Below are 72,089 nucleotides of genomic sequence, written 5' to 3'. Positions count from 1 at the left end.
CACATGGCTGGCTCATATTTAAATGATTGTCCACTAGGACTCCAAGATCCTTCTCAGAGTTACTGCTATTGAGCCAGGTATCTCCTATTCCAGTGGTTCCCAACCTTTTCTTCGCCCTGCACCCCTAAAGAAATTTCACTCGAACCTCGCACCCCCTGAAATTTAGACTTTAGGAACTACTGAACGCGTTAAATATATGGTAGGATTGAATCTTTTCAGCTATGTATGTGACGGCCACTAAATAACGATACTTAACTCTAAAATGAAAACAAAGTTAATCCATTGCATAATAAATAAAAATGCCAACATATAGCCAATATCCTATTATTTACCTGGACTTTTCTCGCACCCCTGGAATATCGCCCTCGCACCCCCAGGGTGCGAACACCCCAGGTTGGGAACCCTGACCTATTCCCATGATGGTGAACCTATGGCACGGGTGCTGGCTCTGCATGCCACTTCTACTGGCACACAGGAGGTCACCTGGAAGAGCCCCACTGCTCATGCGTGCACATCGCCCATGGTGTTGGGTATTTGGCACGCATGCACAGGGGGCGGGTGCACAGGAGATGCACACACATGAGCAGAGACATGCGGGGCACGCGGCCGTGGTGGTGTTCTACTCAGGGGTGGGATTCAAAATGTTTAACAGCTGGTTCTATGGGCGTGGCTTAGGTGGTGGGGCGTGGCTTGGTGGTCATGTGACTGGGTGGACATGGCTTGGTGGTCATGTGACTGGCTGGGCGTGGCCAACTCAACATCACTCACATCAAGGCATGCATCTCCTCGCCTGGCTGTCATGACTGTGGGGATGCTGCAACAGTCATAAGTATGAAAAATGATCATAAGTCACTTTTTTCAGTGCCATTGTAACTTTGAATGGTCACTCCACACAAGCAAAGGAGGGGAAAAAACTGCAGAGACGTTCCAGAGACAGGAAGTCCAGTCCTGCCATGAATGTAATAAGGGTTAACAGAGAGGCAGTTTCTGTAAGCAACACCAGAATGTTTCCTTCCTGCCTTCCTTACAGGATTAGCCCAGTAATTTCTTCTAACAACCGGTTCTCCGAACTGCTTAGAATGTTAACAACTGGTTCTAGTGAATAGGTGCAAACTGGTAGAATCCCACCCCTGGTTCTACTAGTTTGGCCCAGTTCTGCCAAGCCGGTAGCGGCATGAGCCGCTGTGATGGAATCAGTTCTCTCCTCCATTCTGCTGTTGGGCCCGCCTGCCTGTCCAGGCTCCCATACTCACCTTTATCCTCTGCTTTTGAAGCTCAGTTGCTTTGCGCAGCACAGCAGAGGAGACGGCCAAATGAAAGATCAGCTCAGATGAGGGAGTCAACTCAGCCATAGATCTCCATGAGCATAACAGAGTGCTGCACGCAGGGGTGGGATTCTACCAGTTCGCACCTATTCGCTAGAACCGGTTGTTAACATTCTAAGCAGTTCGGAGAACCAGTTTTTAGAAGAAATTATTGGCCTAATCCTGTAAGGAAGGCAGGAAGGAAACATTCTGGTGTTGCTTACAGAAACTGCCTCTCCGTTAACCCTTATTACATTTTATTTATTTATTTATTTTTGTCAATTGCTTACAAGATAATAGGTATAAGTATATAGTTATGAATACATGAAATGGATACATATAAGAAAAATAAAAAGAAACAATAGGACAGGGACGGTAGGCACGTTGGTGTGCTTATGCACACCCCTTACAGACCTCTTAGGAAAGGGGTGAGGTCAATAGTAGATAGTCTAAGGTTCAAGTTTTTGGGGTTTGGGGAAGAAACCAGAGTTGGGTAGAGTATTCCAGACATTGACCACTCTGTTGCTGAAGTCGTATTTCCTGCAATCAAGATTGGTGTGGTTAACCTTGATTAACACGATTAATTATTAATTATTATTATTAATTAATGATTAATTGATTAACAATCTTGGCAGGACTAGACTTCCTGTCTCAGGAACCTCTCTGGAGTTTTTTTCCCCCTCTTTTGCTAGTACTTTGCTTGTGTGGAGTGACCATTCAAAGTTACAATGGCACTGAAAAAAGTGACTTATGACCATTTTTCACACTTTACGACTATTGCAGCATCCCCACAGTCACGAGAGGCCAGGTGAGGAGATGCATGCCTCGATGGGAGTGATGTTGAGTTGGCCACGCCCAGCCAGTCACATGACCACCAAGCCACACCTAACAACTAAGCCATATCCACAGAACCGGTTGTTAAAAAATTTGAATCCCACCCCCGGCTGCACGACCAGGAGAGTGCAGGCTTGCAGGAGGTGAGTTGGAACACCTGTGTGCCTGTGCAAAGTGCGCATTTGGCACACGCACGCATGCAAAATGTGTGCGTGCCCACCAAGCGTGCCCGCCAAGCCACGCCCACCGAACCGGTGGTATAAAACTTTTTGAATCCCACCACTGGCATGTTGGGGAGGGGTCGTCTGCTCATGCACAGGGGGCTTTGGGGGGGGCTGCACACCTTGCCTTCTGGGTGCTGGCATGAAAAGTTAGCCACCACTGACCTATTCTATAACTTGGGCATTTGGTTTTTTCGTGTGTCTTGTCCGGTTCAGATCAAGGTGAGAATGCAGCCCTGGTGGGAATCTGCGTGAATATTATATCGTGTGGTGTATGCCTCCTTATTTTAGCCTCTTGCTCTATGGCAAGGCTGTCTTGGCTGCTGACCGTGAAGAATGGCAGAAGGTGACTTGCAAGGACATGGACAAGTGGGATCATTTCCAGAGGAGAGGAGTCAACGTGTTAAGGGTCCTCGGAGGAAACCCGTAGGAGGAGCAGTTCGAAGTACTGAGTTTCTTTAACCCGGGGAAGACAGCAAGCAGGAAATAGAGTCGTTGTCTTCAAGGATTTGAAGGCCTGTTACATGGGTGATGTTTGGTGTCATCTCAGAAGCCAAGGCAAGAGAGAATGGGTTGACATCATGAGAAGGATTAAACCTTTGACTGGACATCATGAAGCTTTTGCTGACGGCGAAATGATTCAATCAGAGAATCACTTTGCGTAATTGTGCAATGTGGGAAAATGCTGGCAGTGTGAAGCCAAAGCTTGAAGGCTATCTACCAAGGAGGTGGTAAACCCAAATTCTTGCACTGTAGGGTGGGGACTAGATGATCGCTGAAGTCCCATGATTCGAGAAGGAAGAATTAGCCAACTTACAATTCGTAAATAGCAAGATGGCATAAGGACCAGGGGTGGCATTCAAAAATCCCAGCAACCGGTTCGCAGCCCGATTGCTGGGTGGGCATGGCCTACCGGAACTTCCTGTTTCCAGCTTCGGGTGGGCCTCCAGAGCCTGGGGGAGACCATTTTCCCCTCCCAAGGGTCTGGAGGCCTTCCCCGGACCTCTGGGAGTGTGAAAATGGCCTCCCCTGGGCTCTGGAGGCCCACCGGAAGCTGGAAACATGCCCATTTCTGGACTTCCGGAAGGCCCGTTTTTTCCCCCTCCCAGAGCCTCCGCGCAGACCCTGCACTTATTTGCATCCGCGTGGAGATTCCTGGGAGGGGAGGGGTGGGCGGGGCCAGCCGGTCAGTTGAAATACCGGTTCCGCGAACCAGATGTAACTTTAACATCTGGTTCTCCCAAACCGGTCTGAACCTGTAGAATCCCAATGATAAGGACTCCGGTTTTGGGCGCGGATTGGATTATAAAACCTCCAAGGTTCCTTCTAGCCCTATGAGCCCTATGATTCTAGGCAGCCATAGCTGGCTGAGGAATTCTGGATCTTGAAGTCCACAAAGTTGCCAAGTTTGAGACTCTTTTCTTATGAAGAGGGTCTATAGTTGGAAGAATCAGATTCACTTAACAACCCCTTGACTCACTTAACAACTGCAGTGATTCGCTTAACACCCCATGACAACAAAAAATCATAAAAATGGGAGCGACTAACTTAACGACCGCCTTGCTTAGCAACATATTTTCTGGTATCTTTTGCGGTCATCAGTTGAGAACTAACTTTATTGTTTTTGCTTCGCATCATAAAATTAGCCACCCTCTGTTTTTTTTGGAACCATCAGTTTTTGTAGATATTGGTGGATATTTGCTGAATAAGGTTTAATTTGGGAAAGCAGTATTGCTTATTTTATTGCTTATGATTTTTATTAATTAAGTTTATAATTCAATAGAGAGAGAGCCATTTTGGGAGTGAATTCTAGTTTCCACCTTAAGCCTGAAAGTCAACTGTGTAACCTTGGGCCAATCACTTGGTGCCAATGAGTTCTAGTCTAAAGAATGAAAGCTATCTGTGTGACTTTGGGTCAATTACCAGGCAACGGTGAGTTCTAATTCTGCTTAGGCATGAAAGCTATCTAGATCGGGGGTTTAAGAGTTGAACTCCACAAGTTGCCAAGGCAGGAGACCCCTAATCTAGATGACTTTGGGCCAATCACCAGGAGACAGAGAGTTCTAGTCCTTAGATGTGAAAGCTAGCTGGGAGACTTTGGAGCATCTCCTGTCTCTCAGTTACTCCTACCTTGTTGTGGGGAAAATAGGAGGGGAAAGGAACATTACGTACGTTTGCCACTTTGAATTATTCATAAAAAATAATAAAGATGGGATTCAAACAAATAATTGCATGAATGGGAAGCATCCCTCTGCACTTAATGTGATGGCAAGTTCATAAATAAATAAAGCCACTCTAAGTGATGCGGAAACGTTATCAAAATTCGTTTCTGCAGATGAGATCCATGTTGACAGTCTTATGAAACCGTATTCTTCTGGGATTTCTTTATTTTATTTTATTTTTGGTTCAGCATAAGGTAAGATTGTCTCAGCATCTAAAGTGACCCATTTTGCAATTATTTATGGAATTAAATCTTCCGTTCTTTGGGGTTAACTAAAGGGCATCTTTACTTACTAAACTCTTAAGAATTTTGAAGTGACCCAGTATGTAATTTCCCATCTGTTTTTGCGAAAGAAAGAACTGGATTCAGGGATTGAGGTGCCTAAGGAAAAACAGGCAGATGGAGTGGAGGCCACACAGAAATCCTGCAAAAGAATTTGACATTTCCAGCAGTAAAATGGTTTTTTTGGCTCAGAAATTCCCTTTTCTTTCCAGTTTGAGAAAAAATGCATACAGGGCTAGATAAAATTTAAGCTAAAGTAAGTTTCTCAACCTCGCCAAATTTTAGATTTCTGGATTTCAACTCCCAGAATCCCCCAGACTTGGCAATGTTTTTGTATATTGCTAACTTCATTTTAGTAAAGCAGTTGTTCCTTAACTTTTGATTTCTATAAGATGCATGGACTTCAACTCCCTGAATCTCTTAGCCTTGGTAATTTTAAAAAGAGTGTCAAATCAAAACTATTTTAAAGGGAACTTGAAAAAGTTTTCTGATTTGGCTTCCTACTCAGCATTGAAAATAAAAAGGAATTGGAATATTTATTGACCTAATGTTTAGCTATACTAGTTGATATCTAATAAGGTCATCTGGTAATCTACATCTGGATTAGTAAAATATTTTGTGTGTGTTGATCTGTGGAAAATACTGAGCTATTTCACACTTCCCTTTGAATCTTCAAAGTGGACCTTCAATCTTAGAGTTACCCAGTGCATATTTATGCATGTATTACTTGTCAATCCAAATTTTTGATCTACTTTCTAAACTACCCTTCCATAATTTGAGTTTGGAAGAGTGTTTTATTTATTTTTAATCCCACCGTTGTTATTTGTTTTACAAACTTCTCAAGGTAATAACATACCTAATTTTCTTTCTTCCTCCTATTTCTTGCATAACCACCACCCTGTGAGGTGGGTTGGGCTGAGAAGGAGGACTGGCACAATGTCACCCAGATAAGGTGGGATTAGAACTGTCCATTTCCTGGTAATAGGCCCAAAGTCACCCAGACAGCTTTCGTATCAAAGGCAGGACTAGAATTCATTATCTCTTGGTGATTGGCTTAAGGTCACCTAGTCTGCTGTCATGCCTAAGGTGGAACTAGAATTCATTATCACCCAGTGTTTGGCCCAAAGTCACCCAGACAGCTTTCATGCCTAAGGCAGGACTAAAATTCACCATCTTGTGATTTCTAGTCCATGCCTTAAGCCATAAGACTAATGTTTTGATATATATCGTGGGTTTTTTAAAATCTGCCTTATTTTACTAAACTGAGCAACAAAGGTACTATCGGAGACCATAAGGAAAATCTGTGTGGGTACGATTACAAGATTCCTCTTTCTTCCTAATATTTGAAGTGGGGTTACATTTGTAGTTGAACATCACAGCAGATGGATGACGGGAGCATAAACTAATTTAAGAAAGATACAGAGAAATTAGAGAGAAATAGAGATAGAGTGATTGTGTTGCAATGCAACAAATTTGATTACCTCCATCCAGAAAGCACCAAGGAGGATGTTGTGAATGAGAACAGGAGGGTAATACAAATGAGAAACAGTCAATAGTGCAAGCGATACAGCGATGAAAAGAATGTCCTGGTGATCAGTGCAAATTAGATTATTTTTGAAAGAGTAAGCACAAAGAGCTCTTATTGTCTTCATAAAAGTAGTTCTGCTATCCTGTGGAACAGAGAGTTTGGGAGCTCCACAACTGAATTGGAGCCAGGCAACTTGGAAAGTTTTCAAGGAGGTCTTTGGCGCTCTTTGAGCTTGGTGGCTTTCTTGCAGATGTTTCTTGACCCAACTGAGGAATATCATCAGTGCTAGAAGGGAGTGTGGACTTCAGAAAGGAGGAGGAGGAAGAGGAGGGCTGTGGGGTCCTTGGTGCTCTCTGAGCTTGGTTGCTTTCTTGCAGATGTTTCATGACCCAGATAGGTAACCCTGAGCTACAAATATTCTCCTTTCAAATACTGTAAACACCAGTTTGTGGTCATTGCTAATTCATCATTTATTTGGGGGCCTTATCTCCATGGTTTCTGTAATATTCATCCCCTTTAGATGTTTGTTCAGTGCTTCCGCACTTCCTTTATTTGTCCTGGCCCAGTTGGACTAGATGGCCTCCAGGGTCCCTTCCAACTCTGTTCTTCTTTTATTTTATCCTGGCCCAGCTTGTTGAAAAGAAGCAGGTATAAACATCCAGGTGATCTGCATTTCCTGCTTGAGCAGGGGGTTGGACTAGATAACCTACAGGGTCCCTTCTAACTGTTATTCTTAGAATTCTTCTTTTTTTTTTATTGGCCAAGTGTGATTGGACACCCAAGGAATTTGTCTTGGTGCAAATGCTCTCAGTGTACATAGAATAGAATAGAATAGAATAGAATAGAATAAGGAATAAGAATAGAATAGAATAGAATAGAATAGAATAAGGAATAAGAATAGAATAGAATAGAATAAGGAATAGAATAGAATAGAATAGAATAGAATAGAATAGAATAGAATAGAATAGAATAGAATAGAATAGACGGAATGGAATGGGGTGGAATGGAATAGAATAGAATAGAATAGGTTAGAATAGAACAGAATAGAACAGAACAGAATAGAATAGAATTCTTTTATTGGCCAAGTGTGATCGGACACACAAGGAATTTGTCTTGGTGCAAATGCTCTGAGTGTACATAAAAAGAAAAGATACATTCGTCAAGAATCGTCAGGTACAACACACTTAATGATAGTCATAGGGTACAATAAGCAATCATCCTAGGAAACTATTATTATTTGCTATCCTGTAACTCTATCCTGGCCCAGCTTGTTGAAAAGAAGCAGGTATAAATATCCAGGCCGAAGCTGATTCGGCCACCTGTCACTGGCCAGCGTCGCATTTTTTCCTTCAAAGGCGCAGCAGCAGGTGTCGCGTTTCCAAGGGCGTTGCTCAGGAGAAGAGTAGGCAGAAATCCATCCCTGCTTGGGATGCGTGCCCTCTGTGCCCCGCTGCCTGCGGGGTCCCCACACCGCCGTTGCCTTCTAATGCTTTGACGTTGCAAATGGAAACCGACCTTGTGGAGCCCGGTCAGGCTAACCCCGTCTGTGCGGTTCTTTGCGTGCTCTTTCATGCCAGGCGCGAGTCAAATGTCGGCTGGCAACCACCACCTAAACTCCCTCTTTTCCTTTGAAATTCCAACGTGGGCACCTTGGCAAAGTGAACTGTTTTTTTCCCCTAATGGGGGAGGGGTGTTTTGGAAAATGTTTAGGGGCTGGGGAGGCGACGGGTGAGTTTTTCTGGACACGGGTTTTGTTTCTTAGTTTGTTTTAAAGAAATGTCAGAATCCGAGAAACACGGAAGGGAGGGGGCAGGGAGATCGGAGTGGGGACACAAAAAGCTTGGGGTGTTGTGAGAATGGCGAAGTAAGGGGGCTGCATTGGGGGTTCCTGGTTTGGGTTATTTAGGCAAACTCCCTTTGAAGTAGTTAAATTTTTTTTCTACTTGCTCTGTATTTGGAAGGACTCCCTCCCTCCTCTTTTTCTTCCCTTCCTCCCCTCCTCTTTTTCTCCATTACTTTTTCAGCCTTTCCTTCCCTTCCCTTCCCTGTGTTTTTCTCCCTCTTCCTTTCCTTTCCCCTCCTTTCCTTTTGTTCTTATTTATTTATTTTTTTATTTTTATTTTTATTTGTCAATTGCTTACAAGATAATAGGTATAAGTAAAAAATATAGTTATGAGTACATGGATACATATAAGAAAAATAAATATAAAATATAAAAGAAACAATAGGACAGGGACGGTAGGCACGTTGGTGCGCTTATGCACGCCCCTTACAAGACCTCTTAGAAAAGGGGTGAGGTCAATAGTAGACAGTCTAAGGTTAAAGTTTTTGGGGTTTGGGGAAGAAACCACAGAGTCCTCCCTCCCCTTTCTTTTCCTTTCTCTTTCCCTTTCCTTCCCTGTATTTTCCTCCCTCTTCCTTTCCTTTCCTTTCTCCTTTCCTTTTGTTATTTCCTTTCCTTTCTTCTCTTCCTCCTTTCCTTTCCCTTTCTTTCCTTCTCTCTTCCTCCTTCCCTTCCCTTCTCTTTTATTCTTTCCTTTCCTCCCTCCCCCTTCTTTTCCTTTCTCCTTTCCTTTCCTCTCCTCCTTTCCTTTCCTTTCCTTTCCTTCCCTTTCCTTCTCTCTTCCTCCTTTCCTTTCCCTTCTCTTTTATTCTTTCCTTTCCTCCCTCCCCTTTCTTTTCCTTTCTCCTTTCCTTTCCTCTCCTCTCCTCCTTCCCTTTCCTTCTCTCTTCCTCCTTCCCTTCCCTTCTCTTTTATTCTTTCCTTTCCTCCCTCCCCTTCTTTTCCTTTCTCCTTTCCTTTCCTCTCCTCCTTTCCTTTCCTTTTCTTTCCTTCCCTTTCCTTCTCTCTTCCTCCTTGCCTTTCCTTCTCTTTTATTCTTTCCTCCCTCCCCCTTTCTTTTCCTTTCTCCTTTCCTTTCCTCTCCTCTCCTCCTTTCCTTTCCTTTCCTTCCCTTCCCTTCTCTCTTCCTCCTTTCCTTTCCTTCCCTTCTCTTTTATTCTTTCCTTTCCTCCCTCCCCCTTTCTTTTCCTTTCTCCTTTCCTCTCCTCTCCTCCTTTCCTTTCCCTTTCTTTCCTTTCCTTTCCTTCTCTCTTCCTCCTTCCCTTCCTTTTTATTCTTTCCTTTCCTCCCTCCCCTTCTTTTCCTTTCTCCTTTCCTTTCCTCTCCTCCTTTCCTTTCCTTTCCTTTCCTTTCCTTCCCTTTCCTTCTCTCTTCCTCCTTGCCTTTCCTTCTCTTTTATTCTTTCCTTTCCTCCCTCCCCCTTTCTTTTCCTTTCTCCTTTCCTTTCCTCTCTCCTCTCCTCCTTTCCTTCCCTTCTCTCTTCCTCCTTTCCTTTCCTTCCCTTCTCTTTTATTCTTTCCTTTCCTCCCTCCCCCTTTCTTTTCCTTTCTCCTTTCCTCTCCTCTCCTCCTTTCCTTTCCCTTTCTTTCCTTTCCTTTCCTTTCCTTCCCTCTTCCTCCTTTCCTTTCCTTCTCTTTTATTCTTTCCTTTCCTCCCTCCCCCTTTCTTTTCCTTTCTCCTTTCCTTTCCTTTCTTTCCTTCCCTTTCCTTCCCTCTTCCTCCTTCCCTTCTCTTTTATTCTTTCCTTTCCTCACTCTCCCTTTCTTTTCCTTTCTCCTTTCCTTTTAATCTTTCTTTTCCTCCCTCCCCCTTTCCTTTCCTTTTACAGACACAAAGGGTTTACCCCCAACCAACCGTGAGGGTAGTACTTTAACCGCCCTCTGTTTCTTACCTTGGTCTGTCCACAGAGTTACCCGGTTGATTGAATCTCAGGATTTTGTGGATGTCCACCTTCCAGTAAGTCTATTGCCTTTGCTGTTTACAAGCTCCATCTCCCTTTACCGGATAAGGCAAGCCAAGGAATGGAGGCTTCAGTGTGGACCGTTGAACTCAATGGGACACGTGTTCTTCCTGCCTTATCCCGATGCCTCCTGAATCCTGGTGATGCTGTATCCTGGGAGAGCCCCCCCCCCCAACGAGACTTATAAACAGTGCACATTCACGTAGGGAACTACCAGAGAAAACAACTTGAAAGCAGCAAAGAAGTTTATTCATGTATTTGCAAAAAAACGGGTGCACAGAAAGTGGACACGGAACAAAGCAACCACCAGCTTTTATCCCCTTACACAAGTTCATTTTTCCCCTCCTCTTTTTGACACAGCATCCTACTCAATTCTTCCAAAAGCCCGCTCCACCTTGGTTCAAAGAATTTTTTAACAAGTTTACCAACTCCTTCCTTGCTTGATTTAAGCTTCGGGTTGTTATTTTTATTCTTCCTCTGCTTGTGGTTTCAGGTGCCATTCAGGCTATAAGCTTGTAGTGCTGTTAGCTGTTAGCTGCTACCTACAGGTAATTTTGAAACAGTTTATAATTGTTCCATTTGACCTATCAAGCATTTACCTTTTTAGAAACAATACCAACTCCGTTTTCTCATGCAAAATAATAATACATGATAATTTTATTTTTTTAAATAATCGTTTTCCTTATATTTAACACTTCCTTCCTTCCCTCCCTCCCTTTTCCTTCCTCCCTCCCTCCCTCTCTTGACATATACAGGTAGTCCTTGATTTACAACCAATTGCACAGCAACCAGTCAGCCCAATAACAGTGAAAAGAGTGGTTTACGACTGGTTCTCACTCTTATGACCATTCCAGCATCCCAGCCATCATGCGATCAAAACTTGGGTTCTTGACAACCAGCATGTATTTTCGACAGCTGCAACATGCTGGGGTTAGATGAAGGCCATTTGCAACCCTCCTGCAGGCTTTGGACAGGTTAACAGGAGAAGCCAGATTCGCTTAACGGCCGCATGATTCGCTTAACAACAGCAGTGATTCACTTAACAAGCACAGCCAAAAAGGTCATAAAATCAGGCACAGCTTGCTTAACAACCCCCTTGCTTAACAATGGACATTCTGCCCCTCCCCCCCCCAGACTACGTGGTCGTAACTCGAGGATTATCTGCTAGGGTTATCATAGCCAAAAGGAGATATATACACAGTTGGCCCCTTGGCACTGTCAGAGCTTAATTTACAGTGTGTTCCTGTTGGTTTTTCCTGCCAGGAAACACTGAGCAAGAACAACAAGCATCTGAATGCCGCGGATATAGCAACCGCACAAAGTTGTAGCTGGGCACTATTTATTTATAGAAAATAAAGATAAAAACCACCATTTTGACTTTGGCATTTTACCCCAATGCTCTGAATCCCGTTCGAGATTCCTTCCCGCAGAGAGAGAGGGGTGTGTGTGACAGGCTGTCTTTTCCCCCCAGAAGACAGGAAATATCCCAGAGTTTAAAATCAGGAATACAGATAGTCCTTGACTTACAACCATTCATTTCGTGACCACTCGAAGTTACAATGGCACTGAAAAAAGTGACTCCCAATGACTTTTCACACCTGCGACTGTTGCAACATCCCCATGTTCGCAGGATCAAAATTCGGGCACTTGGTCCAACTCGTCTTTATGATGGTGGCCGTGTCTTGGGGTCGCTGTTGTGATCGAATGATGTTTTTGAACAGCTTGGAAATGCTCAGTGCACAACAGTTCGTTTAGTGACCATTCGGTCACATTAGCACTGAAAAGAGTGGCGTATGATGACCAATTTTCACACTTTACGGCCACGGCAACATCTCCCTGGGTCATGTGATTAAAATTCGCACGCTCGTATTTATGATGGTTGCAGTCTCCTGGCAGGGTCAATATGATCCCCTTTTGGGGACCTTCAGTCAATGGGGAAGCCCAGATTCACTTAGCCACCATGTGACCAACTTAACAACTGCATTGATTCGCCTAACAAATATGGCAAGGAAAGTTGGAAAACGGGGCAAAATGCACTTAACAAATATTTCACTTTGCAACACACATTTTGGGCACTATTGTAGTTGTAAGTTGAGGATTAACAGTTGCAACATCCCCTTAGTCACATGATCAGAATTCAGGCACTGTCTCATTTTTATGATTCCCTTTTGCGATAGTCTGACAAGCAAATTCAACGGGGGAAGCCAGATTCACTTAACAACTGTCTTACTAATTTAACAGCTACCATGATTCACTTAACAACTGTGGCAGCAAAGGTTGTAAAGTGGGGCAAAGTTTCTTAGCAACAGAAATGTTGGACTCCGTTGTGGTCGTAAGTCGAGGGCTTACCGGTATTTTAATCTTCTGAATAAAACAAAATCGAAAGGGGACAGAAATTCTTGAATTAACGAATTAACGCTGGGATATTCTTGCTGGCCATCTGTGATGCGACTCCATGCAATGTCTTTCGATGCGGGTTTCTTGGGGAAATGGATGAAAAAAAGGGAGGATGGGGAACCTGTTCAAAACAATCCAGAAATACCACAAAAGGTTTAATTGGAAAGATTTTGCACTGACTGAAGAAATTTGACTCTCCTGGGCTGCTGAGAGATCAGCCGACGATGGCTGAGCACTCCACCTGCTGGAAAGGTATGGACAGAACAAGGATTTGATTAATAGGATTTAATCTCGCTGCACACTCCATGCGAGGTAATGAACAAAAAGAGGATAGCGGGTAAGAAGGCTGTGAGATGCTTTTGAGTCAATCTCTGAAAATGCGTCCGCTGGAGATAGTAGAATCCTGGAAGGGACCTTGGAGGTCTTCTAGTCCAACCCCCTCCTTGAGCAGGAGACGAATGGCTGTCCAGTTTAAAGCCTCCAGTGATGGAGCACCAGTGATGGGATTCAAATTTTTTTACTACCGGTTCTGTGGACGTGGCCATGTGACTGGGTGGGCATGGCTTTTTTTTTTTTTTTTTTGCTTTTTTGCAACACCCCTCCCCCCTCCATTTTTTGGACCTTCTGGGCTTCAGGGGAGCCTCTGGGGGGGACATTTTTGCTCCCAGAAGACTCCTCCGGGCCTCAGGAAGGCAAAAAATGAAGGGGGGAGGGGGGTTGCGATACCCCCAGACCCCAATCCGGATCTCCTCTATCTTCCGCTACCAGATGAAAATATAAGTATAATGAATAAAAATAGATAAAATAGATAAAATCTGCCCGTGCAATTGGCAAACCATACAGAGGTGCAGAAAGTTAAAATAACTCTCTCTGGTGCAGCAGTAGAAGGTCACCAGCAGCTTTTCATTCTGTTGTTGTTTTCTGAGAAGTCTCAGGTAGTATAATCTCTGCTGGGCCCTTTTGACCAGGGCTACAATGTGAGCACCCCAGGTCAGGTCCTCTTTTAGGGTAACACCCAGAAACTTAAAACTGGCCACTTGCTCCACTCGGTCTCCATTGATAAGCAAGGGCTGGATGTCTGATCTGTTCCTTCTATAGTCCACTATAAGCTCCTTGGTTTATTAGTATTGAGGACCAAGTTATTGTCTCCATACCATGAAAGCAACCGGTCCACCTCATCTCGGTAGGCAGACTCATCCCCCCTGGAGATGAATCCCACCACTGTTGTATCATCTGCAAATTTAATAATAATATTACTGCCGTGAATGAAAATGCAGTCATGTACATAAAGAGTATAGAATAAGGGATTCAACATACAACGCTGTGGCATATCAGTGTTAAGAATAAAGGCTGAAGAGATACGATTACCCAATCTGACTTTTTGAGAGTAGCCGGACAAGAAATCCTCAAAGGCAGATTAAATGAGAAAGTCCAAGTTCCAGGAGTTCAGACATTAGTCTATGTGGGAGATTTGTGTTAAAAGCAGAACTAAAATCCACAAAAAGCATCCTCACATAGCCCCTCTGCTGTTCTAGATGAGTCAGAGCAGTGTGAAGAGCGATGGCTATAATGTCCTCTGTAGATCTATTTCTTCTGTATGCAAACTGGTGTTTGTCAAACGTATGAGGAAGACCAGAAATGATGTGCCGGCAGACCAATTTCTCAAAGCACTTCATGATGATAGGGGTGAGCGCCACTGGTCTGTAATCGTTGAGGTTATTGATAGGGAACTTCTTTGGCAGCGGAACAATGGTGGAAGCCTTCAAACAAGATGGAATAGTGGACTGGGATGAAGACCGATGGAAGATCCTGGTAAAGACTCCAGCCAACTGCACAGTCTCTGAGCACTCGGCCAGAGATACCGTCAGGACCGTCAGCCTTTCTAGGGTCCACAGCCCTCAGAATGCTCCTCACCTCCTGTTCCTCCACAATGAGGTGGGGGCTACACTTGGCTGGTGGTTGTGTTTTATCTGACTCTGATGTCTCCACTTCAAAGCGAGCAAAGAAATGATTCGGTTCCTCTGCCAATGAAGCATCCCTCTCGGCAGGGATGACATTGTTCTTCTTCTCTGCATTCTTTCCAGAGCCTCAACGTCTTTTTTATATCATAGTGACCAAAACTGGGGGCAATATTCCAAGTGTGCTCTTACCAAGACCTTATTAAAGTGGCACTAACACTTCTGGTGATCTTGATTCTGTCCCTTTATCAATCCAATCTAAGACTGTGTTGGCTTTTTGGGTGGCTGCACCGCACTGCTGGCTCACAGCAACAGCAATAGCACTTAGACTTATATACCGCTTCATAGTGCTTTACATCCCTCTCTAAGGGATTTACAGAGTCAGCATATTGCCCCCAACAATCTGGGTCCTTGTTTTACTGATCTTGGAAGGATAAGTCAACCTTGAACCCCTCAGAATCTACCTACCTACCTACCTACTTACCTACCTCTATCATTTATCTATCATCGATTTCTGTCTGTCTCTACCAGTATCTTTCTGTCTTCATCCATCTTGACTCTCTGTCTCTGTATCTCTCATCTATCTATCTTTTTTCCTACTTTTCTTTTCATGGCTACAGGATGCTGAATCATCTTCAACTCAAGCTGAATTCCTGTCGGATCAATATTTTATCTAATTTAATCTGAGCCATCCCTGAGCAACTCCACTAGGAGAAAACGTCCGAAGCCAAATTTGAAGACCATAAGGAGATTAACGGACGGCGAAGCTAGTTTGGGCAGAGATGAAAGAAGGCACAGGAAGTGTACAGACACGGTTGTAAATGCACAATCCAGGAAAAACAGCCCACCCACCGCCTTCCCTGCAATTCACAAGTGCGCGAGCAAAGCAGCAGCATATCACGTCTTTCGAGAAAATAAATGAGACATTACACTTTGTCCGGGTCTTGCCGAGTGACAACAACGGGGTCTGTATTTACACTGGAAAAGTTTTTAAACAGGTTTTGTTTGGCAAGGGATATCAAAAGTTGATGCAAAGTTGGTTTCTACCCAAGCAAATCCTTCCCGCGTATGGATTCTAGACTCGTTCGGAACAAGTGCCGGACTATCGATCCGGCGAATATGGCTACGAGTACATCATTATGGACGAGAGTAGCTGGCCCCTGGGTCCCTCTAGCTGGGGACCACCCGCATCTTCTACAGGACCAACGTCTGCTGTATCTGCTGCGCCCTCCTGCAAGTATTTAAATGAGAGTCACCTTGGAAGGACCACATCTGGACAGCGGGACTAACCCCCTCCCACCACCGCGACCGGCTCAGTTCTTCTCCTGCGTGTGCTGCTTCAGAGCGTGCAGGAAAATCTCCTTCACCTGTCCCACGGTGTCCTGGTACACCTGGAAGTCCTCCTCTTTGGTCCGGATGGATTCTTGCAAAGCGTTCTTCAGGCCTTCAATCTCGTCCATCTGAATCGCCAGCCTGTGTGGAAAGAAACGGTCGACAGATTTTTACGATTTTAAGTCGCCAAGAGTTACCTCAAGGTTAAGATGGGCAGCCAATAAATTTTATAAATAAATAACTAGAAGAAATAAATGGACTTTGATACCTGACCGAAAATATAGGTGTTCCTCAACTTACAACCAGTCACCTAGAGACTGTTCGAAGTTATGGGTTAAAGATATTAAATTTAATAGCTGGAACAGTGAAGCCAGAACAAAGAATTGTGGTTGATTAGTTGAAGAGAGCTGGTCATGGCGTGAGGCAACCTGAGCTCTGATTGGTTGCTGTCAGAAAAAAGGGGGAGTGTCCTTGTTTCCTGCCTTTTTTCCTCTGTGTGCCATGTGCACACCGTAATTTACCTCAGAATGTTCCTGCTGTGTTGATTTATCTCATGAGGCTCCTGTTTGCCTCACAATCTAGTTTGATGTGTATATAGTTATAAATTACATTTATTTATATAAAACTACAAGTTTATGTCAGGGTCTCTGATTCCATTGGACACAGACTGCACAATTCCCTGATATTATGACAAGCCTCATGAGGGCTACTTACAACTTGGATTGAAAATTCTGACCTGCCCTCACCTTGCGGTCATATTCTGGGTGCTGGGCAACTGGACTGTGTTTAGAGACATTTGTAGTGTTGTGTGACCACAATTTATGACATTTTTTAAAAATGGAAATAAATGTTTAATTCTGCATTCCGGCAAAAACCAGCCATTGGGTAACATGGTTCTGCTTAACGACTGCAGTGTTTGGTTAATGTCTGCCGCAAAGAAGGTTATAAAATCATAAGCAGTCACGTCTTAACTTGCTTAATGACTGTTAGGACAAGTGATTATAATTCTGGGCTCATAATTACAATTAATTATGATTACAGTATAATTACAGTAATAAGTTGAGGATCACTTGTGCAGGCAGTCCTTGAGTTACAACCATTCGTTTAGTGACCATTCAAAATTACAATGGCACTGAAAAAGTGACATGGCAAATTTTCACACTTACGACCAGTGCAGCATCTTTGTTAGGAATAACATAGGTTACCTAATGTGGTTTGGGTAAAATAATATATATAAACTATGATAGTGAGTTTATATGTGTGTGTCACTTTAAATGCAAAGCATGTAATTTTGGGTGCGGCTGTAAATCGCCATAAGAGGGAGCAAGAGAACCTGAACTGTATTGCTGGCTTACTGGATTGCTTGCTGACGATGATGGATTGTTAACTGCGTGTTCTCTGCTGTTGCTGAAGGAAGAAAAGAGGTTTGACTTCTTCATATCTCTACTGCGAAGAGATAAATTACTGGACTGATATTAGTAAGTTTAATGACCTCTTTTTCGACACTGGACTTTGCAACTGATTAATCCCCGGATGGACTGAACTAAGTGTATGATATATGGACTGTTTGACTATGCTAACAATCTTACTGGAATAAACTATTTAACTAGCACTGTGTATCTGCTTTTACTGAGTGTAAGCTACAACAACGTTTATCTCACATATTTGCCTGCCTGCCTGCCTGCCCTGCAGGTTCTGCTAGGGTGTATATCCCTAACACTGGTTATGGGCCCAGGCTGCACAGTCAGACTAACCAGGATAAAACAGGCTTATATAAAGTGAGAGTTTGTATAGTTACACAATACTGTAAACAGACAGCTGTGTTTTATTAATTATAGTTTAATATCCAGAAAAAGATGGCACAAGTCAATTTACCAAGTTTGTCTCTAATATCCAAACTGGATGGAACAAACTATGTTTCATGGTCTATGAAATGCAGCCTACTTCTATGCAGAGAAGGTTTGTGGAGTAAAATACAAAACCCACAGAGGTAGATGCATGGGATCCTGAAAATGAGGATGATGCCCAGAAAATACAAGAATATAAACTGAAGAATGAGCAAGCTCTCTGTATAATAGGACTGACACTCTGTGACCAGCAGCTTGTCCATATTCGTGGAGAAGAAACAGCTGCTAAGTGTTGGGAGAATTTAAAGAAGATTTATGTTCGAGACAGTGTAGGAGCACATATAAATCTTACACGGAAACTGTTCAGAACACATCTTCAAAAGAATGGAGACATGTTGACTCATATAAACACAATGAAGAGAATTTTTCAGGAACTGCATGAAAAAGAACTTATCTTCACAGAACTCCATCAGGTTTATATAATTTTGTCTTCGTTAGATGAGAGTTATGATGACTATGTAACTTCACTTGAAGTATTGCCAAAAGATAACCTCACATTAACTGACATTACTGGCAGATTAATTGAAGAAGCCAGGAGAAGGCTTGAAAGGGATCAACTCAGAAGGGAACAACCACAAGAAGATAAAGAATCTCGACAGCCTATACAATTAGAAAATGTTTTAATTGTGGAGGAAAAGGACATTTGGCTAGATTCTGCAAGAAAGCAAAAGCAAACAATGCCAGCCAGAATGCTAAAAGGCATCAAAAGGATAAAAAATGCTTAGAGTTAGCCATGTATAGCAACGAAACTGTGAATAATAATTTATGGGTTGTAGATAGTGGAGCATCACACTGCATAACGAAAGATAAGAAAAGATTTATTAAGATGTCCACGAGTTCACAGCAGATATCGTTAGCTAATGGTTGGAAAATGAAAGCAAAAGGTGAAAGTATTGCACATTGTTCTTGCATAAAAGAAAATGTAAAAATGTTATATGTACCACAACTTAAATTTAATTTGCTTTCAGTTAGAGTTTTGGTTAAACTAGGTTATGTAGTTACCTTTAGGGGAGAAAACTGCATAATAGAAAAGGAAGGTAAAAAAGTGACTGCAACTTTAAAAGGTGAATTGTATGTGTTAAATGATAATTCATTAGAGGTAGCTAACACAGTCTATAACAATGTTAAACTTCATGATGAATGCATACATTTGTTACACAGACGTTTAGGGCATATAAATTTTAAAATGCTCAAACGGTTGAACTGTCTGAAGGTATAAAACTGAAGCCTTGCAGTAAGTATTTGCACTGCAATGCTTGCAGTCAAGAAAAAAGCAAGGTAATACCAGCAAATAGAATAAATGGATTTAAAACAAAAGAGCCTCTAGAGGTCGTATTTGCTGATATTATAGGTCCTAAAAAACCTAGTATGGGAGGTGCTCGTTATATATTAAGCATAATGGATCATTACTCAAGATATGGTTTCTGTTATTTAATGAAGAGTAAAACGGAAACATATCAAAATTTCTTTAATTGGTTAAAGTTTGCAGAAAGAAAAACTAAAAAGAAACTAGTAACTCTTGTCACTGATAATGGTACGGAATTTATAAATAATAAATTCCAAAATAGACTGAAGATGGCAGGTGTTGAACATAAAAAGTCTGCACCATATAGGCCACAACATAATGCCTTTATAGAAACACGAGGCCAAACAATACAAGCAATGTCTTGTACTATGTTGTCGGATTCAGGATTACCTGAAACTTTGTGGGGAGAAGCAATAATGTGTGGTAATCATATATTAACTCAACAACAGGTGAATTACCATTCACACGGTGGCATGGTAGAAAACCTGACCTAAGCTACATGCACACATTTGGAGCACCAGCATGGGTGCATATTCCTACACAACTGAGACACAAGGGGCAGCATAGGACTAAAAAGTTATTCTTTGCAGGTTATGAATCTAATCACAAATCATACAGATTCTGGGAAAAAGGTACACCTAGAGTTTACTGTAATGCTAGTGCACAATTCCTAGAACATGTAGGATGGGAAAAACTGGAGCAAGATTCAAGTAAGGAAGTAATCATAGAAACCTACAAAAGACCAAAACCACATATCAGTAATAAGAAGAGTACAATTAAAGAGGAAGTACAGGAAGAGCACATAGAACCAGAAGAGGAAGAAATAGATGAACAGGAAGAAATAGATAACCAGGAACAGGTAGTACATGAAAGTCCACCTGTAAGCCCTGTAATACCTAGACGGTCAACACGTGAATCCAGACCACCTGACAGGTACCAAGCAAGTGTAGTTTGCCAAGTTAGTAAAGTTCCAACTACTGTTGAACAACTTAGAATGTATCCAGTAAAGGAACAAGAAAATTGGCAAAGAGCAATGGAGAAAGAATTAAATTCATTAAAACAAATGGAAGTATATGAAAATGTTAAATTACCTCCAGGAGAAAAGTCCATTGGCTGTAAATGGATATTTAAATTAAAAATAGGTAAAAATGGGACTGTTACCCATAAGGCTAGGTTGGTAGCTCAAGGATTTAATCAAACTGCATGTGATTATGATGAAGTATTTGCACCGTCTAAAAGCAACAACCTTGAGAGCAGCTTTAGTGTGGGCAGCTAAGAAGAATTATATTATAAATCATTTAGATGTTGAAACTGCCTATCTGCATGCACCATTGCAGCACACTATATACTTAAAGAAACCAGTAGGAATTAAGGATAATAAAAATAATAATGACTGTTGGAAACTTAAAAAGAGTCTCTATGGATTAAAACAATCTGGTTACGAATGGAACCAATATATTGTTAAGGAGTTAAACAATATAGGATTTAAAGCAGGTTTAGCTGATCCATGTGTATTTAAAAGAGAGAAAAATGGAATAGGGGACATCCGGTTTGTCGGCTTCGCGAGCGGCAGGGATTCGCGAAGCTGCACGATCCCTGCTGCGCTAGCCGCTTTTGGTGCTCCGATCCGAACGGGTCCGGAGCTAGGCTGCCCTGTAGGGGCAGCTGAAGATAGGGGATCCGGAGAGGGGTTTGGGGTGTTGCAGACCCCCTCCCGGCCGGCAGAACCCCTTTTCCCAAGACGTGCAGCGGCGGTCCGCAATGGCCGCCACAAAGAAGCTAGCAGCCGGGTAAGAATGCGCAGGAGGAAGTGGAGAAAGCTTTTGAAAAGAGAAAGTTTTTCTTGGTTCCCAGGACTCTAAGATATACTTAACAAAATTCCTGGAAATTATGACTTTCTGAATGATACCTTTTAGAAGAGAAAAAAAGTGGCAGTTTGGTGGTGCTGAAAGGAAAGTTTACTCTCCTTCCCTACGGAATTAATAAGTGGATATTAAGAAACCTATTTTTTTTAGGTAAAAACTGGCTTTAAGTGATAAGTGGGAAGGGAGAGGACTAAAAAAAATATTTGTATGCTAAGACTTTGTTGGAGGAGATGCCTTAAGGATTTGAAGACTGAAATATATTGCAATAAGACTTTTGGAAACAGATTTGGACTTTCTTTTTTCTGATTGATACTACCCCAGGAGGAGAAAGTGAGAACTCTGCCTTGGTTTGGACTGATTGATAACTTTGGGACTGTTTTATTTATTTATTTATTTTTTGGAATATTCTGGTTGTTGTAAGAAGAAAGAAGGGGAAAAGAAAAGAAAAGATTTATAATGGCTTTTTCTGTTGAGGAACTGAGAAAAGAATATGAGCAAGCAAAAAAAAATGGTAAAGATGGTTTGAAAGAAGCCTTCCTTTTTTTTTTAGAAATGGCGCTTATTAACTATCAACAAACATTACAACAGATGAAGACAGCAGAAGAAGAAGAAGGAGAGGAAGAAGCCATTTTTAATGAATCTCAGAATTTGACCAAGAAAGAAGGAAGAGGGAAAGGAAGAGAAATGAAGGACTTAAGATTTAAAAAAACACTTAAGGGAAAAATAAGGTGCAAAATCAATATAATGATAGTAAACGGAATAGTGTCATTATTATTGTTGTTTACAGATGATATTGCCTTAATTACAAAAACTAATAATGAAGCTACTGAAATAATATCATTATTAGGTAAAAGGATAAAATTAAAGCAATTAGGAGAGATAAAACAGTATCTAGGATTGACAATAAATAAAACCAAAAGTGGCTATAAGATATCTCAAGAGGATAAGATATATCAATTACTAAAAACATACAAGATGGAACTTTGTAAACCGGCTAAAACTCCAATGAGTCAGGAATTTGGCCACACTGATGCTCAAAGTCCAAAATTCGATAAGACTATTTATCAATCACTAATTGGTAGTTTATCGTATATTAGTAATTGGTCAAGGCCAGATATTGCCTATGGCGTTAATCAATTGGCAAGATTCAACGCTGAACCCACTGAACAACACTGGCAAGCCACAAAACGAATATTAAGGTATCTTAAAAGGACAATGCACTATGCATTGTATTTGGAGCCAAAAGATGATTTGATTTTAAGTGCATATGCTGATGCAAGTTTTGCAACAAGACATAAACACTAGGAAATCAACTTCAGGTAGGGCTATACTATTAGGAAAAGCACTGATTGGTTGGAGGTCAATTAGACAGCAACACATAAGTATGTCCACAATGGAAGCAGAATTTTCATGTCTATCTTTATTATGTACTGATTTAATTCTGTATAAACAGTTGTTATTAGATATGGGAATAACTGTTAATGATTCCATTATGGTTTATGAGGACAATCAAGCAGCCATACGGTTGGCTACAAATATTGCTGTAAAAACGAGATTTAAGCATACAGATCTTAGATATCTGAATGTAAGACAATCTGTAAAAAATGGTTTGATAAGATTGGAATATTGTATGACTGAAGAAAATTTTGCTGATCAATTTACAAAAGCCCAAAGTTCAGTCAAACATAATGAAAGTTGTGACAACTATGGTTTAAGGATGTAAATAGATATATATATATATATATTATTATATTACCCAAAAGGGGAGAATGTTAGGAATAACATAGGTTACCTAACGTAGTTTGGGTAAAATAATATATATAAACTATGATAGTGAGTTTATATGTGTGTGTCACTTTAAATGCAAAGCATGTAATTTTGGGTGCGGCTGTAAATCGCCATAAGAGGGAGCAAGAGAACCTGAACTGTATTGCTGGCTTACTGGATTGCTTGCTGACGATGATGGATTGTTAACTGCGTGTTCTCTGCTGTTGCTGAAGGAAGAAAAGAGGTTTGACTTCTTCATATCTCTACTGCGAAGAGATAAATTACTGGACTGATATTAGTAAGTTTAATGACCTCTTTTTCGACACTGGACTTTGCAACTGATTAATCCCCGGACGGACTGAACTAAGTGTATGATATATGGACTGTTTGACTATGCTAACAATCTTACTGGAATAAACTATTTAACTAGCACTGTGTATCTGTTTTTATTGAGTGTAAGCTACAACAATGTTTATCTCACATATTTGCCTGCCTGCCTGCCTGCCCTGCAGGTTCTGCTAGGGTGTATATCCCTAACAATCTTTATGGTCATGTGATCAAAATTTGGATGCTTGGAAACTGACTCATATTTATGATGGGTCATCGGACAAGCAAAGTCAACGGAGAAGCCAGATTCACTCAACATCTGTGCCACTAACTTAACTGCACTGATTCACTTAACAACCATGGCAAGAAAGGTTGTAAAATGGGACAAAACTTACTTAATAATTGTCTTGCATAGCAACAGAAATTTTGGGCTCAATTGTGGTCGTAAGATGAGGACTACCTGTATTAGCAGAAATCATTCCTTCCCTTTCTTGTATTCCTGCTTAAATCTAATTTAGAGCTTTGACTTAAAAAAAAATGGGGAAAAATTATTAAACGTCTCACTGTGTGGACAGTTCCTCTAACTGAGATTCCAGAGGCACTTCAGAAAGTTGGGCAGATGGCAAATCCTTTTTATCCCCGGCGTTCCAGCTCATTTTGGTGCTGCTGAGTGGCGGAGCTGTTGAGACAAGACATGTCGTTAAACAGGGATAGTCATCCTGAAGGCTGCCCACAAACCCACTGAATCCTAAACTTTTATGAAAAGTATCAAAATTCATATGTTCAGCCGAGAAGCAAAGACATGTGGATTTCAACTCCCAGAATTCCCCAGCTGGCTGGAGAATTCTGGGAATTGAAGTCCACACATCCTAAAGTCACCAAGATTGAAAAACACCCGCCTACAAATAATCCTTCATGTATGAGTGTAATTGAGGTTGGTTATCACAGTCATAAGACATGATTGCTGTTCAGAAGGTCATTCATTGTGTGGACTTGATTTTATTAGATTTTTTGCAGGGGTTTTTAAGCAAACACTGCTGTTGTTAAGTAAACACTGCCATCGAACACTGCAGTCCTAAAGCAAATCCTTTTTCATTATTATTATGGGGTAATCTGGAGGAAAATGCACATATGTGTTAATCCTCAAATTATGACCATAACTGATCCTGTAATCATGTTCATCAGTCATGACGATTGTGACCAAACAGCGTCTGATTTTGTGGCCATTTTTTCCAGTTGCCATTAAGCGAACCCATTACACCCAATGGGGTTTTTTCCTGGAAACCAAAAGTATATGTTGGCTTTTTGCAGGGGGAAATGGCCCAAAATCGCAGTCACGGGACATTGCAAATGGCCGTCAGTGAAAGATGGCGGCCAAGCGCCCAAATCGGTCACATGACCACAAGGGAAAAGGGCGGGGCCATTGGAACTTTGAAACTGAGCCGTAACTTCTTCCGGGGGAGTTCGTCGTAACTTTGAACAGTTACTAAGTGACTGGTGGTGAGTCGAGCACTATGTTTCCATTCAAAAGGGTGGGTTTTTGTGCAATTGCGACTACCATCTTGCTTTATTTTGGGACTCTCTTGTCGGCCACTAGGGGAAGAAATTCTCCTCGGCTGCGTGGAAGTTTCACCGGTCAAGTTTTGCGCAGGGCTGCTATGAAGTTTCACTGTTCTAGATGCTTTCAACAACTTTACCTGCTTTGGTTTTTGGGTGAGCCTTGGAGGCCACGATTGTCTTCCCAGATTCCATCTTCAGCTTTGCAAACTGCTGCTCAAGAACGACATACTTGTGTTGTTGTTCCTGAAATTTCTTCTCTGCTTCCCAAACTTTCGTGATGCTCTCGTCCACCCTGGAGACACAAACATCGCACGCATGCACCGTCAGAAAGGCGAACACCCCTGTAACCTCATGAACGATGACGACTCAACAGCCGAAAGAGAATGGTCAATGTTTCCCGGGAGATGCAGAATCTGGCTTTGGGCGTTAAATGGATGGGAGACCACCAAGAAATAGGGTTGGGTTGACTGAGACATTTTTTTTACATCACGGCAATCAAAACTGGATGCAATATTTCAAATGTATTCTTACCAAAGCATTATAAAGTGATATTAACACTTAGAATAGAATAACAGAGTTGGAAGGGACCTTGGAGGTCTTCTAGTCCAACCCCCTGCCTAGGCAGGAAACCCAACACCACTTCAGACGAATGGTTATCCAACATCTTTTTAAAATTTTCCAGTGTTGGAGCATTCACAACTTCTGGAGGCAAGTTGTTCTACTGATTAATTGTTCTAACTGTCAGGAAATTTCTCCTTAGTTCTAAGTTGCTTCGCTCCTTGATTAGTTTCCATCCATTGCTTCCTGTCCTGCCTTTTCAGGTGCTTTGGAGAACAGCTTGACTTCCTCTTCTTTGGGGCAGCCCCTGAGATATTGGAAGACAGCTATCCTGTCACCCTCTAGTCCTTCTTTTCGTCAAACTAGACACCCCCAATTCCGGCAACCGTTCTTCGTATGCTTTAGCCTCTGGCCCCCTAATCCTCTTTGTTGCTCTTCTCTGCACTTCTTCCAGGGTCTCAACACCTGAGCGATTTGGGACAAGGGACTCTTGAGTTTCAAAACAATCCAGGGAATTTTGTGCCCAGGGTACCTTTTCTGTAGGATGCTGACTAGCTCTATCAGGTGGTCGCGTTCCACTTCTGCTGCTTGAGACAGAGTCTTGTATTCGGTGATCTGTGCCTGCAGCGTCCTGAGACCGGCCTCGTTCTGCTCTGACGCCCTAAAAGAGAGAACGAGATTGGGTTTGGTTTGACGGCCCGAAAATAAAACGGATTTTGGCAATGTAATCAAGGCCGAAAGCTCAATTTATGGCAGATCCAGGATGCAAAGTACTTATATGGGACGTCCTGGGCCACCTTCCCATGTCAGTTTCCCAGTTGATACAGACAGTCCTTGACTTACGACCACCACTGAGCCCAAAATTTAGGTTGCTAAGTGAGAAATTTGTTAAGTTTTGCCCCGTTTTCGGATTTTTTTCTTGCCACATTTGTTAAGTGAATCACTGCGGTTGTGAAGTTAGTCACACGGTTGTTAAGTGAATATGGCTTTCCCCATTGACTTTGCTGGTCAGAAGGTTGCAAAAGGGGATCACGTGACCCTGGGACACTGCGACCGTCATAAATGTGAGTCAAAGAATCCAAATATGACTATAATAAGAGCCACGGTGGCACAGTGGTTAGAATGCAGCATTGGACGCTGCCCACTACCAGGAGTTTGATCCTGACCGGCTCAACATTGACTCAGCTTTCCGTCCTTCCGAGGTCAGTAAAACGAGGACCCAGATTGTTGTGGGCAAGAGGCTGATTCTGTAAACCTCTTAGAGAGGGCTGGAAAGCGGTAGATAAGTCTCAGCGCTATTGCTATAACTTTGTTGCTTGTATCTTACAATTTATATTGTTTATTTAATAGTTTTTTAGTTTAGTTTATTGTCATTGCACCTGGTACAACGAAATTAAATACCATCTTTAGTGTATATTGTGACTATGAAAATAAACACAAACACACATCCTTCACATTCTGTACAACTGAATTGAAAACCCCTGATATTGCATTAATATTGCATTATATAGTAGAATTAAATAGAGTTATTGCCCAGGGATAGACGCTGTTTTTCAGCCTATTTGTCCTTATTTTTATTGTACTGTCTGCCAGGTGGTTATACTTCAAAAAAAGGAGTGCCCAGGATGAGATGGATCTTTGAGAATGTTTTGAACTTTCTTAAGGCAGTGGGAGCTCTTCCAAAGAGGGGAGAGGGCAACCCATGATCTTCTGGGCAATGACGTTAACCCTCTGGAGTGCTTTCCTATCTGCCACTGTGCAATTGGCAAACCAGACACAGGTGCAGTAAGTTAACATACTCTCTCTGGTGCAGCAGTAGAAGGTCACCAGCAGTTTTCCATTCAGTGGTTCTTTCCTGAAAAGCCTCAGGTAGTATAATCTCTGCTGGGCCCTTTTGACCAGGGCTGCAATGTGAGCCCCCCCCAGGTCAGGTCCTCTTTTAGGGTAACACCCAGAAACTTAAAACTGGCCACTTGCTTCACTCGGTCTCCCTTGATAAGCAAGGGCTGGATATTTGATCTGTTCCTTCTATAGTCCACTAGAAGCTTCTATTATGATTTATGTTGATTGCTTATTTAGTATCCACGACTATCACTAAGTATTGTATCAAATGTTTCATGATGAATGTATTCTACAATGACTACAATAATGATCTATCACTGGACTTCCGGTTGCAAGGCTTCGGTGGCGGCAGGAATCCGCGACTCTGCGGGTCCCTGCTGCGCTCGCTGCTGAAGTACCCCCGATCCGAATGGATTTGGGGGTTGTCGTTACCCCGGAGGGGTAACGGAAGATAGAGTAGATCCGGATAGGGGTCTGGGGACATCGCAACCCCTTTCCCCAGCCGGCTAGACTCCTTTTTCCAGAGGCGGCGGAGCGGCGGTCAGTAATGGCCGCCACAAAGAAATCTACAACCGGACAAGATTTGTGCAGGAGGAAGAATTAGAAAGTGAAAGTTTTTCTGGCTGAACCGGGACATTAAGACTCATTTAAATACCCCGGAAATCTGACTTTTTCAACGATATATTGTTTCCAAAGGAGGCTGTTGAGCGGCGAACGAAAGTTCTAAAAGGGAAAGTTCACTCTCCTTCCTTACGGAGATAGCAAATGGACACTGAAAAACCTGCTTTTTTACAGAAGGTAAAAACCAAAAGCTCTTTGTTGTAAGTGGGAAGGGAGAGGACTAAAAAAAAAATATTTTTTTTTATTAAGACTTTGTTGGAGGAGACGCCTTGAAGATTATAAGAACAGAAACTAATTGTAATAAGGCTTTAAAATACATTTTGAGACTTGTAATGGATACTGCCCCAGGAGGAGAAAGTGCAAAGGGAAGATGATGAAATATTTCGTGTCTGTTTGGATTGATTGATGACTTTGGGACGTTTGGAAATTATTCTAAGATTAAAAACATTTGGGTTGTTTTAAAAAAGAAAGAAAAATGGCATTATCCGTGGATGAATTAAAAATGGAATTTGAAAAATTAAAGGAAGAGGGACAAGAAGGCAAGGGCTCTCTGGGAGCAGTTTTCCATTTTTAGAAATGGCGATTTCTACCTACAACAACAAGATGTTTGGGAGGAAGAGGAAGAAGAAGAAGAAGAAGAAGAAGAAGAAGAAGAAGAAGAAGAAGAAGAAGAAGAAGAAGAAGAAGAAGAAGAAGAAGAAGAAGAAGAAGAAGAAGAAGAAGAAGAAGAAGAAGAAGAAGAAGCCATCTTTAATGGACAAAAAGTTTTAATTAAGAAAGAAAATAAGAGGGGAAGGAAAATGGAGAATTTAAAATTTAAGAAAACAACCAAGAAAGGGAAAAATAAGGTGAAAAATCGATATAATGTCAGAAAGCAACAGAAAAAAGGAATACAACAGAGAGGGGAAGCTAAAAAGGCGAAGGTTAGGAGATGGGGGGGTAAAACGGCCAGATCGGAGAAGAAAGGAAGGGAAAAGGGGGAAAAAAAGCCATAAAGGCTTGAAACAAGATGCAAAAAAGCAGATCTTTTTCAGAGATAAAGGGTAAAGTACAATTATAAAAAAAAAGATTCTGCAAAAGCACACAAGATAGTATAGTAGTATTTGTATTTGAAATAGTAAATTGGAATATTATAAGATTTAAAAATATTTAAACATTAAAATGCTTAATAATGATAGACTTTAACATTTAATAAAATATAAGGGAATGTGTAAAACGTTTAAGGTTTGGCTATGGAGTTTATTTTGCTATTGTCTAAATGTTATTATAAATCTATTACTTTATTTTCCCACTTACAATAATGTATTAAGCAGAATTTGAATGGAAATTATATACTTAACTATATTATAAATTTAATAATGATCTATCACTGTTGTTGTATGTACTTTGAGAGCTTATGCACAGGAAACAAATTCCTTGTGTGTCTTATCACACTTGGCCAATAAAGAATTCTATTCTATTCCACACATATGCTGATGCTTCCCTTGATAATACATGATGTATTTTGTATAATTCTCTGTGCATTTGTACTTATATATTCAATGTGTCCATAAACATATTGTACAGTTGTATATGTTCATATATGTGCAGTCACACTTATCCTTGTGTGCTCGTGTACATACATTTTGTTGTGTTTTCCATTGACATATTCATAGATGCCTTGCATATTTGCATACATATATTTATATTTTACTGTTGTTTTGCACTTCTGGTTGGATGCTAACTGCATTTCGTTGCCTGTATCCATGGCAATGACAATAAAGTTGAATCTAATCTAATCTAAATCACGTGACCCTGGGGATGCTGAAATGATTGTAAATGTAGTCATAAGTCATTTTTTCAGGGCCATTGTAACTTTGAACGCTGACTAAATGAACTGTGTAAATTGAAGAGTACCTGTATTAAGAGGATACAGGTATTCAACTTGCAACCATTTGTTTAGTGGCCGTTTGATGTTATGGTACTGAAAAAAAGGATCCTCAAATTTAATGACCATTGCAGTATGCCAAGGCTCACGTGATCAAAATCCAGAGGCATGGCAACTGACTCATATTTATGATGGTCATAAAGTCCTGGGATCCCTTTTGGCGGCCTTCTGACAAGCAAAGTCAATGGGGAAGCCGAATTCACTTAACGACCATGTGACCAATTTAACAACTGCAGGGATTCACTTACCAGATTTGGCAAGAAAAGTCACAAAATGGGACTAAGCTCACTTAACCGTCTCGCTTAGCAACAACAAAGTTGGGCTCAGCTGTCGTCATAAGTCCAGAACTACACAGATACAGGCACACAAGATTAGAAACCTTTGGCTAGAGAAAAGGTGTGTGTGTGTGTGTGTGTGGTGTGTAGTCCTCGACTTACAACTACCATTGAGCCCAACAACACATACACACACACACACATATTTTTATGCATGAAAATAACATGCACTTTTAATGGGTTCCAGAATTGGACTTTCCAGATCTTCCCCCCCTCCAAGAATGAACCAGGTCTGACCCTGCTTAGCTTTTCAAGAAGCCTGAGGAAGATCAAAAGCCAAATCAGTGTTTTATCCGTAGAAGCAGTCCTTGACTTATGACAAAAATCTAATGGTCGTTATTAGTAAATCTTGCTTTCCCCATTGACTTTGCTGATGGGAAGCTGTTGATCTGGTGATGGGAAGCTGTTAAACCTTACTATTGCTTCACTGGGAAGAAGGGAAAAGTAAATTTTGCACTAACCTGCCAGGAGATGCTGGAAATGACGTCGCTGCAGAGTCCACAAGGGTGTGTCCCATCTTCGACACTGTCCTGGAACACACAAAACATCTGTCACATTTTTCACTTCTGCATCTAAACAGCTCATCCTACAATCTCTGGTCAGGTCCTGCGAACTAGAGTGGGACCAGAAGCATGCCTGGGGTAATTCTAGCTTGCAAAAGATGCAGCCTTTTGGAGCATCCTAGAATCCTAGAATGAAAGGGTGAAAGGGGCGGTCTTAAGAGATCATCTAGTCTAACCCCGAGCTGGCAGCGGATGGAAACTAATCAAGGGGAGATCCAACTTCCAACAAAGGAGAAGTTTGTTGATAGTGAGAAATAATTAACCAGTGGAACGACTTGTCTCTGGAAGTTTTGGGTGCTCCATCACTGGAGGTTTTTAAGAAGAGATTGGACAGACATTTGACTGATATGATATGGGGCCTCTTGCTAGGGCAGGGGGTTGGACTAGAAGACCTCCGAGGTCCTTTCCACTGTGTTATTCAGCAGAGGAACCCATCACTTCAATGTTTGTTTAAACACCTCCAGGAAAGCGGAGGCCACCACCTCCTGGACTAGATGACCTTTAAGTTCCCCTCCACTCTTCCATTCCATATTTCTGGAGGTAAAAATTCCAAATTTTCATGACAGGTGTCACCTGAATTTGATGGCTCTCCATGAGAGTCAGGGTGAATGCAATCCAGATGAAGGCCAGGTTGCTGTAATGGACCCAGATATAGGATGACTTGGCTTGGTGGGTCCAGCTATAGCAGTTTGTAAATTATCACCCCAGCTTATTTGCACACCTGTGGTGATTGTAACTGACACAATAAACCACTGTTTCTCCAACTTTACAACCTTAAGATGTGTGGACTTCAACTCCCAGGATTCTCAGTCAGCCTTGCCTTCTCTTTCCCAGCCTTCCAGTCTGAGGAAATCTGGGAGTTGAAGTCCACCCAACTTAAAGCTGCTACGAGTGAGAAACACTTATGGACTTATGACCATAACTGAGCCTGCAATTTACGGTTGTAAGACATGGCAGCCGTTAAAAGCAGAGGTGGGATTCTAACGGTTCGGACCAGTTCGGGAGAACCGGATGTTAAAGTTACATCTGGTTCGCCAAACTGTTATTTCAACCAACCAGCTGGTCCCGTCCACCCCACCCCGCCCCTCCCAGGAGCCTCCAGGTGGCCCATTTTTGATGCAGGTTATGTGCAGGGTCCGCATGGAGGCTCTGGGAGGGGGGGGGGAAATGGGCCTTCTGGAAGTCCAGAAATGGGCTTGTTTCCAGCTTCGGTGTGCCTCCAGAGCCCTGGAGACCCACCAGAACCTAGAAATAGGAAGTTCCAGTGAGCCACACCCACCCAGCAACCGGGCAGCGAACAGGTTGCTGGGATTTTTGAATCCCACCCCTTGTTAAAAGGGTTTGTTTATTTATTTGATTTGAATTGTCAATTGCTTACAAGATAATAGGTATAAGTATATACATAGTTATGAATACATGAAATGGGTACATATAAGAAAAATAAAAGAAACAATAGGACAGGGACGGTAGGCACGTTGGTGCTCTTATGCACGCCCCCTACAGACCTCTTAGGAAAGGGGTGAGGTCAATAGTAGACAGTCTAAGGTTAAAGTTTTTGGGGTTTGGGGAAGAAACCACAGAGTCAGGTAGAGTATTCCAGACATTGACCACTCTGTTGCTGAAGTCGTATTTCCTGCAATCAAGTTTGGTGCGGTTAACCTTGAGTTTGTATCTATTGTGTGCTCTTGTGTTGTTATGGTTGAAGCTGAAGTATTCATTGACAGGTAGGACATTGCAATGTATGATTTTATATACCATGCTTAAATCAGACCAAAGACGGCGTAATTCAAGGTTTTCTAGTTCTAGAATTTCAAGTCTGGTGGCATAAGGTATTCTATAACAAATAGAGGAGTGGAGAACTCTTCTTGTGAAATATTTCTGGACTTTCTCAATTGTGCTAATATCAGATATGTAATGTGGGTTCCAGACTGATGAACTATATTCGAGTATTGGTCTAGCAAATGTTTTGTATGCTCTAGTTAATAGTGTGATATTACCAGAGAAGAAGCTACATAGGATTAGATTAACAACTCTTAATGCCTTTTTGGCTATGTAGTTACAGTGGGCTCTAGCACTTAGATCATTAGAGGTGAGTATTCCAAGGTCCTTTACAGAGCTTGGATCATCAACAAGATCTTCACTATTCAGCTTGTATTTTATTTTCTGATTTTTTTCTGCCAATATGTAAGACAGAGCATTTATTTGTTGAGATTTGAAGTTGCCATTTGTTTGACCATTCTGATACATAGTCAAGATCTTTTTGAAGGGTAGCAGTATTGTCTGTGGTATTGAACAGCTTTACATCATCAACGAAGAGAATGCAGTTGCTCTTAATATGATCACAGAGGTCATTTATGTAGAGTATGAAGAGAGTTGGTCCTAGAACACTGCCTTGGGGGACACCACTGTTGACAGGTACAGAATTTGATAGGATGCTCCCAATTTTGACCATTTGTTGTCTGTTTGCCAGGAATGCTTCTATCCAGTTATGCAGTTGTCCAGAGATACCATACAATTTTAGTTTTAGGAGTAGTTTGTCGTGTACCACTGAATCAAAGGCTTTACAGAAGTCTATGTAGATTGAATCTATTGGTTTGCCCTGATCGAGTTGTGTAGTCCATATGTTTTTGCAGTGTAAGAGTTGCAGATTACAGGATAGTTTTTTCCTGAAACCAAATTGTTTATTAGAGACTAGGTTGTTTGTTTCTAAGTGGAAGATGATGGATTGGTTAATAATTGATTCCATGACTTTACAGGTGGCTCAGCATAAGGAGATTGGTCTGTAATTTTCAACTAGGCCGGGGTCCCCCTATTTGAAGATGGGGATGACCGTGGCTTGTGACCATAGTTTTGGCAAGGAGCTGGTCCTGAAAGATTTTTCAAAGATTATGCTTAGAGGTTCGGCTATGGCAGTGGATAGCTTTTTTAAGAAGTAGGCACATATTCCGTCTGGTCCAATAGATAGGGATGGTTTTAGATTGCGTAGTGGTTTTTCAACAATGTCTTCTGTCACTAGTGAGTGCACACTTGGAATACTGCATCCAGTTCTGGTTACCACAATTTAAAAAGTGGGTTTGAGACTCTAGAAAGTGTGCCGAGGAGAGCACAAAGATGATTAGGGGGCTGGAAGATAAAGCCCATGAAGAACGATTGCAGGGATTAGGTATGGGAAGTCTAACAAAGAGTAGGATTAGGGGTGACATGATAGCCGTCTTCCAGTATTTGAGGGGCTTCCACAAAGAGGAGGGCCTCACCTATTCTCCAAAGCACCTGAAGGCAGGACAAGAATCAACACCTGGAAACTAATCAGGGAGAGAAGCAAATCTTAGAACTAAGGAGACATTTCCTGATAGTGAGAACAACTAACCAGTGGAATGGCTTCTCTTTAGAAGTTGTGGGTGTTCCATCACTGAAGGCTTTTAAGAAAAGACGGTTTGAAAGAAGACCTCTGAAGTCCCTTCCAGCCCTGATTCTAGGCTCTAAAGTTCCACTTCAAAGCTAGTGTGTAAAATCACAACCCCACGCTGGTTTCCAAGAACAAAAGACTTTCTGGGTTTGGCGTGGCTTGTGGTTTCTCCGTGCAAGCTGCTGCAACAGCAATCGTGTAGGTCAACGTCCTAGGGTTAAGATAGGGCAAACATTTCTACCTTGCAGTTACCTGACATTGAATGGAATGGTGGAGTCTTTGTAATACTTCCAATATAGGTGGTCCTCTACTTACGAGTACCATTGAAATTTTCTGTTGCTAAGTGAGCTAGTTGTTAAGTGAATTTTGCCCCATTTTATCAGTTTTTTTGCTGCAGTCGCTAAGTGAATCAGTGCAGTAAGTTACTAAGACGGGTTCTTAAATGAGTCGGGGTTCCCCCCCTTAACTTTGCCTATCAGATAGTCACCAAAGGGGAATCACATGACCTCAGGATAGTGCAACCGCCATAAGTATGAGTCAGTTGCCAAGCGTTTGAATTTTGATCAGGTGACCATGCTGCAATGATTGTAATGTTTCAGGCCATTGAAACCTTAAACAGTCACTAAATGAACTGTTGTAAGTCAAGGACTACACCTGTAGTATAAAGGTAGTCATGGGTGGTGCCAGGAGGGAGAAATCTTCAGAAAACCAGGTGGATAAATTTTTAAGTAAATGGCTGGACAAGGTGACCCCTGTTTTCAGAGGGCTGCTCAATTGAACTTGAGTGGCAATGCCACGTGGAACTTAAGGAAGGAAGGAAGGAAAGGAGGGAGGGAGGGAGGGAGGGAGGGAGGGAGGGAGGTGAAAGAAAGAAAGAAGGAAGGAAAGAAAGAAAGAAAGAAAGAAAGAAAGAAAGAAAGAAAGAAAGAAAGAAAGAAAGAAGGAAGGAAGGAAGGAAGGAAGGAAGGAAGGAAGGAAGGAAGGAAGGAAGGAAGGAAGGAAGGAAGGAAGGAAGGAAAGAAAGAAAGAAAGAAAGAAAGAAAGAAAGAAAGAAGAAAGAAAGAAGAAAGAAAGAAAGAAAGAAAGAAAGAAAGAAAGAAAGAAAGAAAGAAAGAAAGAAAGAAGGGAGGGAGGGAGGGAGGGAAGAAGGCGAAAGAAAGAAAGAGGAGGGAGGGAAAAAGAGGAAGGAAGGAAGCAGAGAGAGGGGGGAGGAAAGAAAGAGAGGGGAAAAAGGGGGGATGAAGGGAAGGAAGCAGGGAGAGAGAGAGAAAGAAAGAAAAGGAAAGAAGGAAGATAGGAAGGAGGGAGAAAAGGGAGGAGGGAGGGCTGAATGAAAGAAAAGAAAGAAGGAAGGGAGAGAGAGAGAGAGAGAAAGAAAGAAAAAAAGAAAGAAGAAAATGTCTGAAGACATGGAGGTTACCTTAAGGTGTGGTTTTTCTCAGTTGACAGGAGATAGCAGTTTGTGCCCAGGGATATCAGTGAATTTAGAGAAGTTGCAAAGCTGGTTCTACCACTCTCTTTTTATCTGCGCAGCTCAAATCTCTTGCAATTTTTCTCAGTCCAAATCTCTTGCAACAGAAGAATTTCAGCCTGCTGACTGTTTTATTGCAAAGTTGGAAGTTGCAGTATCAACTGGCAACACCTGTGAAGTGAACTTGCAAAAAGCACTACAATTCTTGGTTCATCTCCAGGGTGGTATTTTTATTCTTTGTTTTTTGAAAATTGCAGGTAGTCCTCACCTCAAGTTACTTAACAGTCATTTGAAATTCTGACAGATTTACCTCATTGAGATTTTACTATGATCCTCAAAAGAATTGCAAAAAGATGATTTTTCCATGGGCCATTGCAATCCACAAAAGTGCAGATTTTTTTATTAATGTCCTGAAAAGTTCGTGCTTTTAGAGCTTTGCAGCTCTGCCTTTTTATAGTTGTTCCCAATATGATAAACCAAGAATTCCTAGTTGTATTTATATTTTCTGGATTTCACCTCTTTTTTTCCTTGAGGAACAGATAAAAGCAATTAATTTCTTTGTCTTGCTAATGATATGGAAAGAATATGGCATTGCTTTCTTTGGGAATATTTTTTTAATTTCTCCATTCTGAGATCTCATGGTGGTCTTCCATCCAAGCCCTAACTAGGTTTTTGACACTTTATGATCTGCTCCAGTTGCTCTCTGCCCTTTATTAAAGAGATTAAGTAAATATCTTTATTTTGAATGATTTCTTTCCTCTTGGTTAACTTTAATCTCCTGCTTTTCCTTCAAGGAACTTGAGGCAGTGTAGCATGAAGTATTGATTTCCATTTCAGAGCAAAATTGGTGTTAAAAATGAAGAAATATTTTTAATGCCACGAAGATTCATCCTTTCCATATTTCATATTTCCATTTTGGGTAATGGTTTGCCTTTATCTCCCCAAAAGGGCCTGGACTTGTCTTTACGTTCACCATCTTGTTTTGTCAGCCTGGGAAATAATCTTCTTTTATTAGAGGGTTGACTTCAGTTTCATTAATTTTTCTTTTCGCTGAGGAAAAATAAAGGGGATAAGGAACCTGGTGGGGAAAAAAGGGCCACCATTTTCTTGGCTGCTGTCAAACCAAACCAACTTTGCCTGAGTCATGGAAGGCCATCGATCAGCTCTTCAATTTCGACATTTTGTCTGTTCCTGAAGTGGAAACATTGGCAAAAAGGCCTCCCTGTGTTGGCTTTCAATCCATGTGAAGAGAACCTCTTAAGTGGAGGTTGTGTTATGTGACCGCGTCCTATTTTACAACCTTTTTGGCTGCGGTTGTTTAAGCGAACATAGGGTCACAAAGCAAACACGGCAGTTGATAAGTGAATGCTATAGTCGTTAAGCAAGCCCACCATTCACTTTGAGGCGATTATAGACACAGAAAGTCCTTGACTTACTGCAGTTCATCTAGTGACCGTTTGACATTACAATGTCACTGAAAAAAAGTAACTTATGACCATTTTCCACACTTACGACCATTGCTGCATCCCCATGGTCACGTGACCAAAATTCAGATGCTTGACGAATGACTCATATTTATGACAGTCCTGGGCTCATGTGATCCCCTTTTACGACCTTCTGACAAGCAAAGTCAACGGGGAAGCCAGACTTGCTTAAGAACCGCGTTGCTAACTTAACAACTGTGGCAAGAAAGGTCGTCAAATGGGGCAAAACTCACTCAACAACCACCTTTCTTAGGAATCCAGCTGAGAAATTTTTCTCTGGCCAAAGGTTTCTACCTCAAGTCAATGATTTATGATCAGAGCTGAGAGAGACTCATTAAAAAAATTAATTGGGGATTTAGAACGTCGCTTCCCTACCGTACGGAGCTGTCATTTCTGCTATAGTCTTCCTTCTGAGGTGCTGAATTCTCATTTTCCTCCTCTAAAGACTCTGTAGATAGTGTGGAACCTGAATCCATTCCACTCTCCTCTTGGAGGGGCATATGCCGCTGCTACGAAAAATCAGTCAACTGTTTTTGAATGCCCAGGTTTCCATTTATTTATTGACTAGTTAGACAATTATCCCGAATTTATTATTTGACAAGTAACTCAACTGTGCATAATACTCCTTCCTCCTATTTTCTCCTCCACAACAACAACCCTGTGAGGTGGGCTTGGCCGAGAGAGAGAGTGATTGGCCCAAAGTCACCCAGCTGGCTTTTATGCCTAAGGTGGAACTAGAATTCACCGTCTCCTGGTACTTGGCCCTGAGCCACCCAGCTGTCTTTCATTCCTAAGGCAGGACTAGAACTCATTGTCTCCTGGTGATTGGCCCAAAGTTATCATGGTAGCTTTCATGCCTAAGGCGGGACTAGAACTCACCATCTCCTGGTTTCTAGATCAGCCTCTTAATCACTACATCAGACTGGTTCTCAAAGTGAGTCTTCCCCTGGTATTGAGTTCAATTTTTGGTGAATTTTTGAGAGACTTTTTCTCAAGCTGTTTTCCTGCACAGGCCTCTTATCTGATTGCTGTCCTTCCAGCCATTCCCCCATGCCTCTATCCTCGCTTCTCACCTCTGAGACGCCTTACCTGCAACCTCAGCTGCCTGACCACCTCTTCCAGCTCCTTCACCTGAGCTTCTCGCTCGGCCACCATCTGCTTGAGTTGCTCAATGAGGCAGTTTTGCTTCTGGATCTCATCGTTCAACTTCTTCCCCAGGGCCTTCTCGCTTTCCACATTCTTCTCTTCTTGCTGGCTCAGACTTTTTAAGATCCCTTGCATTTCTTTCTGTTGGCTCTGGTGAGAAAGGAAGTGACGGAGAGAGGTTGTTTTTCTCTCTGCGTCTTATGAACAGTTGGACAACATTTAACTGGAATGGTAGAACAGAGGGTTGGACTAGAAGATCTCCGAGGTCCCTTCCAACCCTAATTTTCTATATTTTATGTTTTAAATGGACTTTTAAACTGTTTTTTTAACTTTTAACTATTTAAAAATTAGGGGTGCTACAATTAACCGCAATTCCAATGACAAATAATCCTTAATTTATGACCACAACCAAGCTCCACATTTCTGTTGCTAAGTGAGACATAAGTGAGTTTTGCCCCATTTTGCAACCTTTCATGCCACAGTTAAGTGAATCACTGCAGTTTTTAAAGTTAGTAATATGGTTGTTAAGTGAATCAGGCTTCCTCGGATTCTTGTCATATGGTCGCAAAAGCAGTTCACGCAACCCTGGGATACTGCAACCGTCATAAGTCGGCTGCCAAGTGTCTGAATTTTGATCACATGATTATAGGGATGCTGTAATGGTTATAAGTGTGAAAAATGACCATAAGTCCCTTTTTTCAATGCTGTTGTAACTTTGAACGGTCACTAAATGAACTGTTGTAGGTTAAGGACTACCCTGTAATCAATGGAATAGCCTCCCACAATTTTGGATCCTCCATCACTGGAGCTTATCAAAAAAGACTGGACAACCGTTTGACCAGGATGGTAGAAAGTCTTCTGCCTTAAACATGGGGTTGGACTAGACGATCTCCAAGATCCCTTCCCGCTCTAGGAATCTACGTTTTATGAGACTCACTTTAGGACCGTTGGAGAAATGCAATGAATAAAAATAAAAGTATCTCTTAGATAGGGATTGCAGGTGGTCCTTGATTTACGACTGCAACGGAGCCTCCCCATTACAGTCATAAATTGTGAAGGTAGTAAAGCAGGTGACAATACTGACTGGAACTATTTTTACAACCGTTTTTTGTTGTTGTTGTTGTAGCAGTCATTAAGTGAATGCTACAGTCACAAAAACAAGCCCGTTATTTGCTGAGGGATGACAGAAACGTCTTGAAGCTCCAAAAAGTCGTAAATATGAGGTAGCACCCGAGCGCCCGACAGGTGAGGTCATGTGGCTGAGGAATTCTGGGAGTTGAAGTCCACGAGTCTTAAAGTTGCCAAGTTTGGGGAACTCTACTCCAGGTCAACAACTTGAAGATCTGTGGACTACAACTCCCAGAATTCCTCAACCCACATGAATGGACTCCAACTCCCAGAGATCCCCATCCAGCTTGCATGGGCTTTTTAAGTCCCAGAATTGCATGGCCAGTAGGCTGGCTGGGGCATTCCGGGAGTTGAGGTTCGTACCTGCGAGCTAAGGAATTTTATTTATTCATTTTGTTGATTTATTCAAGGACTCTGCGATTTGAAATCCATGCATGCCGGCTGAGGAATTCTGGGAGTTGAAGTTCACACATACCGGCTGGGGAATTCTAGAAAGTGAAGTCCATGTATGCTGGCTAGGGAATTCTCGGATGGAAGTCAGACAGAAAGAATAACAGGATTGGAAGGGACCTTGTAGGTCATCTAGTCCAACCCCCCTTGCCCAAGCAGGAGACCCTACACCATTTCTGACAGATGGCAGTCCAGTCTCTTCTTGAAAGTCTTCAGGGATGAAGCTCCCACAATTCCGAAGGCCAGCTGAGGAATTCTGGGAGTTGAAGTCCATGGCTGCCAGCTGGGGAATTCTGAAAGTTGAAATCCATGCGTGCTGGCTGGGGAATTCTGGGAATTGGAAGTCCATCAGAGGTGGGTCTTCAGCAGGTTCTGACCAGTTCTGGAGAACCGGTAGCAGAAATTTTGAATAGTTTGGAGAACCGGCAAAATCCCACCTCTGAGTGCCCCCGCCCCCATCTATTCTCTGCCTCCCATTGAGTCCCAGCTGATCGGCTGGGTCTTCTTTGGTTGCCCTGCAGAGGAGAACAGAGCTGGAAAGCAGTTTAGTGGGCTGGAGAGGGAATGGGGATTTTGCAGTATATCCTTCGCCTGCCACGCCCACCAAGCCACGCCCACAGAACTGGTAGTAAAAAAAATTTGAATCCCACCACTGATTAGTCCACACATCCCAAGTCATTAAGGTTGAGAAACAGCTGCCTAGAGGAAACCACCCCTATTCCCCACAATTTTTAACTAAAAATCTAAACATGGTCTAATCTCCCACAACCGATTGGAAATTCAGGGAAATTATGGGTTGGGAACCACTTGACCGAGACTTTGCAGAAGACCAGGCCCTGCAAGTTCGCGCTGATATCGGCGTGAAAACAGGCAGCCCTCGACTTACAACAGTTCGTTTAATGACCATACAAAGTTACAACAGCCCTGAAAAAAATCAACTTAAGGCTGTTTTTCACAGTTAGGACCACTGCAGCATCCCTGGTGGTCCCATGATCAACATTTAGGTGCTTGGTAACTGACTCATAATTATGACTGTTTTCAGTCTCCTGAGGTCATGTGATCCCCTTTTGTGACCTTCCAGCGAACGAAATCAATGGGGAAGCCAGATTCGCTTAGCAACCGTGCTTTCCTAACTTAACAACTGCACTGATCCACTTAAAACTGTGGCAAGAAAAGTCGTAAGATGGGGGAAAGTTCACTTAACATATTTCTCATTTAGCAATGTAAATTTGGGTGCATATGTGTGTCAATCTGCGGTCGTCAGTCGAGGACTACCTGCACCAGCCAGGCCCAAGTCTCCCGAGCGTGGAATACCACCGTCTGCCAGATCGTACCACGAGAGCATCCACGAGTTCGTTGTCGTGCTTCCCCTTCTCCATCAGGGTGGAAATTTGCTCCTTCAGGGTCTTCACCTCATTGGACAGGACCTTGTTCCTGGCTTTAGACCCCTCCAGCTTCTTCTTCACGTCCTCGTGGTCCTTCTGAAGGACTTGGTACTGGCTCATGAGCTTCTGTCATCCAGAAAGAGAAGAAAGGGACGCTAAGACCAGTGGTGGTATTCTACCGGTTTGGCCGAACTCCAAGGTAGCTTGGTAGCTCCAAGGATCATCTGCTGGGCCCACCCGCCGGCCCTCGCTTTACTCTGACCTTTATTTCCTGGTTTTCAAGCTCAGCTGCCTCACGTGGCACAGAGGATTGCCACATGCCAGCTGTTTAATGCGCAGGGGAAGCGCAGGATTGCAGGAGAAGGTCAGTAGCAAACCACCTGCGATTGCGCAAAGCGCACACTCACCCAACCAGTTGTTACACCGGTTGAATCACACCCCTGGCTAAGACTGAGGATCAAAGGACCCCGAAATTATTTCTGTGATGGCCAGCAGAGCCATGCCAAACTTAGATGAAGGATTGACTCCACTCTCTGACTTTCAACTCTGCCCTTCTCTTTGTGTCCATCCTGCCCAGTGGGGCGGGGGGGGGGGAAGACTTCACCTGGGAGGAAGAGATTCCAAGGAGTTTAGCCTCACAAGGCCTTTGCCTGTCTGGTCCCCATCGGTTGCTAACAGCTTTTGATTGAAAAGGATGGTTGAAGAGAGGAAACTCAAGGTTGCATCATGGGAATGTAAACCCCAGAAAGTAATCACCTTCATATAGATTAGGGTTAGGGTTACATTAGAGATTAGAGATAAACATTAGGATTAGAGTTGGGTTAGGGTTATGGTTAGGGCTGGTGTTAGCATTAAAGGTTAGGGTTAGCGTTGTGGTTAGGGTTAGAACAAGGTTAGGGTTAAAATTAGGGTTAGGATTAGCATTAAAGATTAGGGTTAGGATTAGGATTCGGTTTGAATTATGGTTAGGATTAGAGATTAGTGTTAGGGCTAACCCCAATCCTAACAGAGGAGATCAGCGCAGCGAAAAGAAGCTACTCTGAAAAGCTAAGGAATCAGTTCCTAACAAATGAACCAGCAAACATGTGGAAAACTCTTAAAAATATCACTGGTTACAGCAAACCTCCTTCCCAGGCAGAAGGAAATCAACAACTGGCAGGTGACCTGAATGTGTTTTACTGCAGGTTTGAGAGAAAACTACTGCCACCCATCTCCACAACCCCCATCTTAGACACACCAACAACAGCCAAGCCTCCTACAACCTACCCTATCCCATTGGGCCCCCCCCCATCTCTGGTGATTACAGAGAATGAGATGCAAGGTCTATTTCACAGACAAAAGCCAGGAAAAGCACCAGGCCCAGACACGATAGCTCCTTCTTGCTTAAAAACTTGTGCCCCCATCTTTAATAAATCACTAGAGGTGTGCTATGTTCCTTCTTGCTTCAAATGCTCTACTATCATCTCAGTGCCGAAGAAACCTTCCATCAAGGAACTGAAAAGGTTTCAGACCGGTTGCTCTAACATCTGTAGTTATGAAGACCTTTGCGAGGCTAGTGCTGTCCCACCTAAAAACCGTGATCCGCTGTTAGCTCCCATGCAGTTTGCATACTGAGCAAATAGATCGACAGATGGTGCTGTTAATACGACTCTGCACTACGTCCTACAACATCTTGACTCTTGTGTAGACCTCAGCTCAGTATTTAATACCAGCATTCCAGATACTCTTCTAACTAAACTAAATCAGCTAGCTGTACCTGACCACACTTGTAAGTGGATCATAAGCTTCCTAACAGACAGGAAGCAGCAGGTGAAACTAGGCGGAATCATACCAGATACCTGTACAATAAGCACTGCCCCTCCCCCCCAGGCTATGTGCTTTCTCCACTTCTCTCAAAATCCCAATGACTGCATCTCAAAAGATCCCTCTGTTAAAGTACTGAAGTTTGCAGATGATATAAACTCAATAATTCTTCTGTAGAACTGGATCAGCAATTCCTTGGGCACTTTGAGCTTCCTGAGTTGGCACAGAAAGAACATTCTTTGTTGTGCTTTTTTGATGATATTTTTGATGTTAGGTGTCCATTTTAGGTCATGTGATATAGTAGAACCTAGAAATTTGAAAGTCTCTACTGTTGATATTGTGTTGTCTAGTATTGTAAGAGATGGCAGTATGGGAAGGTTTCTTCTAAAGCCTACCACCATTTCTACGGTTTTGAGTGTGCTCAGTTCCAGACTGTTCCGGACTGTACCACAAGGCAAGTTGTATGACCTCCCGTCTGTATGCGGATTCATCGTTGTCTCGAATGAGACCAATCACTGTTGTGTCACCAGCAAACTTCAGTACTTTAACAGATGGATCGTTTGAGATGCAGTCATTGGTATATAGGGAGAAGTGGAGAAAGCACACAGCCTTTGGGGGGGCCCTGTGCTGATTGTACAGGTTTAGAGTTAGGAGTAGAATTAAAAGTTTAGGGTTAAGGGTTAGGGTTTGGGTTAGGGTTAGGGCTAGGTTAGAATTATGATTAGTGTTAGGGTTAAAGGTTAACGTATAAAGTTAGGGTTACGGCTAGGGTTAAAGTTATGGCTAAGTTTAGGGCTAGGGTTAACGGTTTGGAAACTTGGACCTACCTTCTCTGCCCACTGACTCTATGGATGGACGAGCACCTACCAACGGCTCAGGAAATTTGTTAAGATATTTCAGAATTATTAGCTTTGCTAGATTCACACAGAAAGAATTCCTTACCTCCAAAGCTTCTTTCTTCTCCCTTTCCAAGGTTCGAATACGCAGCTGGTTTTTTACTTGGGCTGAGGATTTCCTGGGGTCGGTGAAGCTTAACGGATCTTCACTGGCATCGTTCTCGGAAAATTTGCTTTTGCGGCAATTCAGTTGGGTTTCTAAGTCCCGTACCTACATAGGCGGGATAGAGAAGGCCTAAAATTGATTTATAGGGTACAAATTCTTTTTTTCAGTAGGAGGAGATTAAAGGATAGAGGAACCTGCATTGGGATATCCATCAATCCTAGTTAATATAGTTTGAAAAATTCCTTCCTGCTAATCATTGGGAAAGGGTGAGTTCTAGTTCTGCCCTAGGTACTAAAACCAGGTGGGTGACTTTGGGCCAATCACCAGGAGACGGTGAGTTCTAGTCCCGCCCTAGTCACAAAAGCCATCTGGATGACTTTGAGCGAATCAACAGGGAATGGTGAGTTCTAGTCCCACCTTTGGCATAAACGCTGGCTGGGTGTCTTTAGACCAATTACCAGGAGAGAGTGAATTCTAGTCCTACATTAGGTATGAAAGCCAGCTGTTGACAGGCCAAACACCAGGAGATGATGAGTTCTAGCCCTGCCTTAGGCATGAAAGCCACTGAGTGACTTTCCTCTCTCTCTCTCAACCCTGTCCACCCCACAGGGTTGGTTTTTTTGTTGTGGGAAAAGTAGGAGAAGGAAGGAATATTAGATACTGTATATTCTTGCTGCCTTGAGTTATTTACAAATTAATAAAGGCGGGCTAAATATCCAATAAATATTTCACCCTGGATGACACATCCTCTTATGCTGTGGTTTTATGTGGTGTGTCACGAGCAAAGCCAGCAACTGTGGTTCACAAATTCCATCCATAGCTGACTACCTCATGTCAATCAACTATAGATCCAGCTAGGCTGCTGCCTGAGGAATTCTGGGAGTTGAAGTCCACACAGCTTAAAGTCGATGAAGTTAGGGTTAAGCCAATCATTGTTAGCAGAACCAGGGAAGCCAAAAAAAAAAAAAAAAAAAAGTTTGAAAAGATGGACTCACTCTGCCTTGCAGGACCAGGATTTGCTGAGCCCGTCCTCGCCAGCTGCCGGGGTTGGACAGAAGGTTTTGTATGTTGACGTCTTCACCCACTTCGTGGGTGAGAAGCTGAAAGTGAAAAAAAAAAGCAAAACAGGAAAAAATCAGCGCTGAAAACGCTTTGCATAAAAAGCCCTTTAGCCAAGCAGGAATAGAATAGAATAGAATAGAATAGAATAGAATAGAATAGAATAGAATAGAATAGAATAGAATAGAATAGAATAGAATAGAATTCTTTATTGGCCAAGTGTGATTGGACCCACAAGGAATTTGTCTCCTGTGCATAAGCTCTCAGTATGCATAAGAAAAATAAAAATACATTCATCAAGAATCATAAGATAAAACACAGTGATAGTCATGTTACTAATAAACAATCAAATCATACTAAGAAACAAATAAAACAATATAAATTGTAAAAGATACAAAGCAACATGGTTATAGTCATAAGTGGGAAGAGGTAGATACCAGGAAGGATGAGAAGAAGAATAGTAATACAGCCTTACTAAATAGTTTGACAGTATTATGGGAATTAGTTGTCTCAGTTGTTTCATTATTTGTTTTTTCCTGGATGGCATCCCAGAGGGATGCCATCTTTCGGGAAAAAAACTGTCCTTGTGTCTAATTGTACAGGAAGTCTTCAACTTAGGATCACTCGTTTAGCATACGTTCAAAATTACAATGCGCCTCTCCAGGGTTATTTATGATCCAGATTTCTGACGGCTACCCACGTGGTTACCTGATCACATGTTCGGTATCGGTAGCCCCGCAGTCACATCCTGTAGTCATGGTGACCACAATTTATTTATTTTTTTTAATTTTATTTTTTGTCAATTTATTTATCAATTTATTTGTTAAGTGTCATTATTTACGGGCAGTCCTCAACTTGCAACCATCTGTTTAGTGACCAAAGTTACAAAAGCATTGAAAAAAAAGTGACCACTTTTTTCACACAACCGTTGCAGGGTCCCTCGTGTTCATGTGATCAACTCAGGTGCTTGGCAACTGGCTTGTACCTTTGACGGTTGCATTGTCCAGGGGGTCATATCTTTGACCTCTCTTGCCACCATTGCTAATTTTGCTTGTCAGGCATCCACAAAATTGGATCGTATGACCCCAGGGTGGTGTAATCATTATAAATATGATGCTTGGTGACTGGCATGTACTTATGACAGTCCCAGTGTCTCCTGGAGGTCACATGATCCCCTTTTGTAACCTTCTAACAAGCAGCACCAGTGGGAAAGCCACATCCACTTAATAACTTAACAACTGCAGTGATTCACTTAAAAGCTATGGCAAGAAAGATTGTGAAATGGGGCATAATTCACTTAACAATTGTCCCCCTTAACCAGAGAAAAGTTGGGCTCAATTGCAGTTGTAAGTTGAGGATTACCTGCATTTACTTCTGATTTGTGCCCCCCCCCGCCCCCCCAAAAAACCCACCAAAACCCACTGCAGACAATGGATTCACTTAACGATTGCAATGTTCAATTAATGTCATGTTTACTTTATGCCCAAGGCAAAATAATAAAAATAGGTTATGAAATCGGCTATGCTCATGGTTTAATGATAACTCCGGACTAAATTATGGCCCTAAATTGAGGACCGCCTATATCTCAGATCTATCCTTCCTGTACACTGCGACATAAAATGACCTGGTTTAATCTGATCTCAACAACCGGGCCTCTTTTCCATTCAATGTCTTACTATACGAAGGGAATGAGTGTGTGACAAAGTATAAAAAAAGTATTTTTGAGGGGCACACAGGCCAGAGGGTGGTGACTTTGTCCCCCTTTTGTGCAAGGCATGTGTGTCATGCACATACATACAGTTAATCCTCAACCACACCTAGAGTCCTGCATCCAGTTTAGGGCACCGCACTATAAAAAAAGATGTTGAGACTCTAGAAAGAGTGCAGAGAAGAGCAACCAGGATGATTGGGGAACTGGAGGCTGAAACATACATTGAACGGTTGCAGGAACTGGGCCTGGCTAGTCATGTGAAGAGAAGGACCAGGGGAGACATGATAGCGGTCTTCCAATATTTGAGGGGCTGCCATAGAGAGGAGGTGTGGGGGTCAAGCTATTCTCTAAAGCAGGGGTCTTCAAACTTGACAGCTTTAAGACTTGTGGACTTCAACTCCCAGAATTCCTCCTCCAGTCATGTTAGCTCAGGAATTCTGGGAGTTGAAGTCCACAAGTCTTAAAGTTGCCAAGTTTGAAGACCCTTGCTCTAAAGCACCTGAAGGCCAGACAAGGAATAATGGATGGAAATTGAACAAGGACAGATTCAATCTGGAAATAAGGAGGAATTTTCTGACAAGGAGAACGATCAACCTATGGAACAGAAGTTGCCCTTGGAAGTTGTGGGAGCTTCATCACTTGAGACCTTCAAGAAGAGACTGGACTGCCCTCTGTCAGAAATGGTGTAGGGTCTTCTGCTTGGGCGGTGGGTTGGACTAGATAACCTATAAGGTCCCTTCCATCTCTGATTGTTATCAGTTATCTACGACATCATTCACTTAACGATGGTTCTACGACTGGCCTTCACACTCACAAACATTGCAGAATTTTGATTCTGGTGCATGGTAGTTGGCATGTACAGGTAATCCTTGCTTACTGACTTGGAGATAGATTGAAGTTATGATGGATCTTTTCAAAAGATACCTATGACCAGATTTTGAAACTCTGACACCCTTAGTACAGGTTGTCCTTGACTCACAACAGTTCGCTTAGTGACCGTTCCAAGGTACAACAGCACTGGAAAAAATGATTTATGACCGCTTTTCACACTTAGGGCCATGGCAGCATTCCCAGGGTCACCTGCTCAGCATTCAGACTCTTGGCAACTGACTCATATTTATGACAGTCGCAATGTCCCCGGGGGAGTGTGTCATGTGATCCCCTTTTGCGACCTTCCGACAAGCAAAGTCAATGGGGGAATCCAGGTTCATTTAATAACCATGTTACTAACTTAACAACTGCAACATTTGCAGACTCACGTGATCCTGATTTGCGACCTTCGCAGATCACTTCTGACTGGCCAAGTCAACGGGTGGGGGAGCTTTATTCACTTTTTGACCTCAGGATTCATTTAACAACTGCAGGGATTGTGGCCAAAATTATAATCATAATACATAAAATTCAGTGCAACTCAGTTGCAACTCAGTGACTTAAGTCCTGATCACAATTGTGGTTGCAAGTTATTGTGGTTCGCCGGCAGCAGGTGTGGACAGCTGAGGTCTCGGAGAGTGAGGACTCGGATGAGGAGCCCACATGTGATGCAGGGATGGGGCCAGGACCATCAGGGAGTGGAGTGCTGCCTTTGGAGATGGTGGAGGCTGGCAGCAGTGAGGAAGAGGACCCCGAGGAGCCTGTGCCCAGGGCTGCTCGCAGGAAAGTGCAGCTGCAGCAGCACGGGTGAGTCAGGAGTAAGCCTGCAAGGTAATGGCCCCTCCCTTAGGAGATAAAAGCCAGCTGAGAAACCGGAGTTCTTTGCAGGAAGCAAAGAAGTTTTTGCACTCAAGCCTTGTGGACGTTCAGAGTATATTTTTTAGTAACTTTATCTAGTGTTCTTGGCAGCCTTGCACCACCTTGGCAAGGCTCATTCTTATCAGGGACAATTAGTTTGAAACAGCCTTTTAACCGGGAAGGAAAGGAATTTGTAAGGAATCATTAAAAGGTTTTGCTGTTACCTCTATTTCATGGTTGTTTCCATGGAACAAGGTTTGGGTCAGAACACAAGTTGAAGACTAGATATATTTAATCTCCTTCTGGCCAATCAAATATTGAAAGGTTAATATAACGTTAAAAAGTTAAGAAGTTGAGGGGATATGAAAATTATCCTGCCCCCTCGGCCACTGTTGCCCACTTCTCACACATGCACACATATGCACACGCAAACACAGGCACACCTTACCTTTTGTGTCATCTTAAGTTCCTGCTTTGTGGACTGGAGCTGGTTGCGATATTCGGATGCTTTGAGATTCACAGCGGACAATTTTTCATGCAGTGCTTTCACTTCTGGGCTCTTTTAAACAATGGCCGCGTTGTCGGAGAAGAACAGAAAGCCCGGGAAAAGCAAAAGACACACTTTAGTTACCAGCACAATTTTTCAAGGAAACCTGAGAGCCTAAAACAAGAGTGGCATCCAATCACCCAAATGGCTAAAGAAATTCAACTCTTGCACTTTGCAAGCCATTTCACACTGATGGCGTTACCTAGTTGGGTAATGAAAGGTCTGTAAGAAAACCATCAAACTCAGACACTATCCAGGGACCCCACAGTCTTCCTCCTCTTTCTCCTCCTGCTCCTCTTCTTCCTCTTCCCTCTTCCCCGCCCCTCCTCCTCCTCCTCTTCCTCTCTTTTTCTTCCTCATTCTCTGTAACAGGGTGTCACCTGGCACTTTAAGATTGTGGACTTCAACTCCCAGAATTCCTCAGCCAGCTTTGCTGGCTGAGGAATTCTGGGAGTTGAAGTCCACAAGTCTTAAAGTTGCCAAGGTTGGACACCCCTGGTGTAAACCCTATTCCCTTCTAGCAGGTTACTTCTTGGGTAACGAAACACCTGCAATAAACCAACCCAGCTCAGAAAGCACCAAGGAACCTCCTCCTCCTCCTCCTCCTTCTCCCTCTCCTCCTTTGTTCTTTCTAAAACTTTTGATAAAATTTATATGAAAAAAGGAAGAAGAAAAAACCAGTTTGCCTTTCCAGGCTCCCCTCACCGTTTCACACTGGTGAAAGAACCTAAACAATTGGATCAATTAAACACACTCACCATGAAAGATAAACAGAGGAGACCCTGAAAATCAGAGAAGTTAAATTGAGAAAATGGATCTTAAAGGAACAATTTTATGGAGTTTGAAACTCTTACCATAGTGGTGTCTGACTTTCTACGGAGAGCTGGGCTGTCACCATGGGAGTGCAACTTAATGTTTGACATCTGTAGCTGGAAAAATCAGACAGATGTAGTTACATACAAACTGCTAAGTGAAGAGACATAGACTACAGAATAACAGAGTTGGAAGGGCCTTTGGAGGTCATCTAGCTCAACCCCTTGCTCAAACAGGAAACTCTATGCCATTGCAGGAAAAAATGGCTATCCAATCTCTTCTTAAAAACCTCCAGTGATGGAATACACACAGATCATGCCAACAGTTTGGCTATGTTGGCCCTCAACCAACTAATCCCCAGCAGAACTAAAATTAAGCAACTGTCACAAAGATAAAATCTTGAAACAGAGGTGGAAATCTCTTCTAGAAACAGTTGTTGATTGGGGTCACAATTGCAAAGCAAGAAGATTAGGGTAATTTGATTTCTTGCTGCTTGGACACAACGGCATGTAGTCCTTGAACTTAAGTTATAACCATTCATTTAGTGACTTCAAAGTCACATCAGCACTGAAAAAAGGACTTATGATCCTTTTTCACACTTATGACCATTGCAGCATTCCCCATAGTCAGGTGATGCTTGACAACTGACTCACATTTATGTCTTCAGGTAGATGGATGGATGGATGAGTAAAACAGTTTTAGAGATAAGTAAAACATATTTATTAAATATGAGCCTGAACTATGAGATGAATGCTGAATAAATGTGATTAAATAAATAGATGAACAAATAAAGTATATTTTTATCACTTTTAACTTTTCCCTTTTATTCCCTTCACCTTTATATAAATTTGTATTTTATTGTTTTTCTGAAAATCATAAAGCTATTTTTAAAGAGTTGGGGTAATTTGCTTAGTGGTTATTGTTATTGTTGTTATTGTTATTAGTATTAGTATTATTAGATATTTTTTATCACACCTTTTTTGATACATGGATGGATATTATCTCAAAGTGGTGATCATACCTAACACCCTTCCTATTATTTTCCCTGCAACAACCACCTTGTGAGGTGTGTTGGTCCCAATCCAGTTGGCTTTTGTGCCTAAAAGGGACTACCACTCCCAGTCTCCTGGTGACTGGCCTAAAGTCACCCAGTCTTAAGCCATGACATCATCAAAGTCCTACACTAAGAAAATGAAGCCTCACATCTTTTTCCAGCTGTTTGATCCGGTTGTTCATCTGCTTTGTTCTGGTTTTCTCCTTTTCCATCTCAGCTGTCATGTGCCGGTTCTGTTTGGCCAGTTCCACTATTTTAGAAGCTGCAACATCCCCTGCTAAACCAGCGGTCCCTAAAATTTAACAAAAGAAGAAAAGAAAATGGTAGTTGAAAAGAAGGAAACGGGCGTCTCCGGAGATAATATTCATAGTTCAGGGTTGAACTGAAGAGTCCTCGGTGCTCTCTTGAGCTTTGTTATTTTCTTGCAGACAGTTTGTGACCCAACTAGGGGAAAGGGGTGGGATTTGCAGAGAAGAGGGTGAGGAGGAGAATGAAATTTATATATTTATTATTTATTTATTAGTTTTATCCCAATTGTAGTATTACTTTCTTTAAGTAACTCATGGTGGCAAACATACATATTACTCCTTGTTCCTCTTATTTTTTTCCAAAACAACAACTTTATGAAGTGGGCTGGGCTGAGAGAGAATAATTGGCCCAAATTCACCTAGCCAACTTTCATAGCTTAGTTGGAACTAGAACTCATTGTTGCCTAGTGATTTGCCCAAAATTACCTAGTTGGCTTTCATGCCTAAGGTGAGACTAAAACTCACTGTCTTCTGGTGATTGGCCCAGCCAGCTTTCGTGGCTAAGGTGGAGCTAGAATTCACCATCACCTGGCTTCTAGGCTAGCACCATCACTTCTATGCTAAACTGGCTCAGTTTCCCCACCTTGTGTGATAACCGTTCTCCTTCACACTAGGGAAAAACAAATCGAGCATTTTGCTGGACCAATCTACACTTCGATGAAATTTCTAAAACCATTCCCTACTAAGGTCCTTGAAATAGAGAGAGAGAAAGAGAGAGAGAGAGAGAGGAAGAAAGAAGAAAAGAAAGAAAGAAAGAAAGAAAGAAAGAAAGAAAGAAAGAAAGAAAGAAAGAAAGAAAGAAAGAAAGAAAGAAAGAAAGAATGAATGAATTCTGGAAGACTTGGTGGTCTGGACCATAATCTCCAGGAAAAGGGAATCGCGGCAGTGATGTGGGGGAGGGAATAATTTAATGTGGCTTTTTGCTCACCCAGGAGAGCCTGCCGTTCCTCCTCAATCTTCTTATGAAGCTGCTTTATTTCCAAATCTCTTTCTTTCAAGAGTTTGTACAGCCGGCCGTTCTCATCCACCAGCTCCCGGAGTTGGTGCTGCAGCTGCTCGTTTTCGGTTTCCAGCAATCTAGAAGGGAAACAGGCACCTTGATCTAGTCTGTGGTTGCAATCCATCCCCAGGGCGGAAGGGCCGAGGATTGGAAAAAAGAAATGAAGGAATTTGGGCGGGATAGAATTCTGAATTCCCCCCCCTTTGAATTACAGTTAGTCCTCGACTTATGGCCACGACATCCATTGCTAAGTGAAACAGTTGTTAAGTGAGTCTTGCCCCATTTTACCACCGTTCGTGCCACCGTTGTTAAGTAAATCACTGCAGTCACATGGTTGTTAAGCGAATTTGGCTTCCCCATTGCCAATCAGAGGGTTGCAAAGGGGGATCATGTGACCCCAGGACACTGCGACCATCATAAATACGAGTCAGTTGCCAAGCATCCAACTTCTGATCACGTGACCACAGGGATGCTGCAACGGTCATAAGTGTGAACCAGGGTCCTAAGTCACTTTTGTCAATATCGTCCTGACTTTGAAAGGTCACCAGAACAAACTGTTGCAAGGTGAGGAATAACTGTTGTCTTTGACTTACGACCGTAACAGAGTCCAGAATTTCCATTATGAACGTTGTGAGTTGAGGCACCCACTGTGACTCTCTTGATTTTACGACATTTTCATGGTAGTTAATCATTAAGCAATTGCAATGGGATTTTGGGGGTGGGTGGGGGGTGTTTGTAGGAATTTGGTCAGAATGAAAATGCCGTTTTCCCTCCAAAGCCTCATAAATCCCAGTCATGCGAATTCAACCAGGTTGCCACCTTACTTCGTCCCAATGTCTGAGTCGGATGTCTCGGGTGCCAAGAGCGATAAGCTGAGAGCATCTGGGATCCCGAAGGCCTTGTCGTGGTTCTCTTTGTTGTCCTGTTTTAGGCTGTGTTGATTTTCCTTTTTCTTCTCCAACAGATTTTTCATCCTTTTCTGCTGCTGCTCCTGGAGAGCCTTAAACTGCATTTTAAGGTTTTCGTTAACCGCTTCGTCAGCCTCCATTGTGACCTTTGAAAGGGTTAATCAAATAAAGACATGATCCAAAGATCTTCAGCTAGTTCTTTAATCAGAAGAAAATACTCCAAATTATTACGGCAAAGCAACAGCTGTGGTTTTCAGCCTTAAGAACTTTAAGACGGACTTTAACTCCCAGAATTCCCCAGCAAGAATCTCTCTGAGCTTGGTTGTTTTCCTGGATCCATCCATCCTTCTGTCTCTATTATAGTATCCATCCCTCTATCTGTCCATCCTTTTACCTCTCTCACCTATTTATCTATCCATCTATCCATCCAACCCCGCCTCTCTTTCTATGGGTATCATCTACTTCTGTCCATCTCTATCATTCTCTCTATCTATTATTTAACTTCATCCATCTATCTATCCATTGTTCTGTCTTCTCTCTCTCTCCTCATTCTCTCTCTGTGTCTGTCTCAATTAATCTATCTTTGTTATTTCTCTCTGTCTCCACATCATTATTTCTCTCTCATCTATCTACCTACCTACCCACTGTAACTACCTACCTATTCTTCTGTGTCATCTGTTTCTGTATTATCTACAATCGATTTATCTATCCTTCTATGTCATTTATCTGTCCACCCATCCTCTCTCTCTCTCTCTCTCTCACCCTCTCTCTCTCCCTCTCTCTCTCCCTGTCTCTGTCTCTGTCTCTGTGTCTCTTTCTCCCTCTCTCTCCCCCCCCCTCTCTCTATTTCTCTCAAGATTCCCAAGTCCAGCTGGGGCTACCACATTGTTATGGGCTTACCTTTCTCAAACCCACTCAAGGCACCCTGAAACCGAAAGTTGGTTAATTCGCTCCTGGCTCCAACTTCGCTTTGACATCCCGAGATCTTTACGCCTTCGATACCTGGGGAGAGCTTGGCACAGACCTGGGGAGAGGGAAAGCGGGGTGGGGGGTTCAGAAAACCGAGTTTAAACTCCTTCAAGCGAGGGAGAAGCTCTCAACTTGGAGAGGCTCAGAGGGGATCCAAAGAGGTGGGAAGACTTTGAATCTGCTCCCCGCTATAACCCCCCACCCCCACCCCAAGGGTATGTGCAGAAAGCCCCCTCCCCAGCAGCCCCACTCACCCACTGCCGCCTCCGAGTCCGGCGCCCTCCTCCTTTGCCCGGACAGCCCCGGGGCGGAGCAGCTCCCCGGCGAAGGCGCTGCGGAGGCAGGGCGCGTTGCTATGGACGCGGTCGCCGCGGCAACCGTCGCCAGGGAGAAGCCCGGGCTCGCCTCCAAGGCACATGATGCCGCTGTTCAAAGATGGGGGTGTGGGGGGCGTCGCGGGGGCTGGGCAGGGAGCAGGAGAGGCAAAAGCAGCCCCGTTTCTCAAAATCTGGAACAGAGACCCCTAGATCTCCTTTCTCACCGCTGGAATGCCACTCCAGACGGGGGGCTAATCTCAACTCCCAGAAGTCTCTGCAAGTAAGGGCCCCCCCTGGGATAGTTGGAGGGAGGGCTGAGTCTCAGCAGGGTCAGGCCTGAGCTGACTTTGCAAAGCTAGGCTTAGGTTAGACTAGGAGGTGGAAGACCATTAAACTTTTTTTTTTCTTTTTTACTGTTTTAATGCTTTCTTAGCAGTTTTTATTTTTTAAAAAACATGTTTTTAAGATTTTAATTGTACTATACGTTTTCAATTGTGAACTGCCTAGAGATGTTTGCTGAGATGTGCTGCTATAGAAATTGGAAGGGAGGGAGGAGGGAAGGAAGGAAGGAGATAGAAGTGAAAGAGAAGAAGTAAGAGAAGAAAGAAAGAGAGAAGGGAGGGAGGGAGGGAGGGAGGAAAGAAAGAAAGAAAGAAAGAAAGAAAGAAAGAAAGAAAGAAAGAAAGAAAGTGTAGGAAGTTAACACCCACCCCTGTCCTAGAAAATTGAAATAGTGTAGGAAATATTAAAAAGGCAGAATATTTCCTTTAAAAAGAGTACAAACTCAGAAGCAGAAACTCATGCTGCCCTTAAAATTGCAGGGACTTCAAGCAGTTGCCAAAACTCAAAACTGACTTGAAAAAAAATTAAATCTACTTTTTGCAATTACTGAACATTAAATACAGGCTAGAAAATGAGTCTTAAGGAGTGTAATTATATAACAAAGCAAAAATTATATAACAAAGCAAGATCTGTATTTGACTTTCAGCTAGCCATTTTAAAAGATATTATTAATGGATTTAAGAAACAAAAATAAAAACATTGAGGCAATGATGATGCAATGATACAATCAGCAGCACTGCCACTAATAGAAATAAAATTCATGCTTGAGCAAGGTGTTGGACTAGAAGACCTCCAAGGTCTCTTCCAATACTGTTTTTTATTCTGTTCCGTTCTGCCCATTCTATTCTATTCCATTCCATTCCATTCCATTCAATTCCCTATTCTGTTCTACCCTACCCTACCATTACTCTACCCTGCTGTATCCTACTCATTTTCTGTTCTGGTCCATTCTCTATTGAATTTATACTATCCCACCCTATCCTACCCAACCCAACCCCACCCCATCCCACCTCACCCCATCCTAAAGCTAAAACATTGAAAAATAACCAGCTCAACTGTTGAATTATGAAATTGGGATAACACTGAAAAAAGCTTAAGTTTTGTGTGAATTCAATTCTGCTGGCTATAATTCACCTTGATGGTGCACTACACAACGTGTTCTATGTAAGGGCAGATTTAATTTCATCACTAAAACAACAGTCTGGAGTCCTACCAGTTGGATAAGATCAATAAATAAATAAATAAATAAGGAAACTTCCTTGGGGCTATGCTTGCTAATGAGTGATTGAAACAATTAATATTTTAATGAAGTTCAGCAAAGAACATAATATGTTGTGAAATCAGTTCAGGCAGGGATTAGCTGTAAATGCCACCACGTTTTCCTAGTATAAGTAGTCTTGACTTACAATCACAATTGAGCCCAACATTTATGTTGTTAAGTGAGACATTTGTGAAGTTTAGCTCCTTTCTTGCCACAGTTGTTAGGTTAACCATTGCAGCTGTTAGGTTAGTAAAATGGTTGCTAAATGAATCTGGCTTGTTCACTGACTTTGCTTATCGGAAGGTTGCAAAAGCGGATCACAGGACCCTGGGACCCTGCGACTGTCATAAATATGAGTCAGGTGCCAAGCTTCTGAATTTTGATCACATGGCTCTGCAATGGGGATGTTGCAACAGTCCTAAGTGGGAAAAATGTCATAAATCACTTTTTTCAGTGCTGCTGTAACTTAGAATGGTCACTAAATGAACTGTTGTAAATTGAGGACTACCTCTATCTTAAATTACCGTATTTGCCGGCGTATAAGACGACTTTTTTGCCCTGAAAAACATGCCTCCAAGTGGGGGGGTCGTCTTATACGCCGGGAGGACTCCGACTCCCACTTCGAGCTTGAGTTGCAGCCGGGAGGGAGGCTGGGGGGGGAGCGGTGTGTGTGTGTGTGTGTGTGTGGCGGGTGTCACTCGCCACGCGCTGCGCAACCTTTCCCCTCTTCCTTCCTTAGCGGTGTGGGGAGGAGAGGATTCGAAGATCCTCACGTGCGGCGTACTTTTCTTTTTCTTTTTTTCTTTTTGCACGCAGGTTTTGCATGCGGGCGGCTGTAGGTTAAGGATGGGGGAGCCCCCGGGTGGGTTATCAGGTTTTACGGTGCTTCCAACATGTGCGAACGGTGGGAGAGCGGAGAAGAGAGCGAGCGAGCGCCCCGCTGTGTGAAATCCTGCCGTCAAAGCAACACTGGGGGAGGCAGGGTATAAATTTACCAGGTTAATGTAGCAATGGTGATTAATGCCCAGAACATTGTTTGCGGGTATTGGGGTGTGTGTGTGTGTGTGTGGTGGGGAGAGGTTGTCCTTTGAATGCGGAAAAGTAGGTGTGACCTTGTGTAGGAAAATAAAGAGATCCTTTTTAGCGTGTTTGGCTTCTTTGCCTCCCCTCGTTCGTTTTGACGTGGAGATAATGGCCTTCGGGCGGAGGGGAAGAAAACGGTAGCTGGATCATTTCAAATTTCACTTACTCTCCTGCCTCATTTCAATATGTCTGAGCGACTCCAGATACTGGAAGACTTTTTGAATGAAAGTGTTACCTCCATTTTTTTTTTTAAAGAGGGCCACTTGGGGAAAAAAAAAAGATTCTAAGGAATTCCTTGTTTCTTGATTAAAGAGAAGGCATTGAATATACTGTTCCTTGGCAGCCTTTTCAGTGTCCGGGTTTTTGGTGTGTGTGTGTGTGTGTGTGTGAGAGAGAGAGAGAGAGAGAGAGAGATCAGCTGTATTGAGAAGAGAACATTTCCTGTGTTCTCATTTTATTTACAACATATTTTACGCTTAATGGTAAGCAATGAAAAATATTTTTAAAACTCATTTCTAAACTCCATAGCTATTTGCATATTCTTGGTTCAAAATTGGATTAGCTCATTTCAAAATTGTCCAAAGCAGAAAAGTGCGTCAAAAAAAAAAAAGTGCAAAAGTGGAAGGTGTGTGGAAGAGGGGGTAGTCTTATACGGCGAGTATATAACAAACTCTATATTTTGAGTGGAAATGTTGGGGGGTCGTCTTATACGCCCAGTCGTCTTATACGCCGGCAAATACGGTATGTCGGCATTGTAGTTCTCTTAAACATGGACAGAAATATTCAACAGATTACTTGATTATAGATAGTCTTCACCTGCAACTATTCGTTTAGTGACCTTTTCGAATTTACAATGGCATTGTAAAAAAAGGGGGGGGGCTTATGACCATTTTTCACACTAATGACCACAGTCATGGGAACAAAATTTGAACACTTGCAAACCAGGTCGTATTTACAATGGCTGCAGTGTCCGGAGGTTGTTTGATCCCTGTTTGCGACCTTCTGCCAAGCAAATTTAACGGAGAAGCCAGATTCATTTAACAACCTTGTGACTCACTTAACAACTGCAGGGATTCACTTAACAACTGTGATAAGAAAAGTCATAAAACGGTGCAAATGACTCAGTTAACACTTGTTTTGCTTAGCAATGGAATTTTGGACTCAGTTGTGGTCATAAATTGAGGACTGCCTGTACTTCAGATAACAGATAATCAGAGTTGAAGGGAACTTGTAGGTCATCTGGTCCAACCCCCCGCCCAAGCAGGAGACCCTACACCATTTCTGACAGAGGGCAGTCCAATCTCTTCTTGAAAGTCTCAAGTGATGGCGCTCCCATAATTTCCAAGGGCAACTTCTGTTCCATGGGTTGATTGCTCTCACTGTCAGAAAGTTTCTCCTTATTTCTAGGTTGAATCTCTCCTTGTCCAGTTTCCATCCATTATTCCTTGTCTGGCCTTCAGGTGCTTTAGAAAATAGCTTGACCCCCACACCTCCTCTCTGTGGCAGCCCCTCAAATATTCGAAGACTGCTATCATGTCTCCCCTGGTCCTTCTCTTCACTAGACTAGCCAGGCCCAGTTCCTGTAACTGTTCTTCATATGTTTGAGCCTCCAGTCCCCTAATCATTCTGGTTGCTCTTCTCTGTACTTTTTCTAGAGTACTTCAAAGCCCAAAAGAGAGAGAAATAGCAGATTTTGTTGATTTTGCCTCAGAAATGTCCTTTTTTATTATTTTGGTGCCTTGGGGGGGTTTGTGAAACCCCCCCCCCCACTAAATATGGTTTCTCTTCACGTGGATTGAAAGCCAACACAGGGAGGCCATTTTGCCAATGTTTCCACTTCAGGAACAGACAAAATGGCGAAGTTGAAGAGCTGATCGATGGCCTTCCATGACTCAGGCAAAGTTGGTTTGGTTTGACAGCAGCCAAGAAAATGGTGGCCTTTTTTCCCCACCAGGTTCCTTATCCCCTTTATTTTTCCTCAGCGAAAAGAAAAATTAATGAAACTGAAGTCAACCCTCTAATAAAAGAAGATTATTTCCCAGGCTGACAAAACAAGATGGCGGACGTAAAGACAAGTCCAGGCCCTTTTGGGGAGATAAAGGCAAACCATTACCCAAAATGGAAATATGAAATATGGAAAGGATGAATCTTCGTGGCATTAAAAATATTTCTTCATTTTTAACACCAATTTTGCTCTGAAATGGAAATCAATACTTCATGCTACACTGCCTCAAGTTCCTTGAAGGAAAAGCAGGAGATTAAAGTTAACTAAGAGGAAAGAAATCATTCAAAATAAAGATATTTACTTAATCTCTTTAATAAAGGGCAGAGAGCAACTGGAGCAGATCATAAAGTGTCAAAAACCTAGTTAGGGCTTGGATGGAAGACCACCATGAGATCTCAGAATGGAGAAATTAAAAAAATATTCCCAAAGAAAGCAATGCCATATTCTTTCCATATCATTAGTAAGACAAAGAAATTAATTGCTTTTATCTGTTCCTCAAGGAAAAAAAGAGCTGAAATCCAGAAAATATAAATACAACTAGGAATTCTTGGTTTATCATATTGGGAACAACTATAAAAAGGCAGAGCTGCAAAGCTCTAAAAGCACGAACTTTTCAGGACATTAATAAAAAAATCTGCACTTTTGTGGATTGCAATGGCCCATGGAAAAATCATCTTTTTGCAATTCTTTTGAGGATCATAGTAAAATCTCAATGAGGTAAATCTGTCAGAATTTCAAATGACTGCTAAGTAACTTGAGGTGAGGACTACCTGCAATTTTCAAAAAACAAAGAATAAAAATACCACCCTGGAGATGAACCAAGAATTGTAGTGCTTTTTGCAAGTTCACTTCACAGGTGTTGCCAGTTGATACTGCAACTTCCAACTTTGCAATAAAACAGTCAGCAGGCTGAAATTCTTCTGTTGCAAGAGATTTGGACTGAGAAAAATTGCAAGAGATTTGAGCTGCGCAGATAAAAAGTGAGAGTGGTAGAACCAGCTTTGCAACTTCTCTAAATTCACTGATATTCCTGGGCTCCCGGCACAAACTGCTGTCTCCTGTCAACTGAGAAAAGCCACACCTTAAGGTAACCTCCATGTCTTCAGACATTTTCTTTTTCCTTTTTTTCTTTCTTTCTCTCTCTCTCTCCCTTCCTTCTTCCTTTTCTTTCATTCAGCCCTCCCTCCTTCCTTTTCTCCCTCCTTCCTATCTTCCTTCTTTCCTTTTCTTTCTTTCTCTCTCTCTCTCTCCCTGCTTCCTTCCCTTCATCCCCCCTTTTCCCCTCTCTTCTTTCCTCCTCCCCTTCCTCTCTCTCTCTGCTTCTTTCCTTCCTCTTTTCCCCTCCCTCCTCTTTCTTTTCTTTCGCCTTCTTCCCTCCCTCCCTCCCTCCTTTCTTTCTTTCTTTCTTTCTTTCTTTCTTTCTTTCTTTCTTTCTTTTTCTTTCTTTCTTTCTTTCTTTCTTTCTTTCTTTCTTTCTTTCTTTCTTTCTTTCTTTCTCCCTCCATTCCTCCTTTCCTTCCTTCCTTCCTTAAGTTCCACGTGGCATTGCCACTCAAGTTCAATTGAGCAGCCCTCTGAAAACAGGGGTCACCTTGTCCAGGCATTTACTTAAAAATTTATCCACCTGGTTTTCTGAAGATTTCTCCCTCCTGGAACCACCCATGACTACCTTTATACTACAGGTGTAGTCCTTGACTTACAACAGTTCATATAGTGACTGTTTAAGGTTTCAATGGCCTGAAACATTACAATCATTGCAGCATGGTCACCTGATCAAAATTCAAACGCTTGGCAACTGACTCATACTTATGATGGTTGCACTATCCTGAGGTCATGTGATTCCCCTTTGGTGACTATCTGATAGGCAAAGTTAAGGGGGGAACCCTGACTCATTTAAGAACCCGTCTTAGTAACTTACTGCACTGATTCGCTTAGCGACTGCAGCAAAAAAACTGATAAAATGGGGCAAAATTCACTTAACAACTAGCTCGCTTAGCAACAGAAAATGTCAATGGTAGTCGTAAGTAGAGGACCACTTATATTGGAAGTATTACAAAGACTCCACCATTCCATTCAATGTCAGGTAACTGCAAGGTAGAAATGTTTGCCCTATCTTAACCCTAGGACGTTGACCTACACGATTGCTGTTGCAGCAGCTTGCACGGAGAAACCACAAGCCACGCCGAACCCAGAAAGTCTTTTGTTCTTGGAAACCAGCGTGGGGTTGTGATTTTACACACTAGCTTTGAAGTGGAACTTTAGAGCCTAGAATCGGCTGGAAGGGACTTCAGAGGTCTTCTTTCAAACAGTCTTTTCTTAAAAGCCTTCAGTGATGGAACACCCACAACTTCTAAAGAGAAGCCATTCCACTGGTTAGTTGTTCTCACTATCAGGAAATGTCTCCTTAGTTCTAAGATTTGCTTCTCTCCCTGATTAGTTTCCAGGTGTTGATTCTTGTCCTGCCTTCAGGTGCTTTGGAGAATAGGTGAGGCGCTCCTCTTTGTGGCAGCCCCTCAAATACTGGAAGACGGCTATCATGTCACCCCTAATCCTACTCTTTGTTAGACTTCCCATACCTAATCCCTGCAATCGTTCTTCATAGGCTTTATCTTCCAGCCCCCTAATCATCTTTGTGCTCTCCTCGGCACACTTTCTAGAGTCTCAAACCCACTTTTTAACTTGTGGTAACCAGAACTGGATGCAGTATTCCAAGTGTGCACTCACTAGTGACAGAAGACATTGTTGAAAAACCACTACGCAATCTAAAACCATCCCTATCTATTGGACCAGACGGAATATGTGCCTACTTCTTAAAAAAGCTATCCACTGCCATAGCCAAACCTCTAAGCATAATCTTTGAAAAATCTTTCAGGACCAGCTCCTTGCCAAAACTATGGTCACAAGCCACGGTCATCCCCATCTTCAAATAGGGAGACCCCAGCCTAGTTGAAAATTACAGACCAATCTCCTTATGCTGAGCCACCTGTAAAGTCATGGGATCAATTATTAACCAATCCATTATCCTCCACTTAGAGACAAACAACCTACTCTCTAATAAACAATTTGGTTTCAGGGAAAAACTATCCTGTAATCTGAAACTCTTATACTGCAAAAACATATGGACTACACAACTCGATCAGGGCAAAGCAATAGACGCAATCTACATAGACTTCTGTAAAAGCCTTTGATTCAGTGGTACACGACAAACTACTCCTAAAACTAAAATCTTACGGTATCTCTGGACACCTATATAACTAGATAGAAGAATTCCTGTCAAACAGACAACAAATGGTCAAAATTGGGAGCATCCTATCAAATTCTGTACCTGTCAACAGTGGTGTCCCCCAAGGCAGTGTTCTAGGACCAACTCTCTTCATACTCTACATAAATGACCTCTGTGATCATATTAAGAGTACCGTATTTGCCGGCGTATAAGACGACTGGGCGTATAAGACGACCCCCCCAACATTTCCACTCAAAATATAGAGTTTGTTATATACTCGCCGTATAAGACTACCCCCTCTTCCACACACCTTCCACTTTTGCACTTTTTTTTTTTGACGCACTTTTCTGCTTTGGACAATTTTGAAATGAGCTAATCCAATTTTGAACCAAGAATATGCAAATAGCTATGGAGTTTAGAAATGAGTTTTAAAAATATTTTTCATTGCTTACCATTAAGCGTAAAATATGTTGTAAATAAAATGAGAACACAGGAAACGTTCTCTTCTCAATACAGCTGATCTCTCTCTCTCTCTCTCTCTCTCTCACACACACACACACACCAAAAACCCGGACACTGAAAAGGCTGCCAAGGAACAGTATATTCAATGCCTTCTCTTTAATCAAGAAACAAGGAATTCCTTAGAATCTTTTTTTTTCCCAAGTGGCCCTCTTTAAAAAAAAAAAATGGAGGTAACACTTTCATTCAAAAAGTCTTCCAGTATCTGGAGTCGCTCAGACATATTGAAGTGAGGCAGGAGAGTAAGTGAAATTTGAAATGATCCAGCTACCGTTTTCTTCCCTCCCGCCCGAAGGCCATTATCTCCACGTCCAAAACGAACGAGGGGAGGCAAAGAAGCCAAACACGCTAAAAAGGATCTCTTTATTTTCCTACACAAGGTCACACCTACTTTTCCGCATTCAAAGGACAACCTCTCCTCACCACCACCACACACACACACACCCCCCAATACCCGCAAACAATGTTCTGGGCATTAATCACCATTGCTACATTAACCTGGTAAATTTATACCCTGCCTCCCCAGTGTTGCTTTGACGGCAGGATTTCACACAGCAGGGCGCTCGCTCGCTCTCTTCTCCGCTCTCCCACCGTTCGCACATGTTGGAAGCACCGTAAAACCTGATAACCCACCCGGGGCTCCCCATCCTTAACCTACAGCCGCCCGCATGCAAAACCTGCGTGCAAAAAGAAAAAAAAAAAGAAAAGTACGCCGCACGTGAGGATCTTCGAATCCTCTCCTCCCCACACCACTAAGGAAGGAAGAGGGGGAAAGGTTGCGCAGCACGTGGCGAGTGACACCCGACACACACACACACACACACACACACACCGCTCTCCCCCAGCCTCCCTCCCGGCTGCAACTCAAGCTCGAAGTGGGAGTCGGAGTCCTCCCGGCGTATAAGACGACCCCCCACTTGGAGGCATGTTTTTCAGGGCAAAAAGTCATCTTATACGCCGGCAAATACGGTAACTGCGTTCTCTTCGTTGATGATGTAAAGCTATTCAACACCACAGACAATACTGCTACCCTTCAAAAAGACCTTGACTATTGTTGAAAGGCTGTCAAAATGCCTTTCTTCTGAGGATTCGATTTTCCCGCTGGGAGAGCTCCGGTGCAAGGATACGGACAACTGCTTGAAAGCTGGATCTTTTTATTTTTTCAGGAAGGCGAGAGATAGCAAGAAGCCTGCGTTCCTGGGCTAGCTACCTTTGTATGGTAAGTCCCTGATTTTTATACCTTTTTTTCTCCTTTTGTGTGTGAGTGCTTGTGTTTGTATTTCTTAATGTTTTAAATCCTGTCAGGGGTTGTCTTCATTTCCGCCGGAGGGTAAACTCCACGGGGTGCAGAAGGCAAACTTTGCGGGGGGGTTTGATTGGATTATCGGTTTTGTCCTAATCTTTTTTAGCTTAATGGTTTCTTATATTTGTTTTGTGGCAATCTCCTGTCTGTCTCCTTTGCAATATATTTTGTGTCTTTTGTCTGTTTGTTTTGCTGATTTGGCATGTCTTGTGTTTGTAAGGGTTTTCTTTTCTTGTTTCCCTAGTTTTCTTAATTATTTGGGCTTTTGTCTAAGGGGTTTCTTTAATACCTTTTATTTGATTTCTTTTCCTATGCAAGTTTGTTTTATGGCTGGCTTGATGTTCCCTTTGGGCTTTTCCTGCTTGGGTGACACCACTGTCCTCGTGAAGTTCCCTTTCCACAATATGTATCAGAATGGTCAATCAAATGGCAACTTCAAATCTCAACAAATAAATGCTCTGTCTTACATATTGGCAGAAAAAATCAGAAAATAAAATACAAGCTAAATAGTCAAGACCTTGTTGAGGATCCAAATTTTGTCAAGGACCTTGAAGTACTCATCTCAAATGATCTAAATGCTAGAGGCCACTGTAACTACATAGCCAAAAAGGCATTAAGAGTTGTTAATCTAATCCTATGTAGCTTCTTCTCTGGTAATATCACACTACTAACTAGAGCATACAAAACATTTGCTAGACCTATTCTTAAATACTGCTCATCAGTCTGGAACCCATATCATGTATCTGATATTAACACAATTGAAAAAGTCCAGAAATATTTCACAAGAAGAGTTCTCCGCTCCTCTACTCATTGCAGAATACCTTATGCCACCAGACTTGAAACTCTAGACCTAGAGTTGCCTCCGGTCTGATCTAAATATAGTATATAAAATCATACATTGCAATGTCCTACCTGTCAATGAATACTTCAGCTTCAATCATAACAATACAAGAGCACACAATAGATACAAACTCAAGGTTAACCGCACCAAACTTGACTGCAGAAAATACGACTTCAGCAACAGAGTGGTCAATGTTTGGAATACTCTACCTGACTCTGTGGTTTCTTCCCCAAACCCCCAAAACTTTAACCTTAGACTGTTTACTATTGACCTCACTCCCTTCCTAAGAGGCCTGTGGGGGCGTGCATAAGCGCACCAATCGTGCCTATCGTCCCTGTCCTATTGTTTTTTATTTTTCATATATATCTATCTCATGTATTCAAAACTATATTTATTCTTATACCTGTATCTTGTAAGCGATTGACAAATCAAATAAATACTAAATACTAAATCTTCTCATGATCTTGATTTTATCCTGTTGATGTAGCCCAGGATTGTTGCAACACGCTGCCAATAGTTTGCAATCACTCTATGTAATTTTCTTTCTCAAGAGGAAGAAAGAGGGGGTCAAACTATTCTCCAAGGCATGATGAGAAGCAAAGGATGGAAACTCATCAAGAACCAACTTAGAACTAAGGAGAAATTTCCTGACAGTTAGAACAATTAATCAGTGGAACAGTTTGCCTCTAGAAGTTGTGGGTGCTCCAACACTGGAGGTTGTTAAGAAGAGACTGGACAGCCACTTTTATAAAATAGTATAGGATTAGGCCATAGGGTTCCCTGCCTATGCTTTGGTTGTTCACAATAAATTTGTGGCCTATTATACAGAAAACCTCATGTGCTAATCACAAGCTCAAGTTATAACAATGCCTCAAGTTTACTGCAAAAGAGTAACATTACCTTTTTAAAAAGCATTATTAAGTCTTATACTCACACTGACAATGTCAACCACATGGATCTAAATTGAAAATACTACTAATTTTAGTGTGGCAGATTAGTCAAGGTAACTAACTACTGTAAATACAAGCCACTAGTTTGGTTCAAAGCACGTGCATTGTTTTACAGCATTTGAGAGATAGACATGTATTTAACACTCACTGTCTTGTCTTAGTTTGGTTGCCTTGGAAAATGCAAACCAGTGGAATTCAAAACCAATGGTCTGTAACACACTTATTTTGACTCACACATATACAATTCAAGTAGCCTGTTCTGGTCCCCAAATTACAAATAAATTTACTATGCAATCTCAGGAAAACCCATAATTTCACACCACTCATCGACCAGTTTATGGAACTGTAGTACAAGCTGTCCTCGAATTATGTCCACTCATTTAGTGACTGTTCGAAGTTACCACGGCATTGAAAAAAGTGACTTATGACCATTTTTCACACTTGCAGCCATCCCTATAGTCACGTGATCAAAATTCAGCCGGTGGGCAACTGACTTGTATTTATGATGGTTGCAGTGTCCCAGGGGTCACGTAATCCCCTTTTGTGACCCGCTGACCAGCAAAGTCAACGGGGAAGCCAGATTCACTTTACAACCTTGTGACTGGCTTAACAACTGCAGTGGTTTGCTTAACAACAGTGGCAAGAAAGGTTGTAAAATGGGGCAAAACTCACTAAACAAATGTCCCGCTTAATCAACAGAAATTTTGGGCTCAGTTGTGGTTGTAAGTCGAGGGCTACCTGTCATACAACATGGCAGTTATGTACAGTTGTATTGAGCAAGAGGTTAACAACATAACTTTGAATTCTTTGATTAATGGATTTCCAATCTTAATTTCTCCTTGACAGAAGATTGATGGTTTCAAGATCGCTCAGCAAATATCACCATTGAGCAAGCATTCACATCTTCATTGGCATGTTTATAACCTTTCTATTTCACATGGTAATGGGCACATCATGGATAATTATCTTATTGTGCTTGAATAAAATGCCTTGTTCTATATCTAATGAGGGCACCAGCAATAGAATAGAATCGAATAGAATAGAATCGAATAGAATAGAATAGAATAGAATAGAATAATAGAATAGAATAGAATAGAATAGAATAGAATAGAATAGAATAGAATAGAATAGAATAGAATAGAACAGAATAGAATTCTTTATTGGCCAAGTGTGATTGGACACACAAGGAATTTGTCTTGGTGCAAATGCTCTCACTGTACATAGAAAGAAAAGATACATTCGTCAAGAGTCAAGAATCATAAGGTCCAACACTTAATGATAGTCATAGGGTACAATAAGCAATCAAATCATACAAGGAAACAGTCAATATGAATCGTAAGGATACAAGCGACAAAGTTACAGTCACACAATCACAAGTGGGAGGGGATGGGTGATAAGGAGTGATGAGAAGATTAATAGTAATAGTACTGCAGACTTTGTAATAGTTGGACAGTGTTGAGGGAATTATTTGTTTAGTAGAGTGATGGCATTCGAGAAAAAACTCTCCTTGTGTCTAGTTGTTCTGGTGTGCAGTGCTCTTTAGCGTCATTTTGAGGGAAGGAGTTGAAACAGTTTATGTCCGGGATGTGAGGGGGTCTGTAAATATTTCCACAGACCTCTTTTTGACTCGTGCAGGATACGGGTCCTCGATGGAAGGCAGGTTGGTAGCCATTGTTTTTTCTGCAGTCCTAATTACCCTCTGGAGTCTGTGTCTGTCCTCTTGGGTTGCAGAACCAAACCAGACAGTTATAGAGGTGCAGATGATAGACTCAATAATTCCTCTGTAGAACTGGATCAGCAGCTCCTTGGGCAGTTTGAACTTTCTGAGTTGGCACAGAAAGAACATTCTTTGTTGTGCTTTTTTGATGATGTTTTTGATGTTAGATGTCCATTTTAAGTCTTGGGATATGACAGAACCTAGAAACGTGAAGGTCTGTACTGTTGATACTGTGTTGTCTAGCATTGTAAGAGGTGGCAGTATGGGACACTGCAACCATCATAAATATGAGTCAGTTGCCAAGCGTCTGAATTTTGATCATGAGACCACGGGGATGGCTGCAGCAGTCGTAAGTGTGAAAAATGGTCATAAGACATTTTAGGTACCATTGTAACTCTGAATGGTCATTAAACAATCTGTTGTAATTCGAGGACTATCTGTACATGGAGCTTGGGACTAGGGCAGTATCAAAATTCTTTTTTTATCTCACAGAAATGTACACTGGTTATTTCTGGAGGTCAACTGTAACTTTTGAACAAAGAAAAACTTAATCTTATTTGAGTTATGAATTGTAACAGGCCAGGGAAGACAGAATTATAGGCTGTCCATCTTCAGGTAAGGTGAGTGGCCTATAAATTTTATAAATCAGTAAATAATATATAAATAATTAGCACCACACTTGGAGCAAACAATATATTTAAGCTGTTGTTGGATTTGGCTCTTGAATAATATCAGGACAACATAATTCTTTCTTGAGGTCAATAGTAGACAGTCTAAGATTAAAGTTTTGGGGTTTGGGGAAGAAACCACAGAGTCAGGTAGAGTATTCCAGACGTTGACGACTCTGTTGCTGAAGTTGTATTTCCTGCAATCAAGTTTGGTGCGGTTAACCTTGAGTTTGTATCTATTGTGTTGTTATGGTTATTGTATCTCTTGTGTTGTTATGGTTGAAGCTGAAGTATTCATTGACAGGTAGGACCTTGCAATGTATGATTTTATATACCATACTTAGATCAGACCGAAGATGGCATAATTCAAGGTTTTCTAGGTCTAGAATTTCAAGTCTGGTGGCATAAGGTATTCTACAACGAGTAGAGGAGTGGAGAACTCTTCTTGTGAAATATTTCTGGACTTTCTCAACTGTGCTAATATCAGATACGTAACAGACTGATGAGCTGTATTCGAGTATTGGTCTAGCAAATGCTTTGTATGCTCTAGTTAGTAGTGTGATATTACCAGAGAAAAAGCTACGTAGGATTAGGTTAACAACTCTTAATGCCTATTGGCTATGTAATTACAGTGGGCTCTAGCACTTAGATAATTTGAGATGGGTATTCCAAGGTCCTTTACAGAGCTTGGATTATCAACAAGATCTTGACTATTCAGCCTGTATTTTATTTTCTGATTATTATTTTTTTTTGCCAATATGTAAGACAGAGCATTTATTTGTTGAGATTTGAAGTTGCCATTTGTTCGACCATTCTGATACATGTTCATACATAGTGAGACCAACAAGGATGATTAGCAACCAGGATGATTAGGGGACTGGAGGCCAAAACATACAATGAACAGTTTCAGGAACTGGGCTTGGCTGGTCTAGTGAAGAGAAGGACCAGGGGTGACAGAAGAGCAGCCTTCCACTATTTGAGGGGCTGCCACAGGGAGGAGGTGGGGTCAAGCTATTCTCTAAAGCACCTGAAGGCCAGACAAGGAATAATAGATGGAAACTGAACAAGGAGAGATTTAACCTGGATATAAGGAGAAACTTTCTGACAGGGAGAACAATCAACCGATGGAACAGAAGTTGCCTTCGGAAGTTGTGGGAGCGCCATCACTGGAGGCTTTCAAGAAGAGATTGGACTGCCCCGTGTCAGAAATGGTATAGGGTCTTCCGCTTGGGCGGGGGGTTGGACTAGATGACCTACAAGGTCCCTTCCAACTCTGATTATCTGTTATCTGTTAACAATTGACTTCCTTTCCTTTCCTTCCTTTATTCCTCTCTCCCTTTCTTTTTCTCCCCTTCTCCCTTCCCTCTCTTCTCCTGTCCCATTCCCTTCCTTCCTTCCTTCCTTCCTTCCTTCCTTCCTTCCTTCCTTCCTTCCTTCCTTCCTTCCTTCCTTCTTTCCTTCTCCTCCCTCCCTCCCTCTCCTTCCCTTCCCCTCTCATCCTCTCCCTTCCCCTCCTGTGCAGTGTGGATAATATCTCTCCTTGTGGCAGGCCAAAGCAAGTCAGCTGTTCTTGGTAGGCCTAACTCAGTAAAAGAAGGAAAGAAGAACCACGTGGGTGGGTGCTGCCCCAGAAAGATTGTTGGATAAACACATTTCAAGATTCAGCATCTTTTCCAACCGTGTTTGTCCCTTGTCAAGCTGGCCCCGGGTGTTCTCACACTCTGCTGTTCCTTGGTGAAGGACAACAAACCCTGAGGATATCAACCAGAATTTCTGCGCAGATGATCAGTTTGTAAACAAGTCAGCCAAGCAAGGCTTAAGCTTAGGCTTCATTAACCAGCGTCAAATAACATAAAAGATCTGAAAAACAAGAGCAATGTTTCTCAGCACCCAGTCCCCAGTGTGCCTTCCACGTGACGTGTGACGGCCTTGGGAATGACGACAGTTGTCAAAATGGAAGCATCCTTCAGGTGCTCCGAGGACCATTTCATATGCTGCAGTGAATCATTCATGGGATCTCATCATCATCCCAAATCACGGGCAGAGCCAGTCATAAACCAGGAATGTCAGTCCTGGCACTTCTCACCAAACGAGCACCTGGCACGTCCACTGTTATTGCATATCCCTCCAGTTAACGACGCCATCATCCAGAATTCTGCAGCACATTGCACTATTATTCACCAGCCTTGCACGTTACATCATTCCAGCCTCAATCACAACACGTGTGCCAGGAGGAAAAAGTCAGACATGAACTCCTAAAACCTCTCTCCTATCCTGCCATGCTCCAAAATCAAAAGGGTTTACAGCTCCTGTTTGGGACCAGTGAGTTTTGACCCGTTTGATGCCCTTCCTTGCCACCGTTGTTAAGTGAATCATTGCAGTTAGGCTTCCCCATTGTATTTGCATGTTGGAAGTTCGCAAAAAAAACAACTGATCACATGACCCTGGGAACTGAAACTGTCATAAAGACATGCCAGTTGCCAAGTGTCTGAATTTTGATCCCATGACCAAGGGGATGTTGCAATGGTCATAAGTATAGAAAACCACGATAAGCCACTTTTTCCAGTGCCATTATAACTTTGAACGGTCACTAAATGAATGGTTGTAAGTCAAGGACTATCTGTAACAGAATTGGAAGGGACCTTGGAGGTCTTCTAGTCCAACCCCTGCTCAAGCAGGATACCTATGCCCTTTCAGAGAAATGGCTGTCCAATCTCCTTTTAAGAAACCATTAAGAGGTTGTCCTGACCAGACAATCAGGAATTCAATTTTCGGGCAAGGAGTTCTCGACTTATGACCAAATCTGAAGTTCCAACACTTGGCCCTGCCCATGCGAACATATGACCAGACTTTGGGGCTTTGACATATACAGCTGTTTGTGGCATCCTGGGTTCACATGACCATGTTTGGTTAATGACTATCCTGAAAAGTGTAAAATCACATGACTTGCCTGTTTTACAACCCGTTGCAACTTACGACCGATTCCATTGCAGTCGTTCGTTAAGGACTGCTTGTATAGCAAAGTGAATGGGGAAGCCAGATTCACTTAACAACAGTGCCACTAACATAACAACTGCAGGGATTCACTTAACAACTGTGGAGAGAAAGGCCGTCAAACGGGGAAAAGTTCACTTAATAAATGCCTCACTTAACAACAGAAATTTTGGGCTCAGTTGTGGCCGTAAGTCGAGGACTACCTACATTCTAAATTAATTCATTCATGGAAAGGCAGCCTCATGATCAGATTTTGAGATAATCTGGGTTTTCCTGCATCTGTGCATAAAGCCATGGAGGCCTCCTTTCGTCTCCCCGCGTTAATTGTTGGTTTTGCTTCTTCCATCACAGTCTACAATCAAGAATTGGAACAGTTTGTTCTCTAATGCTGTTTCTCACCAGCCCTTGCTGGCAGTTCCTGGCCTCTATTTGGACAGCTAAATTATTCCTAGGATGCGTCCATGCAAGGAACCGGCGTTAGGTTTGTCTGGGCATGGGTGGTGTATAAAAAAAGTTGTGCCAGTCAGTGTTTCCATCGCCTTCTCTTCCATCCCTGGAGGTTTTCAAGAAAAAAAAAATTGGGCAGCCATGTTTCTGGAATGGTGTAGGGCAGAATCTCCAACTTTTCTGGCTTTGTGTGAACTGGCAGTGCGAGTGGCGGGCAAGGGGGCACACTTGTGCAGCTCCATTTGCATGAGTGGCAGGCACTTGCACCCAGTTGTGCAAATAAAGTGTGTGCGTGCATTCGGTCGCCCAGTTCTGAATGGCTAAAGACCCAGTAGTGGGCTATGACCTGGGTGTTGGGGATCCCTGGTGTAGGGCCTTCTGTTTGAGCAGGGGGTTGGACTAGAAGACCTCCAAGGTCCCTTCTGGTATTCTGTTAAATGAAACTTGGGAAAATCAGCATTTGCTTCTGTTGACTTCTCTCCTCCTCCTCCTTTCCACAACCCCGACTCCCTCCTAGCACTGATGCCATTACCTAGTTGGGTCATGAAACATCTGCAAGAAGGCAACCAAGCTCAGAAAGCATCAGGGA

General features: G+C 42.3%; 1 protein-coding gene across 2 annotated transcripts; it reads right to left on the bottom strand.

Moving 5' to 3' along the window:
- Positions 1–15,480: 15,480 nt before the first annotated feature.
- On the bottom strand, positions 15,481–54,216 carry CCDC13 (coiled-coil domain containing 13). Of its 2 annotated transcripts, XM_087947100.1 has the most exons (18): positions 54,085–54,216; positions 53,762–53,885; positions 52,778–53,007; positions 51,882–52,030; positions 50,795–50,937; positions 49,633–49,707; positions 48,680–48,790; positions 44,729–44,833; positions 43,674–43,838; positions 40,878–41,054; positions 37,909–38,115; positions 37,195–37,328; positions 30,357–30,425; positions 25,703–25,831; positions 24,750–24,904; positions 23,617–23,731; positions 15,916–16,021; positions 15,481–15,779 (listed from the first exon to the last, which is right to left on the bottom strand). In XM_087947100.1, exons 3-18 carry the CDS (start codon positions 52,999–53,001, stop codon positions 15,672–15,674), a joined length of 2,172 nt encoding a protein of 723 aa, XP_087803226.1. In that variant the 5' UTR covers positions 53,002–53,007; positions 53,762–53,885; positions 54,085–54,216; the 3' UTR covers positions 15,481–15,671. The 2 variants fall into 2 exon arrangements, with proteins under 2 accessions (XP_087803226.1, XP_087803227.1); XM_087947101.1 differs by having other exon boundaries at positions 15,731–16,021.
- Between the last annotated feature and the right edge of the window lie 17,873 nt (positions 54,217–72,089).

This window comes from Notechis scutatus, chromosome Z, assembly GCF_049901735.1.
Source record: "Notechis scutatus isolate UNSWTSFEM ecotype Mainland chromosome Z, rNotScu1.2, whole genome shotgun sequence".
Taxonomy (NCBI): Eukaryota; Metazoa; Chordata; class Lepidosauria; order Squamata; family Elapidae; genus Notechis; species Notechis scutatus.
This window is presented reverse-complemented; position numbering and strand designations above follow the sequence as displayed.

What these genes read in the sequence shown, in the direction of transcription:
- CCDC13 (XM_087947100.1), bottom strand. Translation starts at nt 53,001, where the DNA reads ATGGAGGCTGACGAAGCGGTTAACGAAAACCTTAAAATGCAGTTTAAG. An exon ending in TCAAACAGCTGGAAAAAGAT is followed by an intron (nt 49,708 to 50,794) that starts GTGAGGCTTCAT and finishes TGATTTTTCCAG; the next exon opens with CTACAGATGTCAAACATTAA. An exon ending in TTAGAGGAACTGTCCACACA is followed by an intron (nt 16,022 to 23,616) that starts GTGAGACGTTTA and finishes CTTTCCACACAG; the next exon opens with GCTGGCGATTCAGATGGACG.